This window comes from Drosophila hydei, unplaced genomic scaffold, assembly GCF_003285905.1.
Source record: "Drosophila hydei strain 15085-1641.00,03,60 unplaced genomic scaffold, DhydRS2 tig00000063-arrow-pilon, whole genome shotgun sequence".
NCBI lineage: Eukaryota > Metazoa > Arthropoda > Insecta > Diptera > Drosophilidae > Drosophila > Drosophila hydei.
Window position 1 is genome coordinate 1,227,334 of NW_022045657.1, and position 70,129 is coordinate 1,297,462.

The 70,129-nt window shown below is 39.9% G+C and overlaps 9 protein-coding genes across 9 annotated transcripts; all 9 read left to right on the forward strand.

Annotated features, from left to right (window-relative positions):
* The first annotated feature begins 1,185 nt into the window (after positions 1–1,185).
* LOC111604583 (mucin-5AC) lies at positions 1,186–23,899 on the forward strand. The gene is made up of 7 exons (XM_023322685.2): positions 1,186–1,330; positions 4,083–4,586; positions 10,756–11,384; positions 17,614–17,848; positions 18,523–19,181; positions 19,847–19,952; positions 23,460–23,899. The coding sequence occupies exons 2-7, from the start codon at positions 4,487–4,489 to the stop codon at positions 23,837–23,839; spliced, it is 2,109 nt and encodes a 702-aa protein (XP_023178453.2). The 5' UTR covers positions 1,186–1,330; positions 4,083–4,486; the 3' UTR covers positions 23,840–23,899.
* A 2,338-nt stretch (positions 23,900–26,237) lies between these two features.
* LOC111604590 (integumentary mucin A.1-like) lies at positions 26,238–28,671 on the forward strand. Its single transcript, XM_030222764.1, has 4 exons — positions 26,238–26,305; positions 26,371–26,939; positions 28,128–28,257; positions 28,300–28,671. The coding sequence occupies exons 1-4, from the start codon at positions 26,296–26,298 to the stop codon at positions 28,653–28,655; spliced, it is 1,065 nt and encodes a 354-aa protein (XP_030078624.1). The 5' UTR covers positions 26,238–26,295; the 3' UTR covers positions 28,656–28,671.
* A 5,787-nt stretch (positions 28,672–34,458) lies between these two features.
* LOC111604555 (esterase S-like) lies at positions 34,459–36,274 on the forward strand. The gene is made up of 2 exons (XM_023322648.2): positions 34,459–35,873; positions 35,944–36,274. Exons 1-2 carry the CDS (start codon positions 34,499–34,501, stop codon positions 36,225–36,227), a joined length of 1,659 nt encoding a protein of 552 aa, XP_023178416.2. The 5' UTR covers positions 34,459–34,498; the 3' UTR covers positions 36,228–36,274.
* A 708-nt stretch (positions 36,275–36,982) lies between these two features.
* Positions 36,983–38,843, forward strand: LOC111604589 (esterase S-like). Its single transcript, XM_030222817.1, has 2 exons — positions 36,983–38,389; positions 38,453–38,843. Exons 1-2 carry the CDS (start codon positions 37,015–37,017, stop codon positions 38,734–38,736), a joined length of 1,659 nt encoding a protein of 552 aa, XP_030078677.1. The 5' UTR covers positions 36,983–37,014; the 3' UTR covers positions 38,737–38,843.
* An 816-nt stretch (positions 38,844–39,659) lies between these two features.
* On the forward strand, positions 39,660–41,523 carry LOC111604556 (esterase S-like). Its single transcript, XM_023322649.2, has 2 exons — positions 39,660–41,078; positions 41,144–41,523. The coding sequence occupies exons 1-2, from the start codon at positions 39,713–39,715 to the stop codon at positions 41,425–41,427; spliced, it is 1,650 nt and encodes a 549-aa protein (XP_023178417.2). The 5' UTR covers positions 39,660–39,712; the 3' UTR covers positions 41,428–41,523.
* Positions 41,524–42,073: 550 nt separating this feature from the next.
* LOC111604571 (esterase-5B-like) lies at positions 42,074–44,025 on the forward strand. The gene is made up of 2 exons (XM_023322673.2): positions 42,074–43,579; positions 43,646–44,025. Exons 1-2 carry the CDS (start codon positions 42,199–42,201, stop codon positions 43,885–43,887), a joined length of 1,623 nt encoding a protein of 540 aa, XP_023178441.2. The 5' UTR covers positions 42,074–42,198; the 3' UTR covers positions 43,888–44,025.
* Positions 44,026–44,277: 252 nt separating this feature from the next.
* Positions 44,278–45,991, forward strand: LOC111597943 (esterase-5B-like). The gene is made up of 2 exons (XM_030222940.1): positions 44,278–45,673; positions 45,745–45,991. The coding sequence occupies exons 1-2, from the start codon at positions 44,299–44,301 to the stop codon at positions 45,981–45,983; spliced, it is 1,614 nt and encodes a 537-aa protein (XP_030078800.1). The 5' UTR covers positions 44,278–44,298; the 3' UTR covers positions 45,984–45,991.
* A 181-nt stretch (positions 45,992–46,172) lies between these two features.
* Positions 46,173–47,957, forward strand: LOC111592380 (esterase-5B-like). The gene is made up of 2 exons (XM_023304554.2): positions 46,173–47,650; positions 47,703–47,957. Exons 1-2 carry the CDS (start codon positions 46,270–46,272, stop codon positions 47,936–47,938), a joined length of 1,617 nt encoding a protein of 538 aa, XP_023160322.2. The 5' UTR covers positions 46,173–46,269; the 3' UTR covers positions 47,939–47,957.
* A 5,637-nt stretch (positions 47,958–53,594) lies between these two features.
* Positions 53,595–61,672, forward strand: LOC111592385. The gene is made up of 6 exons (XM_023304560.2): positions 53,595–54,479; positions 59,852–60,272; positions 60,329–60,414; positions 60,631–60,714; positions 61,192–61,442; positions 61,509–61,672. The coding sequence occupies exons 2-6, from the start codon at positions 59,858–59,860 to the stop codon at positions 61,633–61,635; spliced, it is 963 nt and encodes a 320-aa protein (XP_023160328.2). The 5' UTR covers positions 53,595–54,479; positions 59,852–59,857; the 3' UTR covers positions 61,636–61,672.
* The last annotated feature ends 8,457 nt before the right edge of the window (positions 61,673–70,129 follow it).

Consider the following 70,129-nt stretch of genomic DNA (forward strand, 5'->3'; position numbering starts at 1 on the left):
GTGCCAGCTGCAGGCAGCAGAGGCAGCAGCAGCTTAAGCTCGGCTGAGCGGCGTATTCATGGCTGCTGCACACGACAAATTGAATTTTATGCAAAGGCTGCGCCTCGCCTCGCCCCTGTCCGCTCTAATGCATTGTTCTCAAATCACCATCACTCTCGTTCGCTCACTCGTTCAATCTCTGTTAGTTGCCTCCTGCTCTGGCGCGGCGACATCTATGGCATGTGTATGTCTGCATTATAAATTTGGCCTTTTGTTTTCTTTTTGTTGCCTTTTCGTTCATCTCCGAGTGCGTGTGTGTGTGTGTGTTGGCATATCATGCTTATCCCTGTGCTTTGCACTTGCCAGTCGTCCTGCGACGCACGTTTTCAATTGTTGCTGTCGTTGTTGTTGCCTGCGTGTGTCCTAGTTTCAATGCTCCTGCATTTTCCTGCGTTCAGTTATTTTTGTTGCTAGCATTGTCTTTGCCCTTTGCCTTTGCCTTTGCCTTTGCCTTTGCCTTTGACTGTGCCATTTTTGTTTGAGGCTCCCAGGCAGAAGGTCCCCATATTATTTCATAGCTCTATCGGCTCTATGGGTCCATTGTGTGCCGCCCAATTTGCTGGTTTGACATTAATGAGAAATAATGTTATCGCACTGTTAAGCAGCTGTAAGTGCCTTTGTGTTTATGTGTGTGTGCGTGTGTCTGTTTGTTCTCTCAATCCGTTTGTGCAAATTGTCTTTCAGCAGGGGATTAATTGTCATTATGATTATGATAAGGTCTTTCAAATAGGTGGGGGAAACCTTAAGGGCTTAACTTATTTTGCTGTTAAAATCTTAATGGTCAATTTCGCTGAGATACTAAATACGACCGTATAAATAAATATTTTACAGCAAAAACACTTAAGCGCAATAATTGCAGTTTGTGCGCGCGGCTTAACTAACCCATTAACAGAAATTGAGCGCTGTTAGCGGTGAAGCGCTTCCACTCTGTTGTCAATGTTAACTAGCAGTCAGCAGCACTGTTAAACAAGTCAGTGTGAGCAGCAGCAGCAGCTGCACGCTTAACATGGACTGAGTGGCTCATATTATGTTAGCTTTCTCGCTCTCCCGCACTCTCTGCCTTAACAGCTGTTAGTTGCGTCAGCCGAGCAGCATCTGCCAGGAACTCTTCGATTCGATTAGTCTACTTTTAGCCGGTGTCGCGTGCGCATCGTTTTACCAGTCGCAGCTGCGATGGAAGTCGGAGTTAAATAAGTGAATAAATAGTGTGAATACAATGATTAAATTTAAATAAATACAATTGAGTAATTCATTAATTGACATTACAAAATATAATTGACAATTTACAGTGGTAATAATTATACATATTGTAATAATTAATAAATTAACAAAAACAAAATCGTGAATAGTTATAAGCTTTTGAAACTATGAAACTTGAACGTTAATTAAATAAAAAATTAAGTAAATAAATTAATAAAAATAATAAGAAAACTTTCTTTATTAATATATATTAATTCATAAAAACAATATATATTCTAAAGTAATTAAATAAGTGAATAGTTATAAGCTTTTGAAACTGAAAGTTAACTAAATAAAAAATAAAGTAACTAATTAATAATAATAATAAAAAAAACTTTCTTAATTAATAAATAATAATAACTAATAAATAAATAAATTATAATAAATAAATAATAAATATATATATATTATAAAGTAATTAAATATGTGGACTGTGTTAATATTACAATAAGCATTTAATTATAAAATTTGTTTTTTTTTATTTACATTCTGCTTTAATACAAAATAAGTATTGCTAAAATAAGTAAAAAAAAACTTTTATTGCATAAATAACTTACCTAAATTAAATTATTTTGCGCTCATACATGATTCCCAGAGGATATCATATGCCAGGGACTATTTATACCAAGATAAAAGCTGCCCTTAAATACTTAATAATTGAACAAAATGCGCTCACGAAATGTCTTATAAATTATTCGGTTTTGTGTTTGCTTCAGGAAATGTAATTTTTTTACTTTTTATACTTTTATAATGAAATTATATATATATATATTAAATATATTATATATTATATAAATAAAATATATATATAAGAAATAAAATTAAAATAATATACTATATAAATAAAACATATATATATAGTAGATATATATTCTGTATGTATGATGTCCGCAACAATAAACTAAATCACAAGTCACAAAAATTTCTGTTTCCGGTTCGGCGGCCAACAAATTTCATCTTCCGTTCCTAGCTATTTGCTCTGCTTTAGCAGCATAAACAGTAGCAGCAGCAGCAGTATCAGTGTAAAAACTGAACGCAGAGAACAGAAGTCAGGAATTGACAAGAAGAAGAACAAATCTAGAGAGCGGCGGGAACTTGTGTTAAATCATTTACACTTCCGCTGCTGCTTTGTTTGTGCAATCAATTTAGTATTATTTACGTTATCAACAACAACAACAACACCAACAACAGCAATAACAACAACATTGACAGTAGTAGCAACATCGAGCAACTCCTTAATGCATACAATTCATTCGCCCAGAACATAACATTTGTTTAACATTTGCGTTAACGCTTCATTAAACCAGTTTGTAACCGTTTGGCATTACTTATGTATGCCTGGCATTTCTCAAAGGTCTGCCCACAGCGCGGCCCTCAGTTGGAGTGTGTGGCAAAAACAAAAGGCATTTAAATCATTATTTTCCCGCACAAGCTGCAAACAAAGTCCGAGTCAAGCGCAGAGCTCGAACTCGAACCTGGCTCCTGGCTCCTGGCAACGCGCCCAAGTCTAAGCCCAAGCAGAAGGCAGGCAAATCCTTTCAATTCGTAAGCGCGTGTCGTGCATTTCTAAGTTGTGTCTCTCTCTTTGCCTGAGTAAGTGTGTGTGTGTGTGTGGGCGTGTTTGCCTGGCCATATGTACACCTTTTACGCCCGACTAAACACCCGCATAAATAAATTTCGTTAATGCCAAATAGTCTCGAGCGTAAAAGAAAGATGAGGTAACAGCAGCAGCAGCAGCGGCGGCAGTCGGCCAAATGGAATGCTTCAACATACATACACACACACACAAGCAAACAAGCACCCGAACAAACACAAATACACGCACACACACACTCACTCATAGCTACATGTGTGTCTGAAAGCATTTTCGCTAGCAATTCGCAATATTTTTCTCATATCTCTAGTATATTTTTCAGTGCAGCTATGAAAACGTAGGAATTTCTGGACAAGTTTACATTTTTGTTTAGACAAGAAGAATTTTAAGTGCCATTTTACATGCTTCCAGCTACAGTACTCAATGCCAAACTCGATTTTGGCTGGCGAAATTAATTTTAACTTTTTGTAACCTACTTTTCAGCGCAAAATAATTCGAAATTTTAATACCAATGACTTTCTCAAATTAACACGACTTAAAAGTTATTGGATTTCTTTGACGGACTTACTAGCTGCACGTACACTGTATTACAATTACAGTATTACACGCCTAAGTACTACGCAGCAAGCCGACTCTTGCCACAACTTCAAACATCCTCTTCATACTTAAAAGCTTAAGTTATACTTTATAAATCAGCGGATAGTTTGTATGGAAGGCACGGCGTACTTGATGAAGTATTAAAACGATGCTGAATTGATTAAAATTACAAAATCAAACGCAGCTTGTAAACTTTGCGAAACTTGTAAATTGACTTTTAGACTTTTCAGTTTCAAGCAACTCCAAACTTTTAATTCTATCGATTGTTATTATCTAATTTGTATGCATTGCATATGACAAACATATTAAGTCTAAATGGAAGGTCAAAATTCCAGTATTTCGGGCCAGGCGATTTACAATATTAATTGGCTATCAAGGCCAAATTATTGAACACCTGAGTTTACGTTTTGTGGAATGCCCCGGGGAACTAATTCTGTTGGCCACATAACTTAGCCTAAAACTCAAACACACAAACATATCAGGGCAGGATTTTGCGCAAAGCGTTTGCCATAAAATAGGAAACAAAAACAAGGCAAAGGCAGCATTGTAGGAATATTTAAAACTTGCCACGTCTTGTTGCACAGCTCTTAAGTTCGTGTTGCTGTTGTTGTAGTTGTGGCATCTGGTCGAGTGCAATTGTAAAATACGCTAAGCCCACAATTGTGTGTGAAGCGAAGAGGGCAAAGAAACCAATTTTAGAGGGCAGCGCACCACTGAACCACCACATTAGAACAACCACTGGACAGGCACGAATTGTGTCTCAAAGCAAACTAACCATATTAAGCAGTAACTGTATCAATATTCGCTAGAAGAACGTTGAAAATATTCCGCATAACCCGCAGCTGAGCGCTGCTGCAGCTGGTGAGCAGCTCGTGTGGTCCTGTGCCGCTGCCACTCGCGCATCCTGCCACCGGCACATGTGACCCAGTTAATCCGATTTGCTGCCAGACGGCGTACTAGTTGAGCACGCGGATTATTAATTTGCCTGGCATTTTAATAGAGGGCCCCGGCAACAACATGCGCTCCCAGCACCCAACACCGATCCTCGCCAGCCTCTGCCTAGGCCTCGTCCTGGTCGTCAGTCTGCAGCCGCAGCTGCTCCACTGCGCCACAGCGGGTAAGTTTGCATAATATCAAATTTGATTTTCATTTCGTTTTCTGTTTTTCATTTTTTCTTCTTCTTTTTTTTTTTGGCGCTACATTTGCCGCATATCAAATACTTCTCACTTTTCCACAGCCTGTGTATCTCTTTTTGTACTCGGTAATAATAATAATTTGATGGGCGGCTGGGCGTGGCAGGCCTTGCCCTAGGTAACTGACTTTGAGGCGCGGTTTGTTTTGCATATTTTCACAGACGTATGCTCTAAGGCATAGACGGTCTCTCCGGTCAAGCCGAAGAGCTTAGGCAAATACAATTAGGCTTGACATGCTTTTGAAATCTATGATAAAGGTAAATATCATCAGGGAATTTAGATAGAAACTGATATGTTTATATAAAATATAATGTTATGGAATTCGGCCTTGTTTGATATGCCAAAATGACTTCGGCGATTTCCAACCTCTATCGTTAAGTATTCAAATTGTATGTGATGATCGTCTCGTAAGCCAAGCAATTGTATAGAATAGAAAGATAACAAAGACGGTGACAAATATTTATGTATCTGATATATAGAAAAAAATCTTAAACTTCTCCTAAAAGATTCCAATTATTTAACAATTTGGAAATAGCTTACAATAGTTGTAACGATTCGCTTTGTTCAGCTAATGAATTCAACTTACAGTTCATTAAAAACGAACTTCAGAGTTTCATTTCGAAATAATTTTCGTTTTTTTCCTCGCACAAATGGCAGCCAAAAGTTGCATTCTGAATGTAAACTTGCAACAAAGGACCCTCCAAATGCTCCGTCAGAGGCAAAAACAATTATAATTATTATCGAGGGTAATTAAAATTGTAAATTGCAAAATTCCAAATAGCAACAAATAAAAGGGCAAAATGCGTTGCAAAAAAGTAAGAAATAAAAAGTTGGAAATATGCTTCAAATTTCCGGAAAGGGCGGCCAAGGCCGATGTGTTGGCAAGCTCGAAAATACTGTTAAAAGCTGGAAAATTTGACTTGACGTGAACAAAGGCAGCTCAATCGGGTATCATTATTATGTGGCAAGATATGTAACACAGAGCCGAGCTCTTGCCACAACCGAAAAGATATTATTAGAGCTAAGCCAGCTGTAGTCCTTCATTCATTTACACCGAAATTAAGAGGTTGCATGTAAGAGAGCATTTGAGGTTCTTTAAACCAATTGCCAGCTGCTGTTTATTGTTGACTTTTGCGATTGTTGGCCATGAAAGTGGTGGACGTAACGCTTAGGAAACCACAATTCCGACTACAATTGGACTACTAGCCAGCAGCAACAGCAACAACCACTCCCGAGACACACACACACACATATATATATATATATATATATATATATATATAGGGAATTGCGAGCAAGTCGAACAATCAAAGCAACAACAAAAGCGGCGGCTGCTGTTGCTCGGCAGCTCGAGATGAAAACTTTTACTTTTGTTTAATCAAATTCTGCAGCACGTCGAGCACCATTGAATTCTTGTAACAAAACTGACTGCCCTGCGGGTCCTTTTAGTCCCAGGACTAAAGTGTGGCGCGGCATTTGCGAGTAACTAACTCATTCGCTTGCCCACGGCCACAGGCATTTCGCCGCCATCCTTCATTGTTGTTTTGCTTGGCTTTTTGGCTGCTGCCAGAGCTCCTGCATCTTTCTGTCTCTCTCCCTCTCTTGCTGTCCCTCATCCAGCTACAGCTTGTCAGACAAGTGCTCCGGCTCCCTCGAGATGCCAATGGTTAGCCGCTTAACTGGCACGCTCGACTTAAACGCTTAGGCACAATTATTACACAAATTACAGACGCAGTGAGGACGACAACGGGCTGCGGCGGGTGGGCGTCCGTCATCGTTATTAGCACCATCTCGACATCCATTTGATGGGAGTGTCCGGCTGTGCGGTGTTGTTTAGTTGAGATTACATGACCATGACCATGCCGGAGCCAGAGCCGTAGCTTTCATCATCAGTCCAGTTGAACTCGGCTCAACAACATGCCCATCATAATTAGGAAAAGTGTCGATTTGTTGTCAGCAGTGCGGCTCAGACTGGGCCGAGATGAACCCACAGCGATAAAGAGTCGACCCTCGCCAAGTATTACGTACAAAGAAAGTATAATATGGTTCGAAATGTACTCAAGTGTAAATTTGATTTTGAAGCGTTGATGACAACAGCTGGAGAAGCGTGAAGGAGCTCAGAATATTGTTTTATATCATTTACCAATTTTAATTTGCAATTAGTGTATTTCATAGATTGATTAAAATGTAATTATAAGCTTAAACTTTAGCTGAACAACTACTGTTGAAAGCATTAGTTCTTCTCATGGAATATATTATGTACATATCGAATATGTACATCGAATATATGGCTTTGTTAAAATGTATGCACCAGGCAGAAGGAGGCGTGGCAGACCCCATAAAAAATATATATTCTGGATCAGGAAAATTTACTTAAAATCCGTTAAGTAATTAAAGTAATTAAACAAAATGTTTGTCCAATTGACAAGAGGCAAATGCAGAGGCGTTTTTGAGTTTTGGGTTCAACACTGGCGACGACGTCTCGGACTTATCTTTTTTTTTCATTACTGGGAATTTTATAGTCGGGCACCTGCGACTACACTTATATTTTTTTAATTTTGAATATAAATAAAATCGGATCGCTTAATTATAGATAATTTACGCGTGGGTTTTGTAAGAAGCTTCATGCACAAAATTTGTTTTGCCAATTCATAAAAATATGTATTTTATATTTACAAATATGAAAAATATTAAGTCAGCTTTGTTGCGTGCTATAATATGCAATTGATACAAGTGCGCCTAATTACGTTTATACCAGGAATTTTCAGGTTTTACTTGGAATTTCTTAGAATTTGATTAAAGCCAGCCAGACAAAGTTTTTCAGGCATGCGAAGGGCAACAGGGACTCTTTGTCAAGTGCAGGCGAATAAATTATGGCCACATACACATATATATATATATATATATATATACATATGTGTACGCGTGTGTGTGTGGTTCGTGTCTGTTAGATGATTTTATTGCTAGACTTGATGCCGACTTAAATGCCCACGGGGCTTAGCTGGTTAATTTTAGTGCGGGAAATCCAGCTGATATCGCTCTCTCTCTCTAGCTCGCGCTCTGTCTCTCCCTCACTTACTCATTCCCTGTGTGCATGTGTAGATGAGTTGCTGCATGATGAGACCGAAACTCATTGGATATGGCAATCTCAGACTTTGTCTCGAGTCTCCACTCAAGACTCAAGACTCAAACTCAATCTGAATCGCAGTCTCCGTCTAGCTGCGAGTCATCGAGTCGCCTTTGCCGTTTGGTCGAGCCTCATTACGCAAGTTTGCCCCACCGATTGTGGCAGGCTGTGGGGCTGGGAAGTCGTTTTATCTTTTTATATCTTACTCTGCACACAGTTCGCTTGTCCCTGTGTATGTGAGTTTTTATAACTTTTTAGTTTGTTGCTTGGGCGCAGAGATTAAGCAAATTTTTGTTGCATACTTTAAGGCGGCGGCGACTGCTGTTGCTGCTGCTGCTGCTGTCGTTGTTGTCGCCCGCCTAAAGTGATACTTTTCCTAATTTTCCCGCTTTATTATTCTGTTTTTCTTTTCGCTCGCGCGCGTCTCCTACGCGTAATTCACTTGTTTTATTGCAGTTTTGCTTCGCTCCCCCGTCCTTCATTTTTTTACGCCGTTTTGATTTGTACTTGGCTCGTTTGTGCTGGAAGCTGGTCTTGGGTAGCAGGCATATTCATGTTTCGCTTTTATATGCCATGAACTCGTGCAACTCGACAGCTGTTTGGTCCTTAACTTGTTTGCGGTTAATGAGTTGCCGCAGCCAACGCACGCACCATGGGCCACATTCCAGAAATCAAAGAAAAAGAACTCTTCTTCCCTAAACGCTGAGATTATAAGAAATTTATGCGCTGAGAGCGATTCGCATAAATGAATAAATGGCATACTTCACATAATTTGGCTCAACATTGTTTTTGATAATCTAAATTAAATTCTGTTTACAGATTTATGTAAATTTAAAGTTTCTTAAATTAACATATAAATAGACAGCTTTGAAAAGTGTATTTGATGAATATGTCGACTCAATTGAATTAAATTGAAGAGCATTTTCATTAAATATCTGTAAGCTAACAAACTTTAAGCGAAACGTGTCAAATTCAATCAAGACTTCTAATCTGAGCAAATAAAAATAGAACTCGTTATTAAATTTTATTTATTTACAGTCAAGTTTTGTATTTCATTTAAAACTCAGCTCTTGTTGAGTTTGCTCTCAATTTGCAAATGAAAATGATCAAATTTGGAACTTTATATTTAATTATTTTTTAACGTGTGGAGCAACTTTTCGCCCACTTGTGCAAATGTTGCGGACAACTTGATTATTATAATAATAATAATTATAACGATCAAGTTGTTGCAGTGCATCATTAGTGCAGGCAATTAAAAAGTTTTTATATGAAATCGTTTTATCTTTATTGCACGTACACGACGCATAAACATAAAACATGATAACATGCTTCACACAGACAGACACACACAGGCACACTCACACACATATATATATATATATATATATATATATATATATATATATATATACATATATATATACCCTCACTTTGGTTTATGGCCGCCAGCGAGTTTTGCATTTGCTCAAAGCACTTAGATTTCTATCTGTCCCGCCTTTGGTCCTCGCATCGCCCTGCTTAGATAGTTGTTGAGATCTTAGCTCCGACTTTTAGATGCTCAATAGCTCTCTTAGGCAGCCGCTCTGCGTTTTGCTGTGCATTACTTAATTAACGATAAATAACTTTTGCCTGCCAACAGGCCAATAGGCCAGCAGGCCTCGTTCAGCTGCAACGGGGCGAAAAGTTTTCTAAGAGCTCTTCGAACTTTGGAGTGTGTAATTTTCGAATATTTTCGTTGGCAGCGAATTCAAAAAACTGCACTCAGTATTAATTAAATTGAGGCAATCTCGGCGCTTGCATGTGGTGTGTGGCATGCAGCATGTGGCACTCGTCTTTATATCTGTGGCATGACACAGTTTTGTCTTGCTTTAACTCGTTCTTTTTTGCAGTTGTCCCTTTTGTACTGCTGTCCGGGCCAAAAAGTTTCGTTACCAAAATTTATGGCGTCAATTTGGCAAATTTACGCGCAACTGCAGCTCCAGGCAGGTGGGCGTGCTAAGGTGTGTCATAGGTGCATAAATTATGACCGAATCTCTTATATCTTATTGCAATTCTTTTTGCTTAATAGCGGGCGAGAGAGGTAAAGGAGAAAGAGTGAGAGGGAGAAGGACGAAGATATATCCGATTAAACACAATTTATATACATATTTTTCCTAGAGTGGGATATGAACAAAATCAATAAATCAAATGAAAGAACTAAATACATCAACTAAAATGTAAAGAAGCGCATAAAATTAGTTTGCTTTTTTTAATACATTACAAATTAATATTTACTTTTTGCCATATAAATTTATTTAATTATCTCATCAAATCTGAAATTAGCAAGAAAATATTTATAGAGTGAAATAATTGAGATGCATTAGGCAAAGTAAATCATTTTAATTAGATAAAAAAACAAAAGCAACTATAATTCAAGATAATTCCAGACACTGCTGGGCTCGAGTGCTGCTCTTAAGATCTATGGCAATGGGCGCGAACCTCGTCTAAAATAAACTTTTGAAGAAGTTTATTTTTCTGTTTTGTCCCGATTTAAATGGGCCTTTGGCCAGCATCCCATATCATGCTGGCTGTCTGTCGTCATTGCTTACCTAAATTATGCAAATCAATACAAAAATCCACTTGCTGAACGTCCTTGAAGGTAATTAGCTAATTAATTTCGAAATTGTTATAATGCGTCAGAGTGGGAAGGCGTGCAAATTGATAGCGACTGGCTGATTGGCTGGTTGAGTGGTTGAGTGGTGCTGCCTGTCCATGTTGGGCGCTGATTAATTTATTGAACTCGCTTTAATTGTTGCCGGGCATATTAGATAAATGGGATCAGGCCGTTTGAAATATGTAAGCGGCTTAAGAGCCGAGCTCAAAACAAAACACAAACTCATTAATTTATGGCTTACAATGCGTCTTTCTTTACAATTTCCACTCTCTATCTGTTTCTCTTACACTCCATTTCTATCTCTGTCTTCTAGGAGGCCTTGAGGCGGCAATATTAAGGAGCGACAGAATAAATGACGGCACATTTCATAGAAGTCAATCAAAGAGAGCGGCGACATTGGCAAAATCGCTGCCATTCATTACAGCGACAACGCAAATTGCCGGAGCAAATGATGAGCAAACAGGCACAACAGATATGCAGACAAATGCGGGCCCATCCATTGCAGTTGCAGCAACGGCAACAGTGGAAACTGCATTTCCGAAACACAGCAGCATTAATAACATTAACAACAATGCCGATCGACAGCGCCCGGAACGGCGACAGGACGCAGCAGTTGTGTTGCAAGCAAATCTTATTATGAGCAATAGAAATGTTGAGCAGCAGGACCCATATGAGCACAACTACAAAATTACGCAGCACAACGCATTGTTCCCCGACAGCAACAGTTCCACAGCCGCAATCGAGGTGGCAGCAATGGCTACAGCAGCAACAGAGCAATCAACAGCAACAGCAACAGCAACACCAACAATGACAACCGCAGCCACAACAACAACCACGACACGTCGACCAGCTCCAAAGACTACGTTAAAGCCCCCGCCAACAATAGATGATTACCAGACAATAATTAGCCAAGCGGGCACCCACGCCTATCTGCCTTGCAATGTAAGTAAACCTCAAGCTGAGTTCCACCCCGGAAATTCCCTTTAATTAACAGTCCATAATGCGTGCCGAATGAAGCGCCTACTTGATAGGCGCCTCGCAGGCCGTACAAAGACGAAGCCACCACACAAAAGAAGTGATTGCTTCCCACAAAGAGCACACATCACGTGGCTGACAACAAATCGGATCAAGCCAAGCCCTCAATACATTTCAATTAATAACAGAATAATGGGCAATGCGTTCGCCAAACTACTACAGAGCGTTAACAAAAAAGTAGTATATATAGTTTCTCAAATAGTTAATGAGCTTATTGCGATGTTCTATAGATATTTGCTTTAACTCGTATTTATTTGTCTTTCATAGACTTAAGCTTATGATCAGCTTATGCAGAACCTCTTGTAGCATCAAAAATATTTGAATATTAATTAATTTTTGTTAATCAACTTATAAAATAAAGTTAACATACTTAAAGAAAGATACGCATTTGTAACAGGTTCAACTGTTCATATCTATCTTCATCCATGTACATGAACTCTTTCTTGCCTGAGTCATCATCGTCATTCACCTTTATAGATTCTTAAATTTCAGGTTGGAGGAACTTATACTATTATCAGATCCACAATTACTTTCATAGTTAAGCATGCTCTTTCAATTTGCTAATCTATTGCCAACATTTTAAGACTTGAAACAAAAGCTTCTTTTGTATCTGCAAAGCCCTTTTAATAGCGAATCGACTTTCATGTTTTTTGCTATTCTCGTCATGGCTTCAGCTCGAGACTGTTTCACCTTTACATTCAATCATTTCCCAAGTTTAACAAACTTTTGGGGGTTTTCTTAATGCAATAATAAACCTTTTCAGTTAACTTTCTGAATTGACCGCTCTTCAAAAAGCCGAGAGTTTATACAAAATATTATTTTACTTTTTATTTTTATTTATTTATTTTTTTTTTGTATTATGTCCTCCATCTCGTTTTTGGTTTTGTTGGTTTTATCAATGACTTGCATAAGGCGCATGCTTATGCCAAATAATGCCTGAATACTTGTACAATATTAAGTTGTTGACTAAACTGAGCAGCTGAAGAGGGCCAAATGAAAAGTTGATTGATTTTTGCTGAAATCCAATCAAGCGCTAGCTTCACTGTTTACTTTCAGAGGATTTTAATTTTTCCCCATTTTTTGAGGAGAGCTACAAAAATATTGACAAAGCATTTTCCTTTGCTCTTATCTTAATCATTGGTAATTTATAATAAGCAACTGATTATGCAGAATCTTTTCTTTTTTGCTCAATCGGTTCATGAAAACAGCGCGACCAGCGAGGCAGTGACTTGGAGTTGGGAGCTGGGTTGGAGAGGGCAAAGTTCAACTTTGCTGCGCTTTGAACTAATTTACGCTTGGCGCTGTCGGAACTGAAAGAAAACAAACCGGAAATTGCTACTGCCACGCCTCAAGCCCCTAACGCATGCCTCGTCTCCGTCGCCGCCACCCGCCACTTGTTCGCCCGATTTATAGCCAAAGGCAACGCCATTTTCGTAGATGACCCAAATTTCTCAAGCCCCCAACCCCGTGCATACCACACACACGCACAGTGTTGGGCGTGGCAGTGCGTGTGTGTGTGTGTCTGTCTGTGTGTGTGTGGCATCCAAAGTCTGTCTGCTAATAATTTAGTTACTCGCTGCCTTGGCGCAGTGCCTGCAACACACACAGCTTCCACATCACGATGATAATCATGCTAATGATCATTATAATTACAAGCATAATCATTATTATTATGACCATTATAATTGGCGCAGTCGTCGCTATTCCCGTTTATAGAGTACATTATTTTGATCTCTCTCTCTCTCTGTCTCCCTCTCCCTCACTCTGAAAAATTAAATAAAATGAAACTTAAAAGATACAAAAGTATCTCAACAGTCTGCAGCTGCTGGGAAGACAAACAAATACTTTTTGTTACTCTTTCTCGTTTCGCTACTGCTGTGTTTATTCAAATGAACTCGTCTGTAGCAACACGAATACTAACTTCTTGCTCGTAGAACTTAAGTAAAACAAAGGAAAAGAAAGAAGAGAAAGAAACACCTGTAAATATTAATTATTTAAAGGATGATAGCTTCACAAATCATTTACTTACCTTAAGGCATTTTTATTTACATTATTTTCATTTATTACCTTTCACAGTTTTTGGCTCAATTTACTTTTTATTCCTTGATATTGAAAACGATTTGTTAAATTTAATCTCAGTTCTTTGAACGATTTTTCACCTTGCAAAGGTTTTGCACGGTAAATGTTTACCCAACGCTTAATTTGTATTATTTTTAAGAATTTTAAATTGCCTTCAAATTGTTTGAATCATTTCTCAATCCAAACTTAAAGCCTCATTAGAATGTTTTTTATAACTAAACAAATTGGGAATGTCAAAAGCCAATACATATTTTGTAGACATAGAAAACCCATTCAATAAAGAGTCTGAAGACATTTGTTTCTGCCTGCTCAAAAGGTTTTTTATTTCATTCGATTTTCCCAATAGAGGGAGCATCACTTACGACCGATTATCCGATAAAAGAAAATATATGTTCTCTTCCTTTTAACGCTCACGTCTGCCGGCTGGCATAACTTGGCGCAATGTAAAGTAATCTGCTTAGGCCAAATCAATTAATAATAAATTGTGGCCCGTTGGCGTTACACATAGCTTGCCTTAAGCTTAAAGGCATGCCGCAAGCAAGAAAACGCGAAACAAAGCTTTGCCTGCGAACATTTAATATTTTTCGAGATTTTCGCAGAAGCGATTTTTGCGCTGCCCCTGCCCCAATTTTAGGTTATTTTGCAAAGTCTGCGAAAAGTTTTTTTTTTTGCGCCAGATATAGAATGAAAAAGGCAAAGAAATGCTACCCATGGATATGGCTCTCTTTGAGGTGTATTGTTGTGTGAAAAAATTGGCAAAATAAAAGAAAGAAATTATTTACAAACAAGTTTAGACAGCATTCGCAAATGTTATGGCCAAACTTTGTTGTCTGCGTGCCTTTGGTTTCGTCTCCCCGAAATACAGAAAAGAAAAGGGGAAGAAGGAAAAGAAATCGTTGCTGACGACAGCAGACGAAAAAGTAAGGCGAACATAAAAGCCAAGGAGCGAAAACTTGACTACAACTAAGGCTCCAGCTCTATCTACGTCTTTGACGGGATATATGATATGATATGGGTGCAGTCGGCCCGTCAACTTTTACAAACTATAAGTGCCACTTGCTGGCTTTATTGCCCATTTCCAGGCGCTTGACTTTAATGCAATGCTAACATTTGCCCACAGACATCAGCATACAGCGACAGCGAGAGAAAGAGAGAGAGGGGCAGCGTGGGGAGACTCTATGCAGCTTCATCTAATTAACAATATTTAAATTGCTAAGCAGCGCAGAATTTGGGCATCTTGATAAATTCGATGGCAAAATACGGTCATTAATTTTTTGGCAAATTAAGCGCAATCTACACGAACCCAGCCGCATAATGCGCCATCCATAAGCGAGGAATTTAAATTAGCTAACGGGCCCAACCTGAGCCCCCCAGCCACAGGAATATTTGTCAGCCAGTCAAGCGGAACAGAAGCAGGAGTAGCCTCAAGCATCTACTCTCCATACTTACACTTGCCACGTACTCCAAATTGTGGCTGAAGGAGTTCCCTGGCAGTTGCTCCAGTTACAGCCCCAGCTTCTTCCACTGCTCTTCGCCGACTCTGCGTGCGTGCCTGGTGGCTGCTTGGCTGGCTGCCCAACTGTCTCTCGACTCGGGCAACTGGATAAGCATCTTCACTTAATACACTGAGTATAATGTCGATGCTCGGCCTGATAATAATGTCCTTTGTGTGCGATATTCACGCTTTCAATGCTTTCCGCAAAATTTAATAAACTCGCCGCCCTCCCCACATTGGTATATTTATAGCTGCATAATGTAGAGTTCCTTAGAAAATTTTAAAACAAAAAAAAATTAAGAATTCTTTATACAGAAATCAGTGAGTGGAAGACTTGAAGATAAATTGAAAATTTATTTATTAAGATCTTGGCTTATGTTGGATAGAAGGATATTTTTATATGAAGTCGTCTTATTTAAAAATTCCTCTGGATACGTTTCATTCGCATATATTTATCTAATTGGAATTTGAAATTATTTGAGAACACTACTTAAAAATACAACAAAACTTACTTAACTTACTTAATACAACACAAATAGTTATGCAAACACTTTAAACACTGTTAACACGTAAGTTGCAAAGTCGAATTAGAAATTTAGGCAGGTTAATCCGTGATGCTGTGTACCAAGTAAACCTTATATCGTTTACATTGCCTTAATATGTGGCTGTTATAAATGTGTGTGTGTACTTATTTGTGATACGGCATATTCATATAGTTTTGACAGCACGTACAGCTAAACAAAAACAACAAGGCGGGGGAGGCGAGCCAGCAATTACGGCCAAGTCAGACAGACAGGCGGGCAGCTAAATCTCTGTGTGTGGTAAGAGATGGGCGGTGGGCAGCAGACTCTATGTGCGGGTGGTCTTTTGTGTGCGTGCCTCAGACACTTTTAGTTCCGTGGCGACTGGGGCCGGGCGGCAACCACAATGAAAAACAACAAGCACATAAAACACAAATGATTATAGTATCTAATCATGACGTCGTTCAACAGCACCCCTCTCAACCGACCTGCCCCATGTCCCCTCTTTAGAGCGATGCCCCCAAGCTGTTGCCGCTTTACGTAGCCGACGCCGTGGCCCACACGGACAATGTAGTTGATGACAGCAGTTCAAAGACTGTCATTTGCCACTGCCACAGCCAGTCGGAGTTCCAGCTAGTGCCATGCTTCGCAATCGCCATTATAATCAGCTGTGTAGATGCTCCCCAGCAACCCCTCGCCTGTCGCCCAACAGGGTATATGTGCGCGGGCTCACACTGCGCGCAAACTGTGTGCTTGGAATTTTAAGTGAATCAAAGTTTACAGTGGATTAGTTGATCATTACGAGATATATAATATATAATGCTTAAAAAATGTTAAATAATATATACAGAAATTGTCCGGAGAAACATTGACGTAGTTTATATCTGAACTGCAGCTAAGCCCAAAGTGCACAGCTTTTAGCTGCAATAGAATATTTATCAATTTCACTTGGAATATTTTCTTTTCAAAAAATCTTAGCACGCTTTTTGAAGCAAAATTAATTTTTAGCTTAAATTAAAAGTTAATTCTATAATTCACTTAATTTAATATTATTATTTAATAAGGATAACTGCCTAATAATTTCTTACACATTTATGTTGTTTATTTAAATATTTGTTTTACTTAACTAATATTTTATTTCAGTTAATGTCTTCGTAGCTCGCAATTTTTCTAGTTAATTCGAAGTCTTTAATATTCAATTTAGCTATAAAGTCTTGATTGATTTTGAACTGATTGATTGATTAATTTAATTTTAAATAATTTTCTTAACCATTCAACAAAGTTCACTTGAGTATACGTAAATTATTTTGTTTTTTCAATAACTTTAAATTTTATTATTATAAATTTTTAAATGCATCCCACAAACAATTGACTATTCAATCTGGCTTTCCAACTGTGGAAGGCAATACAAGTATAATCGAAGAAGTTGAAAACTTTTTCTTGTCTGCCTGCAAATAAATCACAAATTGTGTCGAGTGTAATTACGATGAGCTCTTTCATAGAACATAATTCGCATGCCGAACAAGTGGTACACCGAGCTACATAAATAACACGTATACACAAATACACCCACACACACCCACACACACCGACACATTCAATATAAGGTCTGTCCGTTTCCGTCTCGAGTTCAACGTATATTATTTTCTTTACGTGCGGCTGGCTGTATGGTGACAAGGGAGGGAGGGAGGCTGGCAGGGAGGCAGGGCGACTGCCTTGTAAAATTGCTTCTAAATTATTATTGTCATTATTGACAGAAATGAATCGTCATTTTGTTGGCGTTATTGTTTACCGTTACATTGTCCCCCCATATATCATTCTATGCCCGTTGTTGTAGGCGCCAAAGTTTTGTGTGCAAAAGTTTAGCTGACATCATTCAGTTAGTCAGCTGGGACTTTGCTCAGGGCCTCCGCTGGGTTCAGGTCTCAATTGTATTGTATTTTAAAATATGAAAACCAATATTGACAGATTGCTTTCAATTATGGCCTAATTTGATATTGATTCATTCATTTCGATTGTCATCTTTCATTCATTGGCACAGGTCAAGCAATTGGTCAAGAAGCCCATCTCCTGGCTTCGCATGCGAGATGGACACATACTCACCGTGGACCAGACTACCTTCATAGCGGATCAGCGCTTTCAATCCGTCTTCTCGCCCAACCCCGAACGCTGGTCCCTACAAATTAAGTACGTGCAGCTCAAGGACGAGGGCACCTACGAGTGCCAAGTCTCTACGGAGCCCAAAGCAAGCGCAATTGTTCACTTGCGCATTGTGGGTGAGTAAAGGAAATAAAAGAGTGTTTAACAAGTCGATTACAATAGTGTTATTCTCCATAGGAAATGAGTAGGCAACAGTAATTTGATTTAAGTTTTATATAATATTTAATATATTATAAATAAATCAAGAAGTATCTACTTTAAAAAAAAATGAAGTTAATGAAATGAATTAAGTGAAGTCAATAAAACTGGACAAGTGTTTGTTCAAAAGAAGATTGGAGTTCTCCATACCAAAACCAGTTTGATTTTGATATATTTTATTTATATATCATTCTAATTATCACATTTGAATGATAAGAACATAGCGGGTTTTTATGGTTTTTAGCGTGAACTTTATTTAGTTGACTGACATTTTATATTTAATAAAAATATAAAAAAAAATAAATTGATTCAATTCATTAAAAGTAAATAAAAATCAAATGTTTTCCATTAAGACCCGTTTAACATTTCGTTATTTGTCAAGAAAAATAGACCTCTTAAAGGGTTTTTTGCATGGTCAATCAATGAAAGCTAAAGGGAACTGCAACACATGCGGCAGCCCAAACCCAAATTCAAGTCCAAACATAAATCACAGAGCAGGCCAATAAATCAGTGGCTTCGGCACTGATTTTGCACAGATTGTAAGCGACTCTCTAAATGTGTGTCTCTCCCTGTCTCTGTTCGTGTGCTTCAGAACCTAAAACGGAATTAATTGGCGAGGCCACGCGTCACGTGAAGGCCGGAAGTCAAGTGAAACTGCGCTGCATAATTAGCCAAGCGCTGGAGCCGCCACTTTTCATTAATTGGTTTTACAATCAGAAGCAAATCTATTTGCATAATCGTCGCGGATGGCGAACGGAAATTGAGCGCATCGATCTGCCAACGGAAGCGCCAACGACGCCGACAGCAGCAACGTCCACATCGACGTCGACAGCAACAGCAACAGCAGCAGCAGCAGAATCCCTTAATGATATAGCGGCCATAACACGTTCGTATATTCTAGATGCGATACCGGTGAGCGATGCAGCCGCTAGCGCCGGATATGGATACGTGCTGCCAACGACAGCCACGACCACGCCCATAACAACCACAATGTCAACGACAGCAGCTGCTGCTGCAGTTGCAGTTGCAGCAGCGGCAACAACAACAGCAGGCGTTGCCACAGACGAAGGTGTTGCAGCCGTTGATATGCTGACAACAGCAGCAGCTGCTGCTGACAAACAGCCAACTATGACGACAGCAGCAGCAGCAACTACAACAACTCCAACGACAACAACTATAACCGAGCCAAGCACAACGCCAACAACAACAACAACAATGCTACCAAGCAGCAGTTTCATTAAGCAGATAACGGTAAGTGGCATACCGCACATGTGGGTGTGACTCTCATCATTATCATATACATAGCACATGAACCGCCCACTCTCATACACTCAGAAAATACAAATCTGATTTATTTTTGCTGCCTGCGCATTTTGGGACGAAGTAAGCCGGATTTTCAGTAGGTGTCTTTTAACTTTTAATAGGCCGAAAAGTAATTATAATTAAATGGCAATAAAATCACTAAGCTTTGCTGGATGCGCTCTATCTGTATATGAAGTCAGTTGTTTGAATACAAAATTCAATAAGCTCAATGCCCTAGAAGTTCAAGGACCACAAAATTTCTCCAAGTGCATTTTCCTCAAACGCATTTTCACTACGCGAATTGCCGCCGCAAAGCGCGTGATGGCCTTTTTATTCAATTTTCCAAAACTGTCAGCGTCGTCAAATTATAATTTTAATACATAATATGATTGTGTGCATATTTCGTATTTTAATGCTTTTCATTTAACCGTGCCAGCGCTCCAATTGCCCGCCATGACATCCCGTGGCGCATACACCCCACTTGCCGCCGCCGCGTCTGTGCGCTGTCTCGCCAGCTCAAGTACCACACACACACATAAATATATATATATATTATATATATGTATATATGCTTATATATCAGACATTTTTTTGTGCTATTTTCCTCCCTACAGACCGCCTCGCTAATCATTCCCGCCGTTGTGAAACTCGACTCGGGAAACTATACATGCAGCCCCTCGAACAGCGCCCCGCGCACCATTGTGCTGCACGTGCTAAACGGTGAGTCCGCATGACGTTTGCTTCCAGAGTAGAGGAAGCGAGCAGGGGCAGAGGGCATCACTTGCTTGGTTGCTGGCCAAGCTATGTAGTTAGTGCCAACTGTTTTTTGTATTGCATGCCAATAGAATTAAGTTTTCATTTAGCCTAATTGAATTTTACTTTGCTGACTTTCGATTCGCGCGCGCAGGCACAGTGGTGTCCAATCACATGTTTGTGGCTCGAAACTTACTTAAGTCAAACTCAATATTTTTGAATGTTTATAAGCATATTTAATTGCTTAATAGTTATTTATATTTATATTTTTGTTTTACTAAATTTGAGATTTTTCTGTCATATTTTCGATGATTCACAACAGGCTATCCTAGCCTGACTTGTCTTCATTATTATTACGGAATAAATTCATATATGTAATAATTGTTAAGTAACTTATTTTGTTTCCTTTATGAAGATCCTGTTTGTCATATTTTAGTTTAGTTTTTTTTTTTTTTTGAGTTTAGATTCACTTTCAATTCCCATAGTTGAACCACTTAGTTTTTATTTGGCTTGCACAATTTTCTACCTGTGCTGCTGATCACTCAGACAGAAACAGTAACAACTGAAACAACAAAATCAGCTACAACTGAAACTGCAGAAACAATTGCTGCAGTTTTATTTTATTATTATCTCCGAATGTCCCACGATTGCGTATTTGCTTCATGTCCAGCAAGGCGCCAGCGAGAATGAGAATCACGTTAATTGTAATGACGACGATGATGATGATGTCGATGATGATGGTAATGATAACGATAATAGTAATGATAATGATGACCTATAAACATGTAATACACACATACTACAGCCAGAATAGCTACCATGGTTGTTTGTCCAGCGCAGAGATACATTTGTATCTTTGTATCTGTGTTTCTGTATGTCTGGCGTATCTGCAGTATTTATGTATCTTTATATCTTTGTATCGCACAAGCGCTGTGAGATATTTATTTATCAATACGCAATTTGTGTTTGCATTTAAATCGTTTGGCTTGCAGCATATGTGTTGTTGTTGTTGTTGTTTGAGTTGTGCGTGTATGTCAACTTTGACATGTGTTCTGTTTGAAGCATGCTACTTTAATTCGCATAAGGATGGAAGGGGGCTGGCAGTGGGCCCTGGTGGTTGCCAGTTAAGTGTCCATGACACCTGATGTGGTGCTTGTTGGCTTGAGGGACAGGTGTGCGCTTTGCGTTTGGCGTTTACACGTTGTCAGTCGTAACAGCAACGACGACTGTCACGTTTATTGGGGCCAATGGTATTTTAAATAATGGCCATAAAAATGGCATTGGATTTGACGGTAAATTGTGGTTCGTGTGTATTCTATGCGACTGTCAAGGGCTTCACGTGTTTGTTTTGTTTTTTTTTCGTTTTACATATGCCAAAGCCTCGAAAAAGGGACAAAACAATGATTTAAGGGCGTGTCTGTCACTCTGTCATTCATGCCACACCCGCCTGCAGCTGTGGCTTCCTCTGAACAGTTGTTTTCTGCCACTTCAAATCAAGCAAGACATAAATTGTGAACATTTTTAATTAATCATTTCAATTTTTTCGAGCTATAAGCGAAAAAGAAACCAAATATTGATCCTTATATCAATTTGTATACAAAATATTTGCCAATTTTCCAATCAACTATCAATCAACATAAGTATATATAGACATTACATATCTTAACAGGTATTTCATATATCCTTTTATAGAAATAGAGAAGCTCTTCAAACACATTATCAAAACCTTCTTTATTTCTCTCGCATCTCTTTATTTCTATATAAAAACTCCCAAGCAAAACTTTGCGTGTTCCACCCAATATTATCACACTTTCATGACTAAATATTTAAAAATATTTTCCGTAATTAAGTCGACTGAAATAGTTGAATACCGAGAGAAAAAATCGGAAATTTCGAAGCGCATGTTCATCAACATTTATTGATTCCATTTTCACAATAAGATCAAAGAAAAATAAAACAAAAAATTAAAAGTTGTAATACACAATGGAAAAACAAGTGAAATATATCGTGTTAAATTTATGTATTTTTAATATTCGACTAATTGGCGCAGATAAATTGCGTCCCACAGCACTTTTAATCCGAACAAATGAGTAAAACATGTTAAAGCCGGATAATGAAAATCACGGAAACACTAGGCAACAGGGGCAAGGCAGAAGGCGGGGCGGTCGTCCGGACTGCCTGTGCTTTCATCTGCACATTTGTTATGCATTTTAACGGTGGGTTGCACAACTACGGGGAAAAAGAACAAAAACATGCGGGCGGTTCGACTTTTGTTTGAAATTGAAAAAAAAAAATTGTTATGGATGAATTTTTACATAAGTGCCGCAGGGTTAATAAAGTTAATATCATTCTGTGGTGCAGTGGCAGCAACGAGTATGCAATATAAAAACAACAGTAAAGGCCACGACTACAATCGTGACAAATTATTATTAATAACTTAATGATATTATCATTTATACACGCGTGAGCCTGCCTGGCTCTGCCGCACACACACACATGGTAGCCCTTACTATTTTTTGACATAATTTATAGTTTTTTATAATGCATGCTTTATTATATATATTTTATATATACTTTAAATATATATATTTATGTATATTATGGGAATTGAGCACGTGATGCAGCACATTTTTATTGAATTAATAGCGCTTATCCTTATTATTATTAGTATTATATTTTATACATTTCAATACATATATATTTATAAATATCTGTAGTAAATTCTATATTTTATTATCGAGCTGCCCCGAGCTATATTTAATTATATTGAATAAATGATGCTTGGTTTATTTTAGCATTCAAAATTCAGTGCAAAACTCAATTTGCTAAGCAAATATTTTAATTTTAGTTCGTTAGTCAGAAATTTTGGAATTTCCACATACATTTGGGCGTCATTCAATTGAATATATACGACTGCAGCCTTTGGCTTTTAGTTAAATTTGATTAGTTGATTTGCCTGCTAAAAGAAAATATAAACTTAAGATTATGAAATCACTGGAAGTTAATTATTTTATTTGAACTGAAATTTACATATAGTTTATGTCAAGTTAATGATTGCATTCATGCCATTTTTAGCTTTTGCTATTTTCACAATTTCATTTTATTTGCTGATCCAGTTCATTTTGTCGTTGTTGTTGCTGATATTAAATTCAAATATTTATTTTGTGCATATTTCACACGCCCGTGTTTCATGCTGAGTCTAGAGCGAGTATAAAACGATGCTCAAATGGCTGTTAATTTATGCGTTCTTTTATTTGCTCTACTCGGCTTTAGTGTTTGCTATTCAATTTCGCCATAGAAATATTTAATTACAATATGTTTATGTTTATTCAATCGACTATGATTTTATGCAGAATTTGTTCTGAAATTGTTTTTGATTGAAAATGTTATCAGTGCTTAGTATTTATTTGTGCAGTTGGTCATAGAGCGTTAAGCAGAAGCCAACACATGTGATTTGTTCTTTGCTACCATCAGGTGAATACTCCGCGTCGGCCATCAAATCGGGCAGCATCAGCTGGAATGCGCTAATTGGTTGTCCTGGCTATTTGCCGTGGCGAAATATTTCAACAATTTTGACACTGTTGTGGATTATTAAATTTGTGTTCGGCAACAATCGAGGCCGAAACAAAGTCAACAAGCGAACGGCGGCAGCAACGCTCCAGGAGCCACAATTGCCAGCACGGATAAAAAACAGGACGACGTCCGGCGCAAGTGTCAGCCGCAGGCACTGCGCACAGACGCTGACGCAGACGACAACCCGCAGGCAGGGATTCTATGGCGGAGACTGCGGCGGCAGCCGTGGCCACGTCAGCAGCTCAATTAGTGGCACCAAAGTGGCCGAGGATAAAACTTGAGCGACAAAAGCGACTGCACTAGCGGCAATACCAGCAGGACGAAAGAAGATTGCTGCGATTCAGCTTAGACTATGCCTAGAACTTTAAGTCCCAACAAAAAGGGAGTCATCTGTTGCCACGAGCATGTCTAATAGATACATTATAAATGCATTCACTAACTCATCTATTGCCAAAAACAAAAACATACTAACAGTACTTGCTTATAGATTCCTGATCTATGTCTGTGTGTTTGTATTTTTTAAGCTCGCCAACCATATGAATTCGTGAATTTTTTTAGTTTCAGCTTTTCTTGAGACTTGAGTCAACAATCTACTTCTTTGGGTAATCAAATCAAGGATATTGAAAGCTCGACAGAGTTGTGTAAATATGCATGAAAGGAATCTTCATTTCGAAATCTTTAAGATGCGGTTTGAGTTATGGTTGTATTTACATTATAATACTTTAGATAAGGAAATTCGAAAATAAAACTTACTTTGAATGACGCTCAAAATGAAGTTTGCAAAAAGCAAAACACTTTTTACTGCGGTAATATAATAAATACATTTAAAAGTTAATAAAAAACGCTCAGCTGGTGGCTAACGCTTTCAGAAGTAAACTTTATAATAATAATTGTACAATAAATCAAATGCTAAACTCGTGTTGGAGTGTATTGATAATCCTAATAGTTAAACTCAGTGTGTCAGCTATAAATCCAGATATTTATGAAAGAAAACATAGTCCAGATAGATGAACTCTCACATTTACTGAATGTATCTCTACGTAAACACTCCGTATGTCGACTTCTAATTGGCTCAGCGTAAACTGTAAATATTTTACTTTTATGTTAAAAAAAATAGAAACTAAAATATTTGAATAACAGTAGAATTTTGCATATGTGTAAACATTAATGAAAGGAAATAAATATCTATAACAATTCAACTTCAAGAGAACTGTGTAAATATGTATGTGTGTGTTTCGAATATGTAAGCTACAGCGTTCCTTCAAAAATAAATAATCCAAGAAGCAAACAAAAAAAAAAAAGAAAATATTTAAAAAATATAAACATATAAAAGAACATACCATAAATAAACATTAGTTAGTATTAACGACTTGCAACAATTTCAAGCGCAACTTCCGCTCAGTATTGAATTAACGTAAGAGTTCACAGAGATTTTCGTTTAGTTGAGATTATTGCAGCTTAAAAAATACAAAAATAATTTATAAAATTAAATAAAAGCAAATAAAATATTTGCAGTAAGTCTTAAGCGATTATCATAAGTGATGACAAGTAAATAAAATACATTTTCCTTAAACGAAAACTTTAAAGTTGAATATTTTTGAGTATTTTCTAAGCATGGCTGAAGTGAAGGTATGTACTCAGTAGCCTAAGCGGATTCTATTGTTAGAGATATCAATTGGCTTTAATTTTGAAACGCTGCTTTATTAATACTTAAATTACGGCTGCCTTCAGTGTCAGTGTCTGGCCAATTGAGTTTCAAGTAAATTTTTGCTGTCACAAAACCTTTTTCCATATATTATATCAACATTGACTGAAATGCAAGTACACAAACCAGCCTTTGGATACAAGAGCATTAGGTGGAGCCAGGACAACAAGGACTCGTGCATGGGACTCGTGTCTGGGAAGTCGACGTGTCAACTGAAATATTCATACAGTGCTCATGAATTGTGCACAAGTTTGTTAAATATGCATTCATTTGTCCGACCACAAGTGTTTTCGAGCTGGCAAATGCAAAACACAAATGTTTGAAAAATCTTCCTCTCATAGCACTAAACAAATGTTCTTTTTATCCAGCAAATACAACAATTTGTCACAAAAAATATTAATTTTATGGTTTTTGTGGTTTCTCGTGAGGGATTTCGTTCAACTTGTAACTCAACATTTTTTGGGCATAGTAAAAACGATTGTTGATTTTTCTTTGGCATTTTTTAAACGATTCCTGCAAATCCAAGAAGAAACTCTTTAAAATATTTGTCTATTTTTCCCAGTTGAAGACAAACCATAAATATATAAATATACCTGGAAAATACCCTTAACTTGTTCAGATACTTTTAAAAACATGAAACTTTCTTCCGAACTGAGATACGTAGAGAAATGTATCTATTATCTATATATTATCTATCTATTATTTATGTAAAAAAGTACGTTTGCCTGACGTTACTGCGTCAAGCTAAGAGACATTATATTGCATAACAAACGTGACTCATTTTTTTCTAATATTTTAGAGACGAACGGTCAATTAGGGTAATGTATATCTCGTTTCCGACAATGTGTTTCCTAGATGTTTGTGTAAGGGATGTGTTGCCGTCAAGTGGCTGAGCAATTCTTGGTGTAATTGTAGCTGATGATAAGTGAGCAGTTGGTCGCTATATAAGCGGTGCACCTGCTGCAGTCAAACCCACAGTGGAAAAGTGATTACTCCCAACGGTGAAAGCAAGGCTCAGGACTATTTTTAACAATGAGAGTTTGTAAGTTTTTCTACGGATTGGATATTTTGAGTACTATTTCTAAATGGCGATGTTGCCCTTTATAGACAACTTGCTGCTGCTCACTTTTGTGACTGCCCTGGCTGCTCTGGCTGCAAGCGGCGAGGCACACATACCCGACTGTACGGATCATATTAATGGTCTTTCGTTCGCGGATCCCATTAGCTGCTCAAGCTTTTATGTTTGCCTGCGCGGGCGTGCACTTAGAAGAGAGTGTAGTCATGGCCTGTCCTTCGATCCCAGGACTCAAATCTGCAACCTACCGAGCCTTGTGGAGTGCCACAACGGCGATCGCAGTAGTTTTATAGTCTCTGGACATGATCACGATGGACATTTGGCGGCACCAGGTGGTAAAGCTCCTTGCGAGACGACGACTCCGAAACCACCGTGTAATAAGACGAAGCCTACGTCTCCACCACCCTGTACAAAAACAACAACCCCTAGTGAAAAAACACCAATTCCAAGTGAAACAAGTACTCCTTGTGAAACACCTACACAGACAACACCAAAGACAACCACAGCTGTTCCATCAACGGCTGCTCCAGTTACCGAAAAGACAACAACCGAAAAGACAACAACAGAAAAGACAACAACCGTAAAAACAACAACCGAAAAGACAACAACCGAAAAGACAACAACCGAAAAGACAACAACCGAAAAGACAACAACCGAAAAGACAACAACCGAAAAGACAACAACCGAAAAGACAACAACCGAAAAGACAACAACCGAAAAGACAACAACCGAAAAGACAACAACCGAAAAGACAACAACCGAAAAGACAACAACCGAAAAGACAACAACCGAAAAGACAACAACCGAAAAGACAACAACCGAAAAGACAACGACCGAAAAGACAACAACCGAAAAGACAACAACCGAAAAGACAACAACCGAAAAGACAACAACCGAAAAGACAACAACCGAAAAGACAACAACCGAAAAGACAACGACCGAAAAGACAACAACCGAAAATACAACAACCGAAAAGACAACAACCGAAAAGACAACAACCGAAAAGACAACAACCGAAAAGACAACAACCGAAAAGACAACAACCGAAAAGACAACGACCGAAAAGACAACAACCGAAAAGACAACAACCGTAAAAACCACAACCGAGAAGACAACAACCGAAAAGACAACAACCGAAAAGACAACAACCGTAAAAACCACAACCGAGAAGACAACAACCGAAAAGACAACAACCGAAAAGACAACAACCGAAAAGACAACAACCGAAAAGACAACAACCGAAAAGACAACAACTGAACAGACAACAACGCCGTGTACTACAACAACGACCACAACACCTTGCAAAACAACAACAACAACCACTACCACAACGACGACAACGACAACAACAACCACAACAACAACAACGACAACAACAACTACAACGACAACAACTACAACGACACCACCTTGTACAACAACAACCACTACCACAACAACAACAACGACAACAACAACAACCACAACAACCACAACAACAACAACCACAACAACAACCACAACAACCACAACAACTACAACCACAACACCTTGTACAACAACAACCACTACCACAACGAGAACGACGACAACAAAGACAACAACTACAACGACACCACCTTGTACAACAACAACCACTACCACAACAACAACAACGACAACAACAACAACCACAACAACCACAACAACAACAACCACAACAACAACCACAACAACCACAACAACTACAACCACAACACCTTGTACAACAACAACCACTACCACAACGAGAACGACGACAACAAAGACAACAACTACAAAGACAACAACTACACCGTCAACAACTACAAAGACAACAACTACGAAGACAACAACTACAAAAACAACAACTACATCGACAACTACTACGACCGCGAAGCCACCGTGTACGAGAACCGAACCACCCTGTACGACAACCGAACCACCCTGTACGACAACCGAACCACCCTGCACAACCACCGAACCACCCTGCACAACCACCGAACCGCCCTGTTCGACAACCAAACCGCCCTGTTCGACAACCAAACCACCCTGTACCACAACCGAACCACCCTGCACAACAACAGTGGGATTTGAAGCGATAAGAGTTATTGAAACAGTCATAAGTGAGCCAGCTGAAACGCTGGTCTCGCTGCGCGACTGCCAGGGACACGAAGACGGCACTTTCTTCACAAACGCCAGACACTGTCGCCGCTTCTATGTGTGTCGTAACAACCGCGCCAGACACCAGAATTGTCCCGCCGGACAATGGTTCGACCGTGAGCTGAAGGTGTGCCGCAACCGCCTTGAGGTTACCAACTGTGCAGCCGGTCGCAACTAAGCGATGATATTTCGAATACGTAGACACAATACTGCAGCTGTACCCGGACCAATTCCATATGACTAAACGGCAACTTCTCTCTACTTTCTATGTAAATCACTTTTTAAAAAGATTCCTAGATCTTCCTATTCCAGCAAACAAATGTAATAAAGCAGCATATGCAAAAACGTAATTTATAAATTGTCTCCGGTTTTTTTTAATATTTTACAAAATGTTGGATTTTGAGAACTTTTCCTTAGGTAAAGAATTGAAAAATATAGCTAAAGCAAAGAAGCGCCTAAAGAGTCTAAATTCAATTTTAAGCTTAAATAAAGGACAAAATGTTAATTCAATTTTATGCAAAAATTCACAAGAATATAAATTTTAAAATTAATACTTCGATTGTATAAAATAAGGTTTTCATAACTTCAACACTACAGAGAAAATAAAGAACTTTGAGATTTGGAAAATTTATTCCATCAAGTACGCTCTGCTCCTCTGCCCAAGTCTGTTGCACAATCCACATCAATCAATCGAATACATTCATTGATCTATATTAAGCAAGCAATCTAGCTTTGTCCTTTGTTCAGTTGAAATTTTTAGTTAAAGAGAAATCAGCGAAGGATTTTATGGTTGACCTACCTGACTAATTAGTCAGCATTTGAAAATAATTGCTTTCGTTTTGGCACAGTTTTTCACTGCCAATAGGCGCACAGCAATGCCAAATTGAAAGCGTATGTGAAACATGTTGCAACAACAGTTGCACTAGTCCATTTGTGTGTGTGTGTAAGTGAGGTGTACGTGTGTGCTGCTAAAGTAAAGAGGATGTCATCCCAGCAACTGGCTGCAAATACGGTATAAATCATAGAGCACTTTGCTGGTGTCGGCACCCGCTGCTCCTCCTGCTGACAGTGACAAGGACTGCCTCTCATCAGCCGCCACTCGTCAGCCAGCTGCTTCATGCCCCGCTGCCCAACTCTCCAAGCTCCCCTTGCCCCTTGTGCACATACATATCTCTCGACAGCCAATCATAGTTTTCACACTCTAGTTAACATCATTGTCACCGAGTTTCAGTCAATGTAGAGTTAAAAAAAATAAAAAAGAGAGACAGAGAGAGAGAGCAGAAATTTGCTTGACGTTTGCAGTTTGTCTCTCACAATTTTTTTTTCATTTTTTTCCTTTCTCTTCTCCAAACACCCTGCCTCACTTAGCTGTTGCCTCGCTTGCTTCATTTTGCTACACAATTTTTCAGTCATTTGGATGCTGGTTTCGAATTCCTCTTTTTGACATTTCGTTAGCTCTGAATTCTGCATTTGTCGTGAAAAAATTTTTTGTTTAACGTTGACATTTAAGTTAATTTGCATACAACCGCAAAATGTTCGGAGAGGGCGACATACATATATGCATAGATAGAGTGTATGAGTTTTGCTTTGCAAGACTGTCTGGTCTTAAAAGCTAACTGCTCTGCAATTACTGAAAATTAGCACACATTAAACTATACACAAACAATGCTTAAAAGTGGGATAACACACTCAGAGGTTTCTATATGAAGGTTTAATTAGCTAGATGTGCTAAGATATACAAATAGTTGCGAAGCATTCAAAGGATTTTTTCTGTTTGTTGTTGCATGTATGTTGCGTATAAGTTTGATTGTTTAAGTCAATACGAGAATTTAAATTTCAAATCAAAAATATCAGAATTTTGAAGACTAATAAAAGAAAATAATAAATTTATAATTGTAAGAATCTTTTTAAAGCTAGGCTAACTTAAATCATAAAAAAGTACAAAAAATAAGACTTATAAATAATAAGTTTATTGACATTAATGCTTAAATATAATTTGAGGACTCACTCTGGAAAACTAATTTCTACAATCATCGTTTTTGAAGACATTTTGATCAATGATTCCCCCCTAACTCCCAACAAGTAGTACTTTTCTATAATGTGTATGATGGTGTTTCGTACCCATTGAACCAAAAATGAACTTCATCATTATGTTCGACAAAATCAGGACGCACTGCACGATTAGTTTGGCGAACAGTAGCATTATTTCATTAAAAAAGATGGCAACAATTTGCAGGCGTTGCTCTGATATAAGTGTTGCCCACTCAATCCCCAACAATAAGCTCCCTTTTTTGTTTATAATAAATCATAATAATTTGAGCATTGCTTGCAATTGAAAGAGTTTTAAGCTCATTTTTTAACTTATAAACAATTTGAAAGTAATACGAGTTGTATTAAAAACTCTGAACATCAAGTGAGTTGAATCTCTAGAGCTTTTTTTACCAAGAAGCAAGCTCTCAGAAATACTTTGTCTCTCGAAACAAAATATGCATAGTTATATGAGAGATTAGTTGACTTCGAAAGCTTAACTCAATTATAGCATCTAAGCATTTAAGTCGATTTTAATGGTCCTGACGTTAATTGGCAAATGTTGCTGAGCAATCTGTCAAAGCGCTTTCGAAGGGATTGTCATTTTTGTTCTATGGTCCAACCATACGCCAAGTATGGTGAACAGCACAACCAGCTAGAGGCGTTGCATCCACAGCTCCTCAGCCCATTTATGCATCGCATATTAATGAATGCTCAAGCTGAGTAGGGAACGTTCTGTGCGCTAAGAGCCATAATTCCACACAGAAATTCACAATGCCATCAAATATGCGCGCATAAACCAAGCCACAGCAGCCTGTATCCACGGTTCGCATCTGCATCTAGCATCTAGCATCCAGCACATCCCACATTCCGCAACCCGCAACCCGCATCCACATCCGCAAGGGATCACACTTGTCTATTCGCGTTTAGCACAGTGGCTGCAGCCTGACGAGCTGAGTCTCCTCGGCTGCCAACTGGAAGCAAATGCTAGCTGCCACCTGCACCCCATCCACTGCCCGTAGCACCCAATTTCCGGTGCTTGCGTAAATACATTATGCAGCTTACAACTACTTAGCGGGCTGCAGCTGCATACTACAATGGGCCACATTAGCATTAGCTTTTAGCTCAACTCTTCAGTCGTTGGTGTTCTACAAGAAGTAGACAACTCCTGCTTGTTATTTATTTGGCATCTTAGTTCACCTAGAAGTATATATCAAACATGATACATGGGCGACGAGCATCTGCTATGTATTAGAAGTATTAGAAAGCTGTCAGTGATGCATAACTGATTTGCCTTTCGTTTTTGGTAAAACTTGGCTTTGATTTCCCGTCCCGAAAATCTCTGCATTTGCCCCACTGTGCAGCGGCAGGCAGGTGACTTGGCTGGGTTTTTGGATTTGGTGCTAGCTACGTGGCATAAAGTGGCAAATTCAAGGCGCAACTTTTGTCGATACAAGCGGCAAGTGTAGAGGGGAAGTCGCCTGTAAGCATGCAATAAAAGTGCATGGCAAAGCTGTGAAAAAGGTGAAGATTACGCACTGAATGCGAATGCCAGTCTTTGGCCCTGCTCAGACGCCAAGCGTCCCGCGCATCGCCGCGCCACAAGTGACAATTTTTTATGTTTTCTCTTTTCTACGTTGCACAACTTGGTGAGAGAGTTCGCGCATTTGTGTCAGCTGAACCGCATCCACACTGCGGCACAGAACTGCGTTCGCATGGCAAACATGTGTGATACGCCACTTGCACCTGTAGTCTATTTGCAGACGCCCACCGCACCTCAGCCTCTGCTGCTTATAAAAGTTAAGGACTTGCATAACTTCTGGCATTTATGAGCGCTTTTCACCAGTTCTCAGCAGCTTCGCCTAGCGCTTTTCACATGCTTCATTACGCAAATGCCGTGTTTTCAAATTATTTTACATTCAGCCCTCAACTCTTTCTCGCTCTTCTCTTTCTTCCTCCTTCTCTCTCTCTCTCTCTCTATATCCCTGCCCCCATGCCGCTTGTTAGTGGCATTTTTTGTACGTTCTGTTGCATATTTTATGGCCCAGTGACAAGCGCTCTGCCTTGGTGGCATTACTAGAGGCTGCGTGGGTGTTGTCTCGCTGATTAGCGTCGCATTTGTGTCATAGTTGCATTTTATAAGCCCTACGTAGTGCCGCATAAACACGTTTAGCTGCCGCTTAAATTGGCGCTGCTACAGTTTTGTGTCAACTACTTTGCCGAGACTCCAGAGTGGAGCTTGTACAGCCATATACACAAAATAGACTTCGAAAAATCTGTTTTTACTCCCAGCAGCCCAAAGCTATCAATATACATTAAGCATGCTGATCAAGCAACATTTTGGCTAATAAGAAACTTAAAATTGCACATAAAAACTCATAGACTTCTTTGTTTGGGAAAAGTTAACAAACTGATAAATTGATATATATATTTATATATATGTTATATATATGTTTATGCTTTATATTCATTCATATTCACATTCTCCTTGTCAAATTTTAATGAAAATAACTAAAGTCTAAACCCAAATGGTGTCAAAAGTGCTGAACGAATTAGACTCATCAAAAAGTAATTAATTTAAGGTTTATTATAGAAGGTGTAAATGATATTGCCAGCAATCTGTAGCAAAGTAAATAATTAAACTAAAGCGTTTAACTGCAATGTGGGAAGAAATAATGAATGTGAAAGCCACGTCGTTGGCCAAAAAGGTGCCATAACGGCAGGCAGTTGGCTTTTACATAATTATTTCATTAAGTGTCTGACGAGCGCCCAACTCAAGGCCACACTCAGCTGAGTGTGTAAGAAGGTGGCAGGAGCTGAGTCCAGTTTGGCTTTCTCACTTTTACACTTGGTAATGCTTGCATTTAGTGGGCCAGACGCAGAAGCAATTCAAGTTGAGGCGACGCCTTGACCTCGGCCAATGCTTGGCAGTTAGTCAAAGAGAGCTTACAGTGCCAGTTCGAGCCAGGTCAGGTGGCGCTGCTGGTAGTTGGGTGGCTCATTAACAAACATTAGTTACAAATGTTGTGAATTACTTAACGAATTAATATTCCATGGCTCACACAGCGAGCAGTGGCAGAGCATAAGCTATCAAGGCTGCGCACATATTAAGCATACACCTCTCCTTACCCCACTCCTAAAAGCCCAGCCACCAAATGAGCAGCAGTCACAAGTCTCCAGCATATTTCTTAAATCATGCTTGCTTAGCTTCTGCGTACACTGCGGCGTATACTTAATGCGAACTAATTCATTTATATACACACACAGTCCATCAGATGGCATGTGTTTCCCTCCTTCCCCCTCCACTTGTGCCCCATCATCATCATAATCTGCTTCATCGTTGATTAGAACGTTGATAATGGCTTCGCTTATTTGTCTGGGACTTGGCCATTGACTGCTCCCCAGTTACTGATGATACAAGTTGGGACCCCGAAGCGTACTATGGGATTAATGAAGCTTTTATCAGCGGCTGGCTACTCCTAGCTCGAGCCACTTGGGCTGCTGGCATTCAAGCTTATTATTTGTCTTAACAATGTAAAAGAAGATATTACTTTGGTGCCATGTACGTACAGTCTGTAAATTTTTTATTTAGTCTAGCTAGTAGCTAGTTAAATTTACCGTGTTTTCAGAGTCATTGATAGTTAAATAAATTGACTAACTTAAGGCGAAATTTTAAACTATAATTTATAATATATACGATAATAATATACGACACATATTACATCGTTCCATAAGATCCCAATATCTAGATTTATTTTGAAGGGAAAGATAAACTAACATATATTGAGGAGAATATGTCTACAAGAGCACTCTGCCCCTCACTAAACGTTTTTTACTATCCAATTTCGAAGAGGATGCAATTGGAACCAATGCGATTTTGCTCAGTTTCTCAAAAGCGTGCAAATATTTAAGTTTCCAATAATCATAAAAGGCAGTGATTCTCTTTGGTTCAAACAGTTGAAGTTAGAACTCCGCCTGGTACATCGGTTTACTATGAATGCAATAGTTTTGTCAGTCGCATTGACTTTAGCCTGCACAGCAGCCGCCTTTAACGATCCGCTACTCGTCGAGTTAACAAATGGAGAGCTTCGCGGACGCGATAAAGGATTCTACTACAGCTTTGAGTCGATACCTTATGCACAGCCACCCATCGATGCCTTGCGCTTGGAAGATCCAGTTCCATATGGAGGAATATGGGAGCATACCTTCGATGCCACCAAGCCACCGACTGAGTGTCTGCAGTGGAACCAATTCATACAACAGCCTGACAAACTAACGGGCAGCGAGGACTGTCTGACCGTCAGCATCTACAAGCCAAAGAACGCTAGTCGGAAGAGCTTCCCGGTCGTGGCAAATATTTTCGGCGGTGCGTGGACCTTCGGCAGCTCGCTAGATGATGGAGTTGAGCTTATTATGAATAGGGGCAATGTAATAGTAGCGAAGATCAACTACAGAGTGGGTCCACTTGGGTTTTTAAGCACCGGCGACAACGTACTACCTGGAAACTATGGTCTAAAGGATCAGCGACTCGCAATCCAATGGATCAAGCAGAACATTGCTCGGTTTGGTGCAGATCCAGAGAATATAATTCTTCTTGGTTTCGGTACAGGTGGTTCTTCGGTACATCTGCAGCTTATGCATAAGGATATGGAGAAGATAGTGAAGGGCGGCATCTCAATTAGTGGAACAGCGACGTCTCCCTTTGCTGTGCAGCCTAGCGGGCGGGAGCTGTCATTTAAATATGCCAAAATATTGGGTTGCGACAACGCTGAAACATCAACTGAGCTGAAGGAATGCCTGAAAAAAATAAAAGCCGACGACTTCGTCAGTGCCCTAAGACATCTAAAAGTCTTTGACTATGTACTCTTTGGTGCATTTAATCCAGTCATTGAGTCTTCTGAGTCGGACAGTGCTTTCCTCACCGAATTTCCTATCGAGACTATCAGGAATGGAAGATCTGCCCAAGTACCTTGGTTGGCCAGCTACACCACGGAGAATGGAATCTATAACGCTGCCCTGTTGCTGCAAAGGGACTCCAATGGAAATGCAAGAATAGAAGAGCTCAAATTTCGATGGAATGAGCTAGCCCCATACTTCTTCTCATATCCTTACCTATGGAAACGATCTGAGAGGGATAACCGTTCCCGAAAACTAAAACTGAAATATCTTGGCTTTAAAAATTTCAGTGTCGAAAACTATTTCGACGTCCAGCGTATGTTCACAAATGAGCTGTATAAGAACGGCATCGAAGTGGCCTTAGATGCACATCGGAGGTATGGCAGCAGCCCCGTTTATGCTTATGTCTACGACAATCCGGCAGATAACTCGTTCACACAGTTCCTTTCGAGACGCACAGATCTGTTTCTGGGTAAAGTATTTGTTTAATGCCAAAAGCCAATAGAGGCACCTGAAACTAATCTTGATTTAATGATTCACAGGCACGGGATTGGGCGACGATTACTATTTAATGTTTAGCAATCCAATTCGCAATCCTTTGAGAGCGGACGAGAAAATCATTTCACAAAAGCTAGTCAAGTTGGTTGAGGAGTTTGCCCAAGCCGGAAACTTGACCTACGATAACTGCGTGTTCCCAGACAACCGTGGCAAACGACAGTTCCAGCTGGTGGCCATCAAACGTACCCAATGCGAAGTGCTGGAAGCGAAGTATTTACCCGATAAGGTGTCCAACAATCTACCACTATCCCCAGTTGTCGTACAATAAGCGCCTTTACACTAGAATTATTTTTTTTTTATTATTAATTGTCGCCATCAAATATTCAATATGAATAAGAAAAAACAAAAAAAAAATACACAAAACCTAACATTTCTTATTCTTTTTGATTAAAACAAAAACTTTGTGACTATTGCAATTCTTTTGAAAGTGAATCGAGAGTCGGAATGAATGCAAGAAGAGCTGAATATATAGTTATGTTTGCAGTTAAATGTTGCGAATAGAAGTTGATCGTTGGTTAAGATAGAGGTTTGACTTGATTCGATTGAATTAAAGGTGTTTCTGATAACACGAACATGGCTTTAATAATTTAAGTTTAACGTTTAAGTTGGGTAAATAAAGTTTTCATTATAATTTGCTTTTTATGCTACCAAATCAGGTGCTACCAAATCACTACAGCTTCTGATAGCAACTCTTTGCATGTTGGCAGGTAGCACATCCTAGAATAGGATGACTTCATACAATTGTAACCAAACGCTTCAACAATATTTAAGCTTATATAATTATTAGATTGTAATGTACGTAGAAGTATTTCAAAGTCAATTCTGTACAAATGCGAATTTCAAGCACCGTGAAAGGCATCAGCACTTACGTGCTACATGTGTTAGCTTACTTGCTTGCAAGTGTCAAACTCATTATTTTTGTTAATCGCTCTTTACTTCTTTAGAGAAAGCCTTTGGAACGGATTTGATTTGACGCTGCTTTCCATGTGCAAACAAACTAATCATAAAAAGGCAGTGATTCTCGTTGGCTAAAACAGTTTGCCTTGGATAACGCCATGAATACTGTCATCTTGGCAATCGTTTTGTTAACGGCCTGCGCACCATCTGCCTCAAGCGATCCGCTACTCGTCGAGCTAGCAAATGGAGAACTACGCGGACACGACAACGGCAATTACTACAGCTATGAGTCAATACCTTATGCAAAGGCACCCATCGATGACTTGCGCTTGGAAGATCCAGTTCCTTATACAGGAAGATGGGACCAAGCCTTCGATGCCACCAAGTCACCGACTGAGTGTCTGCAGTGGAACCAATTCATACAACAGCCTGACAAACTAACGGGCAGCGAGGACTGTCTGACCGTCAGCATCTACAAGCCAAAGAACGCTAGTCGGAAGAGCTTCCCAGTCGTGGCAAATATTTTCGGCGGAGCGTGGACCTTTGGCAGCTCGCTAGAGGATGGAGTTGAACACTTCATGGACAGCGGCAATGTAATAGTAGCGAAGATCAATTACAGAGTGGGTCCACTTGGGTTTTTAAGCACCGGCGACAACGTACTACCCGGAAACTATGGTCTAAAGGATCAGCGACTCGCAATCCAATGGATCAAGCAGTACATTGCTCGGTTTGGTGGAGATCCAGAGAATATAATTCTTCTTGGTTTCGGTACAGGTGGTTCTTCGGTTCATCTGCAGCTTATGCACAAGGATATGGAGAATATAGTGAAGGGCGGCATCTCAATTAGTGGAACAGCGACGTCTCCCTTTGCTGTGCAAAGTAGTGGACGTGAGGTCGCTTTCCGATTTGCTAAAATCTTGGGTTGTAACAACTTTAAACGTTCATCTGAACTGAAAGAGTGCTTCAAAAGAACAAATGCGAACGATTTCGTTAGTGCCGTTCAGAAGCTCCATGTCTTTGACTATGTACCATCTGCAGCATTTATTCCCGTCGTGGAGTCCCATGATTCGGATAATCCGTTCCTCACCGAATTTCCTATAGAGACTATCACGAGTGGAAGATTTGCCCAAGTGCCTTGGCTGGCCAGCTACACCACGCAGAATGGAATCTATAATGCTGCACTGTTGCTGCAAAAGGATTCCAATGGAAAGGAAAGAATTTTGGAGCTAAACTCTCGCTGGAACGAGCTAGCTCCGTACTTTTTATTTTACCCAAAGGACTTGAATCAGTTCGAGAAAAATTTCCGCTCTCGGAAACTAAAGCTGCAATATCTGGGCTACAGAAACTTTAGCGTCGAAAACTATTTCGACGTCCAGCGTATGTTCACAAATGAGCTGTATAAGAACGGCATCGAAGTGGCCTTAGATGCACATCGGAGGTATGGCAGCAGCCCCGTTTATGCTTATGTCTACGACAATCCGGCTGACAGTTCGTTCACACAGATACTTTCGAGACGAATAGATCTATTCTTGGGTAAAGTATTTAGCAAAGATGCCAACCAGCTGTATTAACTTATGTCTATTAAACTGCTCACAGGCACGGGTATGGGCGACGACTACTATCTCTTGATGAGCAATTCGTTGCGTGGAGAGATGCGAGCTGATGAGAAATTGGTTTCATGGAAGCTAATCAAGATGGTAGAACAGTTTGCTGAGACCCGAAATCTGGCCTACGACGACTGCGTATTCACGGACAACCGACGCAAAAGACACTTCCAGCTGGTGGCCATCAAACGTACTCATTGCGAGCTGGTGGAAGCGAGACATTTGCCTGAAACTGAGTCGGACGATTTGCCAACTTCCCCAGTGGTAATATACTGATTCGATGTATATTAACAAGTCAATCAATCAATCAATCAATTAGTCGATGGGTCCATTAATGTCGTAGTGGGTGCAGTTGGTAATTAAATCAATACATTGCAAAACAACTTCAAGCAAAGTATTTTTCTTGGTATCTTATAATTATATATCTAAATGAGCTAATGAAATATACCCTGAACTCATTGAAAATGGAAAATCAGGGTATAATGGTTTTGTGTAAATGTATGTAATAGGCAGAAGGAGGCGTGGCAGCCGCCATAAAGTATATATATTCTTGATCAGGACGACAAGTCGAGTCGCTTCAACGCCATCCGTCTGTCAGCACCTATAAGAGCTAGAGACTTTAAATTGCTTCAAATTATCGATAAGTGTTCTCGATTTATTGTTATCGATTAAAAATGATCGAAATGTAGTTATTAATGTATATATTTTACGGCATAAGATATAGAGCCTCCAAATTTTGTATTTTGTTTTATTTTTATTTTGTTTTTTCTCCAAATTTTTTATATGTAAGTGCAGATATCTCTACGCCTGACACAGTTTGAAAGCTAGAAGTCCACAATGTAGTGAATGAGTTACTGCTGAGTGCCATGCTTACTAGTGGTGCTAGATATTTGGAGTATGTACTAGTCTAGACAACCCCAGTACACAAATATAAAGTATATATTTGCGATCTACACAAAGCAAATCGGAAAAGGGTTTCGCGCTTGCAAGTAAATTAGTTTTGTTCACAAACTATTTATTTTAATGACATTGATTTGTTATAGTTTTTATTGCTGGTCAAATGTCTGTCGCTAGTGTAGATTGGTGGCCAAGTGTCACATTTTTATTTGATATTTGATCGGTTTTTTAGGTTGAATGAAAGTGGAACCAATCAAAAGTGTTTAAAAAGCAGAAACGTTTGAAGATTCCCCACAAAAGCTCAGAGTCAGCCAGACCTGCTTTAGTTTAACTTGTGATCCCGTTTAGTGAAGCTATGAAATACATCGTTTTCCTTATCGTGTGCCTATGCGCAGCAGCCACGTTTGCTGACGAGCTGTTAGTTGAGTTGCCTTTTGGGACATTGCGTGGACGCGACCGCGGTGGCTATTATACCTATGAGTCGGTGCCGTACGCACTGCCACCCGTTGGTCCGCTGCGCTTCGAGCCACCTCAGCCCTTTGTTGGAGAGTGGCATGAGACGTTTGATGCTACAAAGCCGGCGGCAGAGTGCCTGCAGTGGAGCCATTTTGTCACGACACCCGATCAATTGACGGGCAGTGAGGACTGTCTGACCGTCAGCATTTACAAGCCAAAGAACGCCTCACGCACCAGTTTCCCGGTGGTGGCAAATATATTTGGTGGCGCCTGGTCATTCGGTGGATCGGTCCAAGACGGAGCTAGGGAGTTTATGGAGAGTGGCAATGTGATTGTTGTGAAGATAAACCATAGAGTGGGAATTCTCGGCTTTGCAAGCACTGGCGATGCGGGCTGGTCGGGCAATTATGCACTCAAGGATCAACGCTTGGCGATCAAGTGGATCAAGAAATACATTTCCTATTTCGGTGGCGATGCCAAGAACATGTTGCTACTTGGTTTTTCCTCGGGAGCAGGCTCAGTGCATTATCAGCTACTGCACGAGGACATGCGCGACTTAAGGGGCGTCTACTCCATGAGCGGAAACTCTCTGGAAGGGTGGGCAGTGCAGCCAAGTCCTCGTGATCAAACATTTGAATTGGGCCGAGTCCTCGGCTGTGGCACTCCCAATAGCACAGCAGTTCTGAAAACGTGTCTAAAGGCGGTGAATGCGAATGAATTAGTGAGAGCCTTTACCCATTTCCTTCTATTCAACTACGTCCCCTTTGCTCCGTTTTCTCCCGCTGTGGAACCCGAAGATGCGGTTGATCCTTTCATAACCCAGCTACCCATTGACATCATCAAGAGTGGCAAGTTTGCTCAGGTTCCCTGGTTAGCAGGCTATTGCCAAGATGAAGGCATCTATAATGCGGCATCATTGCTGGAGAAGTTGCCCAATGGCAAGGAGAGGCTCTTTGAGCTAAACACGCGCTGGTATGAGCTGGCTCCTTACTTCTTCTCGTACCGTAACACCCTGAATAAGAGAGAACGCGATGAACGCTCCCGAAAGCTTAAGGAACAATATTTGGGGAATCACAACTTCAGTCTGGAGAACTACTATGAAGTGCAACGCATGTTCACAAACGAAATGTTCAAGAATGGCGTCGAACTGGGAGTAGATGTCCAGCGCACTTATGGAAAGAGCCCGGTCTATGTGTACATCTACGACAATCCAGCTACTCAATCTATTGGCCAACTCATTGCGAGGCGCACTGACGTAGTCCTAGGTAGTTATTTTTGCTGACAGTTTAAGGCCAGCTGTATCAACTAATGACAATTGATCAATCCACAGGCACGGCTCATGGTGATGATTATTTCCTGATGATGAATAATCCAATCCGCGAGCCGCTGCGAGCCGACGAGAAACTCATTGCCTGGAAACTAGTGAAAATGGTCGAAGGTTTTCTTCAAACGGGCCAATTCGTCTATGACAACTGCGTCTTCAGGGACAACGTGGGCAAAAAGCAGTTCGAGCTAGTGGCTATCCAACGCACCGGCTGCACGAACCTACAAGCGGACCGCTTGCCCGACTTCGTGTCCAACAGTCTGCCGAAAACACCCATAGTACCAACATAATAAAAAAGTTTTGAACGTTTTATATATCAATTGGTGATATGCCACAATAAACTCTAACTGGTTTGGCTAAAAGCAAAAACGCAAGCAACAAAAACTGTGACTACTTCCAACTTTATGAATTGCTAATGATAATATTGCTAATTTTAAGCAAATCGAATCAGGAAAGTGAACTTGACTTGATATTTTTGATTACATTTTATTTAGCTTTTCATTTGTATTTATATTTTTATTTTTTATTTTTAATTACAACGACCATACAAGCCACATTTCAAATTCTACACAGCAAGAAACGCTAAATCAAAAAAAAAAAAAAACAGTTTTTAATAATACATAAAAAAATAAATAAAAAATGAATTGCTTTACGCATTTGCTTTTCAGCTCAGCTAACCCGCATTGGCATACATTATATATTAAAGTAGTTTGTATAATAGCTAGTATATATGCACAAATAGATAATTCGTTTCAGTACAATGTTATTCTCAAGCTATACTCAGTGGGTGCGTGAATGTATATATTGGCTGAACAAACAGCACCCTTTACATGTCAATCATAGTAATCTTGTTATTCAGCTAACCATTTAAAATCTGCTGTCACATCGATTGTCATACAACTATTGAGAATAGGAGAGCGAGTCTCATATTTCATGTTCATATAATTAAATTTGTGGCATGCTAGAGATTTAATTGAGAATTAATCTGATTTGCATGCATATAAAGCTAAACTGGCCTGAGACTAGACTAGTGTGAATCAAGTCTCGGTTGTGTAAGAACCATGAAAAGAGACATTTGCTCGATCGCTTTGCTTTGTCTAGCGACGGCAGCGGCTGTTAATGATGAACCGCTGATAGTGGAGCTGCCAAATGGAAAAATTCGTGGACGCGATAACGAAGGGTATTACAGCTACGAGTCAATACCCTATGCGGAGCCACCTATGGGGGAGCTGCGCTTCGAAGCTCCGCAGCCATACGAGCGCCAATGGAAGGAAGTGTTTGACGCTACCACGCCTCCCAATTTCTGCATCCAATTGAATCAGTTTGTCGAAGGCGCACAGAAGTCCATCGGCGTTGAGGATTGTCTTACTGTAAACGTCTATAAGCCAAAGAACTCGAGTCGTAGCTCGTTTCCGGTTGTTGTCAACATCCATGGCGGAGCTTTCATGTTTGGTGGACCCGTGGACCATGGCCAAGAGCCGATTATGGCCAGTGGAAATGTGATTCTCGTGAAGATTGCCTATCGAGTAGGTCCGATAGGTTTTCTCAGCGCAGGCGACGCTACATTGTCGGGAAACTTTGGACTCAAGGATCAGCGCTTGGCTCTGCGTTGGATCAAGCAGAACATAGCTCGCTTTGGAGGAGAACCAGAGAATATAATGGTGCTTGGTCACTCTGCTGGTGGTGCGTCGGTACATCTACAGATGCTGCAGGAGGAGTTCAGCCAGTTGGCAAAGGTGGCTGTGTCATTCAGTGGAAATGCCCTCGATCCTTGGGTCGTACAACAAGGAGCACGTCGACGCGCCTTTGAGGTGGGTCGCATTGTGGGTTGCGGCTTGCAAAGCGACTCTGTGGAACTCAAAAAGTGCCTGCAGTCAAAGGATGCCTCAGAAATAGTTGGAGCTGTGTCGGAGTTCCTGGTCGTTGACTATGTGCCTTTTGCTCCATTTTCACCGGTGGTAGAGAGCGAGGAAGTAGCTGAGCCTTTCATCACTAAGCATCCAATCGATATCATCAAGAGCGGAAAGTTCGGTCAAGTACCCTGGCTAACCAGCTATACTCAGGAGGATGGTACTTACAACGCTGCTCTTCTGATGGCCAAACAACTCAATGGCAATGAGCTGATTGAGGATCTGAACAGTCGCTGGTTTGAATTGGCGCCCTACTATCTGTTCTATCGTGACTCTAAGAAAACAGTTGACGAAATGGATGACTACTCTCGTGATCTTCGACAGCAGTATCTAGGGGACCGAAACTTTAGTGTGGACAGCTATTTGGACGTACAGCGCTTATTCACAGATGTACTGTTCAGGAATGATACCCTCCGATCTATAGATCTGCATCGCCAACATAGCAAGAGTCCCGTTTACGGTTATGTCTACGATAATCCGCCAGTTCGGGGAAGTGCACAAATTTTAGCTCGACGGGAGGACATTTATTTTGGTAGAAGACAAAATAATGAGTACTTATAAAGAATGCCGTTACTGATACTAATTTCTCTGCTTATAGGCACAGGACATGGCGATGATTATGTTTTGATATTTGACAAGCCAACTAGTCAACCCCGCGAGGACGAGAAGATAATCTCTAAGAATTTTATACGCTTGCTGGAAGAGTTTGTGCAAAGCGATAATGGGTCCCCGATTTATGACGCTTGTGTGTTTCCAAATAATATTGGCGAGGAGCAGCTGCAATTACTTCTAATTAAGACCAACAGCTGCGAGATCTTAAAATTAAATACAATTGAATAGACAATGTAAATAGAGTCATAACCTAGGGCTAGGTGAATATATATAGCTGTTGTGTCTTTGGAAATGTATACAAAATGGATAACAATTCGTTCCACATTTGAAACTCAAAATAAATGAAGTTTTCGTCTAAGCCCTCAACAGAAATCAGAAACATCTTTCACAGTTCAACAGTAAAGATCACAAAGCATCGCATGTGGATCGGTGATCTGCACCACCTCTGGTAGGCAGTGTTAATAACTAATTTCATGATGTAATTTCGCTTTTGAATGTGCGCGATTTGCAAGATCAGAGTTTGTCTAATTCGTACATCAGTCCAATTAGTCGCGGATCATTTGGATATTCAGTGTATAAAAGATGATTTATTTTGTCAATTTAGCATAGTTCGTATCGAGCTCTGGCGCAGTGTACACCATGAGTGTTATAGACTACCTCCTAGTTCCAGTGCTTATCGGGTCAGTTCTCGCTACAGATCCGCTGCTGGTGGAACTGCCTCGTGGGAAACTACGGGGACGCGATAACAAAGAATATTACAGTTACGAATCGATTCCTTATGCGGAGCCACCTCTCGGCAAGCTGCGATTTGAGGCACCAAAGCCCTATGCTCGCCCATGGAAGGAAGTATTTGATGCTACCACGCCTCCCGTGTCCTGCATTCAATGGAATCAGTTTGTCGAAGGCGCAGATAAGATGATCGGTAGCGAGGATTGTCTGACTGTAAGCGTGTACAAGCCAAAGAACTCGAGTCGCAGCTCGTTTCCAGTTGTAGCAAATATTCATGGCGGTATCTTCATGTTTGGTGGACCCGCAGAGCAGGAACATGAGTCGATAATGGCCAGTGGAAATGTGATTCTCGTGAAGATTGCATACCGACTAGGTCCGATAGGTTTTCTCAGCGCAGGCGACGCTACATTGTCGGGAAACTTTGGACTCAAGGATCAGCGCTTGGCTCTGCGTTGGATCAAGCAGAACATAGCTCGCTTTGGAGGAGAACCAGAGAATATAATGGTGCTTGGTCACTCTGCTGGTGGTGCGTCGGTACATCTACAGATGCTGCAGGAGGAGTTCAGCCAGTTGGCAAAGGTGGCTGTGTCACTCAGTGCGAATGCTCTTGATCCTTGGGCTGTGCAACAAGGAGCACGTCGACGCGCCTTTGAGATGGGTCGCATTGTGGGTTGCGGCTTGCAAAGCGACTCTGTGGAACTCAAAAAGTGCCTGCAGTCAAAGGATGCCTCAGAAATAGTCGGAGCTGTGTCGCAGTACCTGGTCGTTGACTATGTGCCCATTAACCCGTTTGGGCCAGTGGTGGAGCCAGTCGATGCGCCTGAGTCTTTTCTCACTCAGTATCCCATTGATATCATTAAGAGTGGAAAGTTTTCAAAAGTTCCTTGGCTCGTTTCTCATACCCAAGAGGATGGTGCTTACAACGCAGCTGCTCTCTTGGCTAAGCAGCCCAATGGAAAGGAGCTGATCGACCAGCTCAACCAGCGCTGGTTCGAGTTGGCGCCTCTCTTATTGTTCTATCGTGACTCTAAGAAAACAGTTGACGAAATGGATGCTTACTCTCGTGATCTACGACAACAGTACTTGGGGAATCGAAACTTCAGCGTTGAGAATTATTTGGACGTACAGCTTTTATTTACAGATCTGATATTCAGGAATGGAACCCTACGATCCATAGATCTGCATCGTAGGCATAGCAAGAGTCCCATTTACTACTACGTCTATGACAATCCACCTGTCCAGGGCATTGCGCAAGTTTTGTCCAAACGCAATGATATTGATTTTGGTAAGGCAGAAAAATATTTGAATATATTGTAGCTAAGCCATTACTAATATCAAGTTATTATTATGCTATAGGCACAGCACATGGGGATGATTATGTTCTAATGTTTGCCAAGCCCAACAGTCAGTCCCGAGACGAGAAGATGATTTCTAATAATTTTATACGCATGCTGGAAGGCTTTGTTCAAAGTGACAAAGCATCGTTGACCTATGACAATTGTGTGTTCGAAGATAATGTTGGCCAAGGTAAACTTCATTTGGTCCACATAAAGTCCGACTCCTGTGAAAAAGTAGAAGTCAATTCCATACGTTAAAAATAAATCAAAACTTATAATATTTAAATATATATATAAATAAATGTATATATATGTTATATAAATTGTATATTTGTCGATGAGAACCGAATTTAAGCGGTTTAATAAGAAACCTGTTCTGTTAACTTTTGAAACAATATTTATTATAAGCCTTTCAAATGTTAACAGAGGCCAGATAATTACACGCTATCAGCGAAGAGAGAGTCATTCTGAGAATCAAAATAAAACAAACGCTGACAATCTCCGCTGGGCACAGTTCACATTCTGAGTTGACAGAGTGAGGGTCATGAAAGATAACACAATACGAATTTCGTTGCTGTGCCTCTGGGCAACTGCTGCTACTTTAGCAGATCCAGTTTTAGTTGAGCTGCCACATGGAACACTTCGTGGTCGCGATAATGGTGCTTATTATAGCTATGAGTCGATACCCTATGCAGAGCCTCCTGTCGGCGAGCTTCGCTTTGAGGTGCCGCAACGCTACTCCCAGCATTGGACGGAAGTTTTTGATGCCACGCATCCTCCAGTTGAGTGCATACAGTGGAACCAACAAATCGATCAAGTGGATAAACTGATAGGCGTCGAGGACTGTCTGACAGTCAACATTTATAAGCCAAAAAACTACAGCCGTAGCTCATTTCCCGTAGTGGTCAACATTCATGGCGGCGCCTTTATGTTCGGCCAAACACAGGGTAGCGGGCACGAGGCACTTATGGCCAGCGGAAATGTGATTGTGGTAAAGATCACCTACCGCTTGGGTCCATTGGGTTTTCTCAGTAGTGGCGACAGCGCTTTGCCAGGCAACTTTGGCTTAAAAGATCAACGGCTTGCTTTGCAGTGGATCAAGGACAATATAGAGCGGTTTGGCGGAGAGCCAGGAAATATTCTAGTGGTTGGCTTCTCTGCAGGAGCAGCCTCGGCGCATCTACACCTATTGCAGCAGGATTTTAAGCAGCTCGCAAAGGCGGCCGTCTCATTAAGTGGGAATGCTCTAGTTCCTTGGGTCATGCAGCAAAGTGGACGACGACGCGCCTTTGAAATGGGTCGAATTGTTGGCTGCGGCTTACTGAAGGACTCAACAGAGCTGAAAAAGTGCTTGAAAGCGAGGGATGCCTCGGAAATTGTGAGAGCCGTAAGAGAATTCTTGGTTTTTAACTATGTGCCCTTTACTCCATTTGGACCGGTGGTAGAGCCAGTCGATGCGGCTGACCCTTTCCTTACTCAACATCCAATTGACATCATTAAGAGTGGAAAGTTTTCACACGTTCCTTGGCTCGTTTCCCACAGTCAAGAAGATGGTTCTTACAACGCAGCTATTCTCCTGGCAAAGCAGCCCAATGGAAAGGAACTGATCGAGGAACTCAACAATCGCTGGTACGACTTGGCGCCTTATTTATTTTTTTATCGCGACTCTAAGAAAACTATAGAGGAACTGGATGACTACTCGCGCGACCTGCGTCAGCAGTATCTGGACAATCGAAACTTCAGCGAGGAGAACTACTTGGCTGTGCAGCGCATTTTCACAGATGCGCTGTTTAGGAATGACACCCTACGATCCATAGACTTGCATCGCCATCACAGCAAGAGTCCCATATACTACTATGTCTACGATAATCCTGCGAGTCGTAGCGGCGCAGAATTGCTGGCAAAGCGAAATGATATTCAAATTGGTAAATAAAAAAATAATATTGCACTTACTTTTGTTAACTCTCCTTCTTACAGGCACCGGACATGGGGATGATTACTTTCTACTCTTTGAAAATCAATATCGGCAACCTCTGCGCCCTGACGAGGAAATAATATCAAACAGTTTTATTAAAATGCTAGAAGAGTTTGCCGAAAGCGACAATGGGTCTTTGGCCTATGACGATTGCGTCTTTCCCAATAATATTGCACAGGAGCAGGTGCAATTCGTCTTAATTAAGCGTCACAGCTGCGAGATTTTAAAGTTAGATTAGATTGCTTAAAGAGCAGTCTAACTTGCTGCAGTAAGTAATGTGTTCTAAAGATAATTAAATAAAAATATAAGTAAATGTCTGATGATATTTGATATTCGACAAATTACAAAATAAAGTATTTAACAACAATTTGTTTAATTCAAATATATAATATTACATAATTATATACATTTTGGGTTCATAAATAAACATTTATTCCATTAACTTGTCATAGCTTCTGTCGAGTTCTAGTCAACTGCAGAGTATTCTCCGTGACTCGATTAATTTGAGTTATGAAGTAAAGCTCAACCGAACTCGCATATTAAATTTTGTTTAATTATCCATTAAAATGCAATTAGTCCCAAATAAAGCTGGATAAATGATAAACAAAATACTTCAGAGCAATGATCCAAATAACATTATTCACGAACAGGTTTTTCTCGAAATGAGTTGAGAGAAATATGAAGATTCAATGTTAAAATGCAGAGCGTTTAATTACAGTTTGTCGTTAGCACGCAGTTAGGTTTTGTTCTCGTACAATTGTTGTTCTCGAGAATGGTAATCCCTGCTAACTCCTGAGTGCTGTTTAGTGCTCTCCTTTTTCTTAGAGTTCAGCTGGTTTTTCCCCAGCACGAATGTCACTTTATGGCCCACATGCATTTCGTTTAAGCGGCTTAGAAATTTCTGGTTTGTGGTGTGTTATGCGAATTCAGGTTTCTTTTCTTGCTTCTTAAGTTGTGTTGTCCTGGGAGGGAAACAGTAGAGAGATGGGTCCCAAAGCTACGTGAATGCAAATTTCAAATACCCAAACAACGCACAGCAAATTAAAGCAAACTAGAGTACTCTTAGCAGGTGAGTTGAATAGATAAATACGGTATGAGAGTTACGCTTAAATTCCCTCTATGTGTAGTTTGAATATAAAAAATAATTCTAATTATTATAGACACTGTGTAGACTGAGTGTAGAGATCAAAGACATCTGTAATTCTCTTTGAACTGGTTTTTTTTTTCAACATCTATGATACCTCCTAACACATGTTTTTTGTGCAGGGTATAGCAACAAAAGAAAAAAAAATAAAAATACATAAATACAAGAGAGAGAAGAATTTTGATAAAACTTTGAAAACAGCAAACAAACGGCAAATACTTTTGAGCTGAAATGCGTAAAAGAGGATTGTGGAGCAGCTTGGAATCTGAAAGGCGTGCCTTGCATATTCTATGATAGTTAATTATGTGCCTGATGTTGTGTATTTCACAATTTTCAGATTTATTTGGGGAAATTAGCCAAAAACGCAGTTAAGGGGCGCAGCGATGCAGCAGCTCAGCTCCGCTCAGCGCGGAGAGGGAAGGTTGGCTTGCTGGAAAATATGAAAAATAACTTACGCCTTTTATGTGCGAAATATTGAAATATTAGGCCGGCAGGATGAAAGGGAAAAGGAGGCAGCAAGAGGACCAGAGCCGACTGGGAGCGAACCGGACCCAAAGGATTCATCAGCGGTAACAGCTGTTGACGGCGCACTCGGCACTCGGCGCTGCCAAAAATTTTAGCATTTTGCGATGATGTATCGTTGGCATCATTATAACAGCTGCCGTTCCGGATCCTAACTGGCAGTCCCCAGTCTAACCCGCTGCCATGGGCTCTCTGTCCGCTACCAGTAGTTGGGCTGAATGAAATTTGGATGCGTTTTGCCGGCTCTGACATGGTCTGGCTTGGTCTGGCCTGGTTTGGGGCTATTGGGCAACGGCTTGTGCGTGCCTTGGGTACTTGTTGTTATATTTATCACAGCAGCGTACTTTATCTTGCCGGCACAGCCGCGCCCCAGACCCGCCCACAAATGGCATCAGTCAGCAGCTGCTCAAATCACCAAGCCAACAATTTTACATTTTCCAGACTAAATATATACATCTCTGATACATATATATAGCATATGTATAAGAAGAAAAAAAAATATTGTTGCGTTATTTATTGAGTCCTTTTTTGCGTGTCGAGCTGGAAATTAAACTTGCATTATGGCGGCGTGGGGCCACACTTGTATCATCAGGAAACTTTCTCTATATTTCATAATACTTATGTAGAGGCCCAATAAAAGCTTAACAGATGTTTCGGCCTTACAAATTTGATGTTTATGAGCCCAACGAATGCTCTCTGGCGTGCATTTTTAATGATTCTGCCCCACTTTCTTTTAGGTTTTTTTTTTGATAAATTGTAATAAAAAACGCTTCGAACATGTGCAGAAAACGAAGCCCTTTTCCAGCCATCAGCTGCTAGCAGGCATTTAACGGCAGTTGCCAGCCGAACTTTTGGTCTAAATGTACCTTCCGGGTTCGCATCAGAGGCTAGTTTAAGCATACAGAGCTGGTAAGTCTTTAATGCATGACAACTCTATAATAGGAATGTCCTCGAAATAGGGCCGACACACATTGAAGCTTATGTCAAGGATATTAATTAAAATGCTATTTACATACGCGATATTAAGCTACAGACAGTTAGAGTGTCATGGCTGTAGCGAACAGTCGAGCTGGGCAACAGCCTTCTCAATGTCAATGCGACATAAATGCAATGCCAAATGGTCAAAACACTGCCAAAATGTGCATAATTTGATGAAATGTACTCCCCAGTGTGCTTATAATTAATTAACGTGCACAAATGGTTTGGCACACGTATGTAGTGCAAATCGAATGCCAGTGGACAAATATATCTACATCCAATAATGAGGCATGGATTAACTTCATTTTATTATCGCATATCTATTATGGCTATGCTTCAAATTTCGCATGCTGAGAACTTTGATTAAATATCTATTTATATTATAAATTTATTTAATATAATTATATTATTAATATATATAGAATATTTAAATTACGTAAAACAATACTTGCTATGCACTCCTAGTACTGCGTAAGTTATATATTTATATTGTTTTATTTTAGACTTTAAATATATATAAAAATGTTATTTCAAAGAAAAAAAGAAACAAATGCATCTTGTAGAGTTTTTCTTCTTTAGTTGTAAAGATAATATATAGAGCTGATATTCATTAACTAAGACATTCCATTTATATACATTTTCAAAGTTTTACTTTCACCTAAATTTGTTCTCTTGTTTATTTAAAAAGCGCTGCAATAAGGAGAGTATTCATAAGAATGTTGCATTTTGTCAAGGACAGCGAAAAGAGAATATGAATTAATATAAAAGCGAGTGAGTCGCTATGCCCCACTTTACCCCTTTGTCAGCAGACATCATGATTGTCGAGTGCTTCTGCGTTGATAAACTCACAAAGCACAAGGGCTTGCTTAGCCGGAAATAGGCCGCGGCTGTGCCTGGTATCCTTGGCAGTCCTCTTTATCCTTTATACAAAATCAAATAAAGTAAATAAAAATATGTCGAAAGCGAACAGCAACGACAAAAAAAGACACAAAGTCAACAAAGCGGCTTGGCCTCGTCTTGTGTTCTAGTCTGGCAGGGTGCGCAATAAAAGAATGCTTACGATTTATTGATTTCATATTAACACACACACAGGCACCCAAACATGTCGCTATAGATCAAGGCCTGTGCATAAATTTTATGCCTGAAAGTATGCAACAATCTCTCAGATTGTCTCATGTGTACGTGTGTGAGTGCCATTGAGCGTGTGTGTGTGTGACGTCGAGGTTAATGTCATGATTTCAATTTGTCAGCTGCAAGCCCCTGCCGCCCCGCCGTCCATTCCTCCACAGAACAGCAACGCACACAGAAAAAACGAATCGAAATGTGGGTCACTTTTTCGGTTTCACCCAGACGCTGTCCGGGTGCGCGGGTAATGCACTGCAGTATGGCCAGAGGGGCGATGGCGCCGGAACAACATCTACTCGTGCTAATGCTCCGGGCAAACATACATAGAGAATTTTTAAATGACCGCTAATTGATACACAATCAAAACGCTCAAATAGTCAATTTCATTTTCTTTCTAGCTTTGAAAGGTTCGCAACTGGCAGTATTTTCCCTTTAGTTAGCTATATTAGAGTAGTCCAAATGTGGGGATTATCTAATTAGTGAATTTAATAAGATATTTTCCACAAATAAATAGAAAGACTTAACAAAACTTGTAAAGCGACTATAAAATCTACTTAAATAGTTAATAGTTTCAGAGAAAAAAATTTGCAGATTACAAAAATATATGTATCATTTATATAGCATAACTTAGCTAATAATTTGCGTAATTAAATCACAATTCATCAGTTGGGCCAAAGCAATTGAATTATTGTAAACCATAATTCTGGCAATGGATGCCAAAGTCAATAAGCACAACAAATGATAAGCTACTAATTTGTGCGCCAATGTTTAGACAGTTGTTGGCAACGGGTTTTCGCACACGCATACGCACACACGCACACACACACACACACATAGAAATAATTACGCTAATGTGCAGAGCAAATGCAAATACAAAAGATAAATAACAAACAGCTTTGAACATATCCATGGATTGGAGTCTGCTGGGGTAGTCACAGTTACAGCAGCAGTCACTGTCGCTGTCACTGTAGCAGTCACAGTTTAGATAACGAATGTTGAACAATTATGCCCGGATTAGGCTTAGCCAGTGCAAATATACGAGTGCAAACTGTGCAGGTACAGGTCAATTGGACAGCTGGCCAGGTGCTGTAGTTGGGATTTGCATAAATCCAAGCACATCTATTCAATAAGCACAGCCACTGGCAGCACATCACTTGACCAATCGGCTTTAAGACCACTTAATAACCAACATGGAAGGCGTTTAAGCATCGGCCCCTCCCACCTGCCCGCTCAGTATGCTGATTGCCCGCAGAGTTGGCATTGATTTGGGTTGCAAGCCAACCCAGCTCTGTGCCCCCTCTCTAATTCGTCTTAAATCTGCTATGCAAATCGAATACAACTAAATGTAAACACATACAAATGCAACTGGCTGCCGAACGTCTGTGTCTGTGTTCTCACTCTGTCCGCTATTGGCTGCCCCCTTTCTCTCTCTCTCTTGGCTTGTCTCTGGTGCTCAGCTACTTTCCAGATTTGAGCTCGAAGGGGTTCTCTAATACTCTGTCCGTTCGTCTGACTGTTGGCAAACTTTTGCTCGAACGGCTTAACTTTTTTGCACGTGTGCCGCTGTTGGGGGCAACAACACGAAAAAGAAGAAGAGCAAGAAGACACAAATGTAGAAGAAACAGAAAAGTAGACGAAAAAACATGTGAGGGCCAGATTGAGTTCATGGCTTCCAACATTTGTATGCAGCACCAGCAGCCCTCGGCAAATATACCCAACCATACAGACACCTTAACCACCCAGCACACACACACACACACATACGTATGCACTATTCCGTTGCGTTTCTTCTGTTTTGCTATTGGCCAAATTCTTTCTTAGCTCACAAAATCCTTTATATTGTTTTCGCATTTCATTCAGTTGAATTGTTTTTGCACATTCATCGCATTTTTAACAAACTTTCAACTAAAACAGATTTTATTACAATTTTCTGAGATATTTCATTTGCATGTAAAACAAAAGTAGAATATGGAAATTTAAATATGTTTTTATGTTTGAATTTTTCTTATTTTATTTTTTAAGTAATTCAAGTATCGGGTACAATACACATGTAAACAAAGACTCTTAAAGTTGTTTGCTGATCCACATAAATCCATAAATTTGAAACACATTTCTTTAAAACTGTTAACAAATTGCCACTATTTTATCTTTTTGGAAATTTGTCTGTGTTTAACCCATGAATCAACTTAATCAGTCATCATTGACGCAGTCAACATTGTAAAAGTTATCCTAGTCAAGGTTAGTTTCGGTCTGCTGCCAACAAAAGGCGGCTGAGTAATGTGTACGAAGTCGTTAAGAGGGAACAAAGAGACTCGGAAGCTGCTGTGCGCACTTCAGAAATACAGCTTAAGGAGAATTAGCGGCGGCTAATGAAAACGAAACCTTGGCTAAGATGAGCTGAGCAGGTAGGCAAGTAAACGGTAAATCACCCACGTACAGGTAGTGCAAAAGGGGAGGCAATAAACAACAGTGCAAAAGAAGTCAGCTAATTACACGCGCTCGAACCCAACGCAGACATCAACGCAGACGCAACACGCTCGCAGCTGAACATGTTGCGTGTCTCGTGGAGTTTGCTGCCAACTGCGGCTGCGCGGTTGGTTCGCTGCATTTCTTCGGCTTGGAAAATGGGTCAGGCTATAAAAAGACAAGTTCAAGGCGATCGCCGTTTCAGACGTCAACAGCAGCCGCAGCAGCAGCAACAACCAAACGCGTAGTGAAATCTCGAAGCAAACGAAAGTTTTGTCGGCCAACGAGCAAAGCAAATAAAATAAAAGAGAAGACAAAGAAATAACATTACACTCGAACTATTGCCGTGGTGCTCCATTGCAGTGCTGCAGGTGAATTGTGCCTTTTCGACCATCGCGTGAGAAACTCAAATCGTGCGCCACGAAATCTCGAGCGAGTGAACGAAGCTGCGTGATCCCTGTGAGTCTCGTTATCGTAACAAGCCTGTGCAACACTTGCAACTTTTAATTAATTTGAGCAGCCTGCGCTAAGCAGAAACACACAGGTAAGCAGCAATACAAATTGCTATATATTTTTTTCTAGAAAATGTTAAATTTGAATGCATGAGCATAGTAAGCCCTCGCGTTAGCTGATGTGTGACATTTAGACATTTAGACATTTATTGAACAGAAATGATTTAGTTGCAGAACAGTCAGTCTTAACAGGCAATTTCAGCATATATAATATATCTTTGAGAAATGTCAAACTGCAACTAAATATTATTTGTATTTATGTATTTCTGCACTCTCCACGTTTAGTTATTCTGATATAAATTGAAACAATTCATTTTAATCTTATTAATTTAAATACCTGGCAGTTTCTTCGATAATGAAATGTAGAGCTGCGTGAAATTGTGATACTAACTCAGCCTCAACTCCAATTGTTTTGCTTGCAATCGAAGGAAAAGCCTAATTATTTAGTTTATGATTTCTGGGATGCCAATTCATATTGAATTGTAGTCCAATTAAGTTAGATGCAGTGGGCCGATATTTAATTTCATGTGTGATTGGCATTTGGCATTTTGTCAGTTGCTGTTCACAATACTTCATTGAAAATGAAGGCAACTAATCAGCTTTGGAACGAGTAATCTTGATAGCTAGCCACACATAATATGTAGCCAAATCGATAAGCCGACTATTTGTGCAACTGGGAGAAATAACAGCAAATGCTAGACGAATATTTAGGTCAACGAAATAACAGAACCTGAAGCATAAAATTCTTAAAAGTGGCCAGCAAGAAATTTTTCGTTAAGCGAGTTAGCAACTTTGCATGAAAAAGCCAAAGCAAACAAAGCACACGCAACGGAGTTAAAGAATCGGACAGACAGGCAGACGAGCTAGCACCTGGTCGTGCTATGGACTGGCCAGAAGCAGGGGAGAGGCAGTCTGTAACTGGCGCACGCATTGACAGCCGTATGGAAAGGTGCATTGAGGCAAGCCGCAAACATCGAGCTGCACTGCCAGCCACTTTTTGGGCCACCCATTGACCCAAATGTGTGGCAAAAGAATTTCAAAGCCCGCACCTTAATAGCAGCACAGTCTATGCATATAACATAAAATATACAGACACATATATGTGTATGTGAGCCCATTTTTGTGGCTCTTTTGGCATGCCAATTAACGCCTTGCTTGAGGCTGCGTATTTGATTTGACTCCAAAGCTGAATTCAATGTTTGTTTTATACATTATTAATTGCCCATAAAAGGCAAACTGTCTCTCTCTTTCACTTGCTAAACATATCTAGTTGTCGTATGCCTTAACCCATTTTCCAACCACATTGCTTTGCTCAATTTGTCATATAAACTCCATGATTTTGACTTCCATATATATTTATATACATTTATTTATTTACTTCTTACCTCAGGCCCCTCTGACGCAGGCTAAAGCAAGTCTTTTTGTAACTTTCATTCATGCAAGACATTTGTTTGTGGCTTTTGTTGTTGTTCGTTTCTTTGGCATTTTGCGGCTTCTACTTTGTCAACATGGTCCGCTGTTGTTGTTGTTGTTGTTGCCCAGTTGGAGGTGAAAGTTTTCTTCAAGACGCTTAAAGCGTGTTCAATCAATTTGGCCAACTGCTAAATTTATAGCAAGTGTTGTTGCCTTTAGATAGTACATTTATTTATAAATATGGAAAAATATTTCTTTTTCAATGAGATTTTAAACGAGGCATATACAATTGCGTAGCCTAATAATATTTATTATAAAAGCCACAGAAGAAAATCATAATTTGCCGGCAAAATATAATTACAAAATAATTGAAAGCTATTGAAAATGTTTAAAATACATGAACATGAACTATATGTATATATATATATATATATATATATATATATATATATATATAGTATAATAGTATGTATATAAGGAGTAAATAAATAAATATATAAAAGTTTAGTATAATTTATATATATTCTTTAGTAATAGCAAATAATACTTCATAGAATAAAAATATTTAAAGACATTTTTTAAAATAATTTAATTATAGTTTTATATACTTTGTATTTCATAGAAAATTCAGAGACGATTTCTATGAGAAAAATGTAGTTTTCTGAAACAATATTCTGGCAAATAAAATAGAAAATATATATTTATATAGTGAAGCATAGCTTGTGTTCAAGCTTTTTATATATATATAGAATTATAAATAAAAAGTACTATATGATTTATATCATTGACTTTTATAATAATATATATCATAATATTATTGAATAATATATTTCAAAAGCAATAATTGAATTCATATATAGTTCGATTTCAATTTATGCAGAATGTGCAAATTTATTTTAATTTATATTTATAATTTGTAGTTTGAAGATCTTCACAGTCACACTCTGTCAATTGTCTAGCAAATCGTGACAGCTGCAATTTGGGCTTCGAGTGCAACTGTACATATAATTCACAAAAAATATAATAATAATAATAATAAGAGTTGCAATTGGTTCTGCTTTCATGACGCTTAAGTGTGATGTGCCCATTGGGGTCAGGTAAAAGTAAACTTGCTGCAAATGCAGTTGCTGCAGCTGTTGCATGACACATGCAACTTTCCTTTAATCTTGGCAAGGCCTAATCTTAAATATATAAATATATTTATATGTGTTTATATATATGAAAGGGCTCTTCGATTATGCTCAGCGCATTGCATAATTTGTTGCATTGGAAACCCGTTGGCACCTGTTACCAAATAGCCCATCAAAACTGTTGAAAGAAATGTCACATTTTCCCAACCGAATTTAAATGCGACACAGTGTGCCGTTAGGTTGGGCACGTCGTACTGCGTCAATTGGCCATTGAGCGCAACAAAAGACTTAAGACGCGAACTCGCTGGAAAGTTCAGCGGAAGGCTTAGCTACAAACGGGATTTACGCCTTCGCCTGACTAACTTTTAGTTTTTTCTATACGTATTTTTTGTGGTCAATAAACCTGAAGGTACTCGAATTCTTGGCCAAAAAGAAAGTGAAACGCCACAAAGCACACGCGAGTTTTCGTATACACAAAACTCACATTCGAGTTTCTCTTGGCGCAAAACCAGTCGATGACAGCGCTGTGCTGTTGTTAACCGAAAATGAGCCGCGACAACAACAACCACTGTAAGATAATCTTGCTCTCACAGAATGATTCAGCGTCTAACCGCACATGCTTATATATTCAGATATATATATAAATGGATGCTTATGCAAAGGAAATTTATAAGGCGAGTCGCAAATCACGAAGAAACTTTCTCAGCTTCGACTTTGGACCGTGCCTAGCTTCCGACCGCATTGAAAATGAAACGCGCATCGAAGCGACGCAAGAGGATAAAATGTAATTTGACCAAAGAACCGCCAGCTAACACCTGGATACACCCAGCCCTCACCAACTAACTCCCGTTATTTGGCATTTAGCGCGTGCTTCGTTTTTTGCGGTTTATTTTTTACACTTTCTAATTTTCTGTGTCCAAGTCAATTTGGCATTGTATTTATAAAATATAAAAAATACGTTTAATTGCGGTTAGTCGACGCATTTATGAAGAGTATTTCTACTATTGGTTACAGTTATGTTTGTTGGTTCAAATAAAGCAAATACTTCTTCAATGGCTGCTGCTGTCGCTGGCCGTGAAAGTAAGAGTTGCGTGCCTGGCTGCGAAGAGAGTAAAATATTAACCATATAACATAGTTAGCCACAATACCCCAATCAAAATTCAATTAATTTTCATATATATACATGCAAGCTAAATATATATCATGTCAAAAGCGCTGATGCGTATAAAACGCTAATTACAGAAGCAAAGCAATGTATGCTATAAGAATATTATATCATGATCCACATGAGATATTTAAGGTCTAACTGTGAGTTTAATTAAAATATATATATATATATATTAGTTAGAGATACTAATATTTCTTTTATATGCTGAAAATATGTGCATTATCTTTTTAAGTATCTCAAGAGATTCTCAAGAGATCCAGGCAGATTCATGCGTTCTCACGTTCCAACAGATAGAGCACAGAGAAGAAGACACGTTCCCATGGAGCACGCTGACCGTTGCAAAGTGCTGTTGCACGTTCCTAACAGCTTTCTAAATTTACATAGGCGCAATAATTATAAAAGCGATCCACATTGAGTTGAACTGTGTCGCTCGTTGATTAATGATCGCCGGTTAAAACAATTTACATTTCTATGGCAAATCTGATAGCCGTTAGCAGAGCAGAAGTGCCAGCTGCTGCTGACCCATTATGTTGGCCTGTTTTTCAGATTGGTTGCGCGCAGAACAGGTTGTTGGGCAATTAAATGGAAATCAATGCAATCCCAATCGCATGTGCCAGGCGGCATGGTCAGCTATTGGCATTCTTTGCGGCTCTAGCTGCTGCACACTCATTATGATATTTTAACGGTAATATGCTGCATGACATCTCTCTGTATGTGTCTGTGGAAGAACCGCTACAGCTGAACTGGTTCTTGGAGCTGAGAAAAACTAAACACACTGATAATTGAGACTGAAAGATTATAGCTCTAGCTCACACAGCTAAGAAGTCTCAGATAATTTTCTATTTGAATATTGAGCCATACACATAAATATATATCTGTGTGTGTGTATGAGTGTGTCTGTTATATATATGTTTAAGCTCCAGTTACAGGAAGTCTTACTCTATGACTCTAATTGCATTTTGCCACCTCTCACGGCGGCTTTCTTACTTTGAGCCTAACAAGTACTTAATATATGTTGCCTACATACTCAGTGTATATATATCTCTAAGTGAAGCTTTATGTTTTTGTTTGGGTATTGTCTTGCCTCGAACTTGCCAGTCTTCAACAATTTGGTCGCTTTCTTGGCTGCTCTCTAATATGGCCTCTACCACTGGGGAACAGGTTCGGCATGACCGAGACACTGGCGCTTTAATTGCGCGCAGTTAGACTTGTTTTTTTCTTTTAATTCGGAAGTTGTTCGCTCTAAACTTAATTACGCTCGACAACTTTCATATTTTCTACTTCCATTGAAGCTTAGATTTGGCGTGTGAATTCATTACGATTTCTCACTGACAATGGATTCTGTTTATGATTGTTATTCAAAACTATATATTTGGGCATTTCAATTGTTAGTATGACTCTTGTATTATATCATCTGACGAAGGGGGAAATGAGAACACGCATGCAGCCGGCGCATGATTTAGGCCAACTGTTTCATGTAACTGCACGTGAACAGTGGGCACTTTTTTGTTGATCAATCGCTGTTCAATTACATTTAGCGGACTCATTTGCATGCCCGAATCGTGCGCAGGTTCAAGCAACCCGTTATGTGAAAGTGTTTGCTATTGGGGTCTCGCACAAATTTGAAATGCGCGAACGAAAGACTGAAGACACAAACTTGATCCGCTTATTTCCTTTTCTATTTTGCAAACAGAGCGCCATGTTGAATCAACGCAAACTACACGCCTACTTGCTGCTCTTCATAGTGGCTAGCAACTGCCTGCTGCTCACCTACGCCTTTCCCCAGCAGGAGCTCTACCAGCGACAGTTGGCCCAGTCCCAGTCCCAGTCTCAATCGCAGTCGCCTGTTTATCGGCCCGAGAGCACCGGACGCAAGTATGCCGTGAAGCCGAATGCCTCCAAAAAGGTGGCGCTGGATGACATCGAGGATGATATCGAGGGCAATCAGATACAGGAGACCGTGGGCGGACCTGGTGGCTTCACCTGGTCTAACATGCTGTCCACGGTGATGACCATGTTCTTCAATGGAGCCGCCAATGCGCCGACCAAGTCCGAGGATGTAGACAGCTCGATTGGCTTGGGTGGCAGTCCCTGGGCCAATGTCATTTCCATGGGTAGGTGTCACAAACTGCACACACTACAATACAGCTGATTGCCTTTTCTCCTTTAGGCCTGCGCATCATTAACACGCTTTTGGGCGGCGGCGCGCCCAGCGACGGCATCGACAAGGTCGACAACGGCGGTTCTCCCATGCAGGTAATTGGCCTTTCCGTCATAGTCTTTAAGCTGTTTTCTTTTGCTTTTGTGCCATTTGCTTGGAGGTGTGTTTTGGCCGCTTTCAGTTAGTTTTATACTTATATTTATACTCATCTGGTAATTGGTTTCTTTCTCTTCTTATTTTTGTTTGTTTATTGTGTTTCGTATTATGTATTTATTTCCTACTGTTCCTCAACCTAAAACTAATTCGCACAGGGCATCTTGGCGGCTGTGCTGTCATCCGTGCTGGGCACCAGAGATCCAGATCAAGTCAACTCGATGGCCAAGCAAGCTGGCGAGGTAAAACCATTATTGCTTACACACCGAACCCAAACGAGCAGGCACTATGCAACAAAACAAAGGCGCACACATGTTTTAATAAGTTCAGCTATTACTTGTGGATTGGCCAAAGTTTCAAGCAGTTCACGGTGTGCCTGGAATGCAAGCAGTTAACTCTATTCGCAACAGCCACTCATGAAATCAAGCAGCTTTTGTCAGCGACTTGCCGTGCAGTTGAAAGTTTATAAAATTTTACCTTTAATACATACTTAACATCAGCTTTGCCTTGTTGCATAGTGTTGCCAATGTAAATTAAAGTACACACAGAATACACGTCACACACACATACACAGACACATACTTACACTGCAATTCATATATATATATATAGTTATTGGCACAAAACTAATTAACTAATGCTTCCCTATTACCGCGCCTTACATACACACACACTCCTTGCCAACACACTGTACCAACTCTCGACGCTCCCATTCACAGTTCATACAGATCGTTATGAATCTGCTGGACGCTCTGAAGACCTCGTTCTCGCACCGTTCGCTTACCGCCCGCTCCCTTGGCAAACGTGACTCGGTTAGCGATGCAGCCGTCGCCGGCATTGCGCTGCTCAAGGGCTACGTTCGCACCTACCGCAACGCGGAGGATAAGTGCATGCAGCGCTACATGTGCGATGCCAACACGGACTGCGTGCGCGAAATTGGCGGCAGCAGCATCTTCTGCCAACTGGGATCGTAAGTTCATCTAATCTATGCCGGCTTCACCAATAACTATATGTATGTAAACCCTCTTTTATACAGCTATGCCACCAGCTACATGCTGGGCCGCAGCAGCAATACCAGCTTCGAGCATCTGTATGATGCTGGACGCAGAGGGCGCTCCGGCTTTGATTGCCGTCAGCTGTATCTGGAGTGCAATGAGGTCTAAGGCGTGGCGAATTGCTACGAGTTGATTGCACAGTGACTGGACGACTTAAAGTAAATTAAACTTATTAAATTAAATTAATTTATGTGCTTACTTCAAACTAGGTCTTAGCTATTTATATTATTTATTTAAATTTTGTATTTATTTAAAATGTTTATGCGATTGCAATAACGATTTGCGTTTCTCAAAACGCGCCATTTCTCTGTAATTTACTGCGAAAGAAAAATTAAACACGAAACAAAGTCTTACATAAACTGAAAGTTAAATAGTAATTGATGCGTATTAATTATAATGTTTATATTTTATATATTTTATTTCATAAAAAACTAAACTTTGTTTTCGAACTGTTTTAAGCTGTCAAGTCAAGTCAAGTGAGGTCAGAGTAACCTGCTTGCTCTGCACTGCTTCGTCATAGCAAGCAAATATTGTCTGGCATGTGGCAGTTAACAGTGGTCAAGCAGTTCGAGTTTCCATGCACTAAGCAGTTGTATGTCAAACAGCGCACAAATTTGAATTTGATTAGCCGTTAGCCATTTATAAATGCCAAAGCAAAGGCAAGTCATCTGGCTAAAAGGGCATTTTAATTTTATTCTAAGTGAGGTAAATAGTCCTTAGGCTGCGCTTAAGCCCTCCATCATATGCCTGTTTCGGCTATTTACTAAGCCAGTCTGCATTACTTGACGGCAACGTTCACCCGGTCTCGCTTCTCAGCTCAAAACAACGATGCTCTGGGGTGTATGTAGGGAAGTTAGAAAAAGTTTTTAAATAACTATGAAAAGCGTCGAAGGGTTGTTGGCTAACGCTGCGCAACTGTAGCTGCAGCTCGAAAGTTTCCCCATTTTGATAAATGTGCACGCGCTGAAATTTATTTGAGAGATGACTGACGTCGACTACGACGACGAAGCTAAATGAAATGAAATGCACCTCAACGCAGCTCTATGAAAGGCCTAACCATTTTTTAATGGCCTAAGTAGCAGTGTTCCATGATATGAGAGGGGTTGCTATGCGTGTGCTACGCGTATTGCATTCCGATGCGCCAGCAGCAGCGGCAGCCTCCAAAGTTATGATTAATTTGTGCCAGCCAAGTTTTGCCGTTTACCAAAAAGTTGGCCGTCATTTAAGCTGCTGCTGTAGCTGTTGCTGTTGCTGTTGTAGCTTGTCGCTATGAAGTTGCCAACTACTGCATATTTCCACACTATCTTGTGAGCCAGCAGCAGCAGCAGCAGTAGCAACTGGGTGGTAATTAAAAGACGCCGCTGCCGAACGCTTAAAATTCCATTTAATTACGCTGAGTGTTGAATATCTCGAGAGCGCTAATTAGAACTGGAACTGGCTTGCAAAACTTTTCGGACAGCAACTGCAGACGATGTCGTCCAGTTGTCGCACAGTCGACGCTGCAATTTATTATTTCAGTCATATCCCGTTGTACTGTCCGCCTCGCAAATGAAACAATCGAATTTAAATAATCATCTAATTTGTGCTGCAGCAAATGGTGCGTTGCAACGCTAAATATTTCATTATTTTGGCCCAACTTTAATTATTTTGCCGGCTGGCCTTAAATGCTCGAAAATTGCATTGAAGCTTGTTTATCTAATGTCATTATATATGTTGGCTAATTTGTATCGATATAGCGATTAAGCCGAGACTAGAAAGAGACTAAATGTTATGGAATTTGGCATGACTGCGACTCCCAATTTATATAGAATTTCGCTCAAAATGCATTTAAGCATTCGTTTCTGGAATAGTTAGGTTGCAGTCAATTATTTATAGATCATTTAATGTAATCCAGCTGACAGACTGGATAGTTTTCTTTAGCTTAGATCAGTCGACAGATTTCAGTGCGAGGCAGTTGAACTGCTACTGCCCTAATGCCCTAAGCCTGAACCCTGCGCAGCGATGATATTCCAATTATTCTAGTCTATTATTCAACAGCAACAACATAAGACATAATTATGGCGTACAAAAGCTTGTCAAATAGCATTTGAAATGTTTTTGTTTTAATGTTAGGGGAGGGAAGAGAGTTCTCCAAGCTCCAAATTATACAAAATCAAGTTGTTCCGATGAGTTGACGGAGTCGAAATTTAGAACAATGCAATTTAACTTATTTTATTTTCAGAATTTACCTATTATACATATTTTGCACTTATGCCACTCAGCTCAATATTTGGCATTAAATGAATTTTCGCCTCATGGAAGTTGAAGTTTTAAGTAAATTATTTTTTATTTGCGACAATTGAATTTATTTGGCCAGCAGCGCTGGGAGCTGTTTGATGTGTTCGATGAGTTTTTTATTGACTGCAAACTAAATAGAACATTATTTTTATAAATAGCAAAATGTAAACTAAAGCGTAGTGACAATTGCGGAGTAAACAAATCAAAATTTTGCCTTAATCCGTGACAGCTTTGCTGCAAATGCTGTGCGCATTTGTCAAGCCGGGCTTTGGAAACATTTGTTTGCTTCTTTTTTTATATTTTTGGCATGGATAAACTGCTCAAATGGCTGCCACAAGCAACGGCGAGAACAACAAGCGCACAAAAGAAGTCCTATTAAAAATGTAATGTTTGCATACAACAATTTCCTGCCAGCAGCAACAAGAGCTGGATGCAGGACGAGCACACAACAACAAAACAAACAGGAACCCAAACAAACCACAGCGGAACGAGCAGCCGAGAGGCTCAGAGCAGCGGGTCGCCATGCAGGCCGTCAAATCGATACACTAGAAAACGACACAAAACCAATAACGTGTGACACTGTGCCAAATTTGCTTTTGGCTTTTTTCGACGGGCAGACGGCATGGTGTGGCGGAGGGTGACTGAGCGGATGGGTCGCCTCGTACTGGGTCCACACTATTCCACGAACCCATTATCCAAAGGCCCCCAGGCTGCATGTACGTTTGCACGTGTGTATTCCAGTTTGTTCGAATTTGTGTGTGTGTGTGGTTGTGCGTGTGTGTATGTGTGCAGCATGTCAGTGGTTGTCACCATCAGCGTCGGCAGCGAAAAACGCGACGTTATTGGCTTTTTGGGTGTCACAATGAAAAGAAAAACAAAAAAACAGACGAGAAGAGAAGGCCAAATCAGAAGGCAGCGCATCCGCAGCATACGCCGAATTCGCACACATCCGCATCCGCATCCGCGTCCAATTTTGATACTTCTATGTTTGAAAGGCGCAACAAACTCGGATTTCGGTCTTTTATTACTTCGTTTTTCTTTTTTATATATTTTTACAGATTATGTTGTATTTGTCTGGCAGGTAAAAAGCAGAAGTTGAATACGATTTAAACATTATTTGATATGATTTTTCACTAAAATATCCCTAAGGCGTTTTATTTGACACGCGATTAGGTAAATTTAACCAGGAGTTTAGGCTTATTGGTCTTTTATACAAAAAGTGCCTTGGCCTTACAGCTGACTTTTTGGCACAGCGCTAAAAAATCTTTTACATATTTGGTTTTTGAAGTTAAGGTTGAAGCTAACGCCGAATATTTAAGTGGCTTAACTTATAAAATCTTATTCATACATTTGATTTGAAAAATTCAAATTTCTGCATTTAATTATTGCATTCTTGTTAAAGTGTCTTCTGTGTATTCATAAGGAAAAAAAAATGAAGAAGTTAAGAATTGTTTCTGGCTTATTTCATTCAGTTATTGCTGTGATTGCAACCACTGTCTTTACCTGAATTTGACGCTACTGCATTTTCCACTATATATTTCATTGTCCATACTGAATTCTGACAACTTTGCATCTAGGGCAATTTGGAAATTTGAAACTTGTCGAAACTGCTCGAAATTCATAGGAAATTTTTGTGTTTGGGTCACGTAAAGTAAATTATGGAACATTCTGTATGGATTTGTATATTGAATTATTTAAAGGGGTAGAGCAGGGGGAGGGGGATTGGCTTAGGCACTAAATATTTAATTGAAATGTGAATCCGTTAGCAACAAACAGAGCTCCATTTGGCAGCTCTCAACACGTGTGCAGGCTGCCCAATGCCTTTGCCATGGACCATGGTTAATCTGTGGTTCCATTTTGCATTTGACATAATGTCCTTTCCATATTGGTATGCGAGGCGGGGCACATACTCTATGGAGGCGGCCAGCCAAATAACCAAAAGCCATTTGGCTGCTAACTACTTTCCGTTTTGGCCCAAAACTGGAGCCGACTTTTACCATTTGTGGGTGGCGGCTGGCCAGGGGCCTTACGTGCGGGGCTTATCGGCTGTGGAATGCGCCCGCATAGGCTCATTTTGCTTCGTTTGCTGGCCTATCGGAGGGCCATTGCCGCATTGCCCACTTCCCGAGATGTTGATGTAAACAAGCTGTCAGAGCGACTAACATCCATTTGATTTGCTAACGACGATTGCTCTCTACTCTACGCCTATCAAGCGTCTCACCCAATGGCACTCAACTTGACCAAAGTAGAGAAAAAACATTAATTGAGCAGCCCTAAGAACATCTTGTTAACTGACTTTGATTAATGGCTGCACTGCAATTGATTAATTAATAGTTTTGCTTTGCTGCTTAATTATCGCATTGCATATTCAAAAGAAAATTAAAATATTTACTTTTTTGTCTCTCAAGTGAATCGCAATTCAAGGAAATCATCATCATCGTTATATCTATAATTCCTCTAAATCTTCTCAGCTTGTAATGTTTGAATATCTCTAAGATTTCCCATCAGCTTCCATTTGAAGCTTAGTTTTTCTTTTTTTTCTATGTTTTTTAGTTATACTATAAAAAATATAATTTGCAACATTTTGTTTTCTTATTGCCTTATTGATGAACTTTTATGATTTCGCATTGCTTTAATCTCCGACTTTATTATGCTTGAGCGAAATGCGGATTTGATGAAACCGCTGTAAGCGCATACGAAGTTCCACTGTTTCGGTAGACTCGCGATTTGGCAGATGAAATTTAACTGCCGCCCTGCCGCCCACTACAACTGGTATTTATAGCGCCTGTTCGAGTCAGTTTCATGTCGAACTTATCGACGCCATCTCCAACTGTCCATCTTTTTTTTATTTTTTCTTCTCTCTGTCTATTTTTTTCGACTCTCACTTGTTGTTGTTGTTGTTGTGCCTGGGTGGACGGCACAAATTGCTTAAATTGGAAAATTGCTGGCGCTGCGTTTGTGCGTCCATCCGCCTTTCGAGCATGTGAGTGTCCAGCCGAACGAAAAAACCCATCCAGCTGGCAGCTATGCGCACGATTCGACTTGGTTTTGCCTAACGGAACAAATGTATATATATTGCATTTATCTTTTATTGGTCTCCATCTCGGCGTATCTTTCTCGGCGCTTGTTGCCATCAAATCAATATTCGATTGATGCCAATACTATTATCATTTTATTATGGCCATTTATTTGTCAGGCCGCGCAGCAGCAGCAGCAGCTCACTCAATAAATTCTTTTTTCCCTCTGTGTTCCTGTTGCCTACTGCGCCCTTAGCAAAATTCAATTGTCTGAGCAAATTAGCAGCCAAAATTGATTAATTGACTTGATCTGATTGGGTGCACGGACCGCGTTGGTCATCAATAAAATGTGTCTGCTAATAGATTCTCAGCTGTCGAGCATTGCATTATCTCTCTCTGCGTACTGCGATGTGTATCCATAGCACTTCCAGTCTTAACGCTCATAAAGCAGTTGATTTAGTTGAATCGAAACCCTTTCAGCTTTTTATCTCATCGATAAACCCCGACTGGGAGCTAGGCCTATAAATTTTCCACTTGCCTCAGCACTTGTCCAGGGTCCCAGCTTAGAATTTCTTTTAGGAATATCATAAAATTGTAACAACGTAGAAATACTTGACTATCAGATACCCTACACTTACAGCTGACTAATGAGCGTACAATAGAAATCAAAGTAGACTAGAAGACTTGAAAATACCCAAGTCTACCAGATGCTTGGGACAGCCCATCAAGGTTGGCCAAAGAGGAGTATGAATATCAACTCGAATAACTTGGATAGCGTATCTTAATTTACCAACTCCCACAGAATACGGCCCAAGTCAACAACTTTATGGCCGCCGGCTGACATTTTGGCCCGGCTAAGAAATCGTCGCTTAATGCTAAGGCATAAATATGACGCGGCTATAAAAAAGTTGCCCAGGCTCACCTTATTGGCTCTTTAATTGCACTTGTCGAATCATTTTTTTATTGGCCTTTAAATGCTGCCTGGAATTAAAGCAATTGTCGGCTGCTTGTCAATAAATACCACGATTTGGGCGTCCGCAAAAGTTGCAAACTTTTATTGTTGTTCTGCATGTTTGGCTGCTGCCGAAGCCTGCTAATTAAAATTTGTCCGCCAATTGGTTTAATTAGAGCTGCGAAAGCCGTCAAATAATCAAATAAAAACAAAGCAAACACAAAAAATAAAACAAAAACGAAATAAAAGAGAGAGAACACCAAACAGTCAACATTTAAGCCACAGACGCGCTGCGCATTTGTATTTTATGCAGAGAGACTCCATAAAGTGTGCAAGGCATAAAATTTAAATGTTCTGAGCAACATGGCCTTAAAATTTTATATTTCTGCACAGGTTAATTACGCTTACTTTACAATTTCAATTGTAACTTTTTAAATTTCCTGCCGTCGTCCGCCCACTTGGGAGCTACACAAATACTTTTTCAATAGACATTATAATGGCATCCAGATAAGAGGAACTCCGTTCTGTTTGTTTGTTTAGCTCTTGACAAATATGTTCTGCGAGCATTGTTTCGTTGTCTCAGGCTTGATTTGTGGCTAGGAAAGTTTGTTATCTGCGGCCGAGCATCATCATCGGCATCATCATAATTTCGGCTCCTCGCTTATCGAACGCCAAAAAGTTCGAGCATAATGTATAAAACACTTCAGTATTTGCTCATAGTTTTTGTCCTGCACAAGCGAACCTTGGCCAACGAACTTTTGCGCCATTCCAGACTCGGATGCGACTGAAGCTGATGATGCTGTTGTCAAGTTGGCTGTTGTTTGTTCGCTTTGTCGGTTTAAATAAGAGTATTGTGTAAATATTAAGCAAACGCCATTCGTTTATGCGGCATGAGTTATTCAAACGGAAGTAAATGTTGCCTCCATTCTAGCCATTTAGCCAGTTTGCTTTGCAGCGAGGCCACAAATTGCATTTCCTGCGCGTTGGCTGGCAAATGCAATTGCTAATTTCAAATATGTATTTATTACGGGCCTGTGGATTTATCAGCACTAATAGCGGCGCCTATAACAGCAATACAATGCCAAACATGGTCGAGCCTTAAACACATCATAAGCTCGTAATCCGCAAAAGTACCGCAGATAGCGCCAATGGGCCATTGGGGCCTCGGCTGATATTCTGCGGCGTCAACAACTGCGAAGTGAACCCATCGGGGAACGCCTGCCACGATGCCTGCCATCCATGCCGCATTCTCAATGCAAATGCTCTTGATAATGATTTGCATTTACAGCCAGAGCCAACAGTACCAACCCACAATTTGCACCATGCACGCACAGCGTCCAACTTCCAACTGGCATTGATAGTTGAAAGCCACCTGGCATGCTGGGCTGCCTCTCGTCCTGTTGGCTCGGCTGATGAGGCTAATGCCAAACGAATTAGATTCGGTGAGTGTCATTTATCTTCTTCAACTTTAAGCGTTTCGCATGCAATACGATAAAGAGGCTCATACTTTTACTACAGCAACTCATCAGTAAGGCGGCCACCATAGGCACCGCGTTGTTTCCTAATCTCTTAAAGTTGTCTAGTGGCATTAAGCATTCAATAGGACTCAAATGATATTTCAACTTTAAATCTTCAGGCCTTAAATAGCGCTACAATCAAATTAGACAAATTTTGGACCACAAAATATTACAATTAATACTTTAATAAAATTTGTTAACAATTAGTGCAGACTTTTCAGCTGGGCATTGACATTCAGTAAATCAAGTTTGTGTGCTGAGTATATAGGAGTATACGTGGCCGATTTCAATTTGAGTAAAGTCATAAAGGATTATTTCGAAATACTTTACAGAAAATACTTACATAAAAATAATCCTAGTAGCAGGTGCACAGAGTTTTGCTTACAAATTAAAAAATTATTGAAAGCTTCAAACCAATTGCCATGAATCACAAAAGAATACTGCCTGAAAATTTAGAGATCTTTGTAAAAAAGATAGTTTGAAAAAAAATGAGTATAGCTCAAAACTCACTTTAATTTGTTAATTTACGTAAACGCTATTATTGAATTATTTATTGTAGCACAGATCTTTAGATAGATAATTATCGAGTCTACCAGATTGTATAGTTTAAAATTTGAAGAGCTAACTTAACTTAACTCATATACTATGGATCCAAAGAATATATATAAAAATCATGATAGAAGTTGTTCAAAGATAAATATAGTTCGCTCTGGTCAAGCTGAGATACTCAAAAGTTATGTCCATGTTGATGTTACAATCACAAAAGGCTACTATCGAAATATGCAAATAACTCTCAACTTTTGAAATCTAATTGCTATGTATTTAGGCACAATTTGAAA

What these genes read in the sequence shown, in the direction of transcription:
- LOC111592380 (XM_023304554.2), top strand. Translation starts at nt 46,270, where the DNA reads ATGAAAGATAACACAATACGAATTTCGTTGCTGTGCCTCTGGGCAACT. An exon ending in GCGAAATGATATTCAAATTG is followed by an intron (nt 47,651 to 47,702) that starts GTAAATAAAAAA and finishes TCCTTCTTACAG; the next exon opens with GCACCGGACATGGGGATGAT.
- LOC111604556 (XM_023322649.2), top strand. Translation starts at nt 39,713, where the DNA reads ATGAAATACATCGTTTTCCTTATCGTGTGCCTATGCGCAGCAGCCACG. An exon ending in GCGCACTGACGTAGTCCTAG is followed by an intron (nt 41,079 to 41,143) that starts GTAGTTATTTTT and finishes ATCAATCCACAG; the next exon opens with GCACGGCTCATGGTGATGAT.
- LOC111604589 (XM_030222817.1), top strand. Translation starts at nt 37,015, where the DNA reads ATGAATACTGTCATCTTGGCAATCGTTTTGTTAACGGCCTGCGCACCA. An exon ending in ACGAATAGATCTATTCTTGG is followed by an intron (nt 38,390 to 38,452) that starts GTAAAGTATTTA and finishes AACTGCTCACAG; the next exon opens with GCACGGGTATGGGCGACGAC.
- LOC111604571 (XM_023322673.2), top strand. Translation starts at nt 42,199, where the DNA reads ATGAAAAGAGACATTTGCTCGATCGCTTTGCTTTGTCTAGCGACGGCA. An exon ending in ACGGGAGGACATTTATTTTG is followed by an intron (nt 43,580 to 43,645) that starts GTAGAAGACAAA and finishes CTCTGCTTATAG; the next exon opens with GCACAGGACATGGCGATGAT.
- LOC111604583 (XM_023322685.2), top strand. Translation starts at nt 4,487, where the DNA reads ATGCGCTCCCAGCACCCAACACCGATCCTCGCCAGCCTCTGCCTAGGC. An exon ending in GTTTCATTAAGCAGATAACG is followed by an intron (nt 19,182 to 19,846) that starts GTAAGTGGCATA and finishes TCCTCCCTACAG; the next exon opens with ACCGCCTCGCTAATCATTCC. An exon ending in TGTGCTGCACGTGCTAAACG is followed by an intron (nt 19,953 to 23,459) that starts GTGAGTCCGCAT and finishes TGCTACCATCAG; the next exon opens with GTGAATACTCCGCGTCGGCC.
- LOC111592385 (XM_023304560.2), top strand. Translation starts at nt 59,858, where the DNA reads ATGTTGAATCAACGCAAACTACACGCCTACTTGCTGCTCTTCATAGTG. An exon ending in ACGGCGGTTCTCCCATGCAG is followed by an intron (nt 60,415 to 60,630) that starts GTAATTGGCCTT and finishes TAATTCGCACAG; the next exon opens with GGCATCTTGGCGGCTGTGCT. An exon ending in TGGCCAAGCAAGCTGGCGAG is followed by an intron (nt 60,715 to 61,191) that starts GTAAAACCATTA and finishes TCCCATTCACAG; the next exon opens with TTCATACAGATCGTTATGAA.
- LOC111604590 (XM_030222764.1), top strand. An exon ending in TAAAAACAACAACCGAAAAG is followed by an intron (nt 26,940 to 28,127) that starts ACAACAACCGAA and finishes AAGACAACAACT; the next exon opens with ACACCGTCAACAACTACAAA. An exon ending in ACCCTGTACGACAACCGAAC is followed by an intron (nt 28,258 to 28,299) that starts CACCCTGTACGA and finishes CAACCACCGAAC; the next exon opens with CACCCTGCACAACCACCGAA.
- LOC111604555 (XM_023322648.2), top strand. Translation starts at nt 34,499, where the DNA reads ATGAATGCAATAGTTTTGTCAGTCGCATTGACTTTAGCCTGCACAGCA. An exon ending in ACGCACAGATCTGTTTCTGG is followed by an intron (nt 35,874 to 35,943) that starts GTAAAGTATTTG and finishes AATGATTCACAG; the next exon opens with GCACGGGATTGGGCGACGAT.
- LOC111597943 (XM_030222940.1), top strand. Translation starts at nt 44,299, where the DNA reads ATGAGTGTTATAGACTACCTCCTAGTTCCAGTGCTTATCGGGTCAGTT. An exon ending in ACGCAATGATATTGATTTTG is followed by an intron (nt 45,674 to 45,744) that starts GTAAGGCAGAAA and finishes ATTATGCTATAG; the next exon opens with GCACAGCACATGGGGATGAT.